Source organism: Cervus elaphus, chromosome 14 (genome assembly GCF_910594005.1).
Source record: "Cervus elaphus chromosome 14, mCerEla1.1, whole genome shotgun sequence".
NCBI lineage: Eukaryota > Metazoa > Chordata > Mammalia > Artiodactyla > Cervidae > Cervus > Cervus elaphus.
Window position 1 is genome coordinate 7189118 of NC_057828.1, and position 72089 is coordinate 7261206.

Below are 72089 nucleotides of genomic sequence, written 5' to 3' on the forward strand. Positions count from 1 at the left end.
CAATCAAGGCAAACTGTTGTTTTTAACATTTTATGCTCTCATATGTTAAAGTAACTATTTTCTTTACTAGGGTGTAAACTCTGGCTGTGCTCTCATTCCCTGGCCCCAGAACCAACACGCATTTGTTTCACAGTATTTGTCCAGGACTTCAACACTGAAACGGGAGGTACACCCATGAGCAATGCTGATTGCTCCTGGTGGTGCCCCAGCCAAACATATCAGATGGGCACCTGTGCATTCTAGTAAAGTAATGGAGGGAAAGAGAAGCGTGCCACCGAGGTAGAGGAACACATGGTACCATGCTGCCCTGAAGTCTCGGTCATTCTGTCCACAGGCATGTTATCAGTGCTGCTTGTGCAAGAAGATGAGGCTTTTGAGCTGGAGGGCAATTTTAAAAGGCAATACTTGTTTCAAAATGGGGCCGAGAGTTCACAGCTACATTTTGAAATCTCAACATATACTTTCATTTTGGGAACGTTATGCATAAAGGTTTTGGGAATTGTCAAGGGAATATAAGCAGATAGATGTGCATGAATCAAGAGATCCTATTTTGCACTTAAAATCAGAAAATATTACTGCTGCATACACTAGGATCTTAAGCAGGCACACTGATCACAGAACATCGCTAACACAAGCAGATGGTAGTGTCTTCATACTGTGGATGTTGAGCCCAGGGCAGTATGGAGACGGTCAAGGCTAAGCGTATGGAGGACACCGCCCTCTACTGGCAAAGGATGAGAGTGGCAGTCAAGACATTTTTCTCTGTGTAATCACTACCTTAAAACATAATCAAAGATGAAAGGAAAGCTTTTCACATAAGCTGAAGCTTCCTATCTAGGGACCACAGGGGTTTTCAAGTAAATTTAAGCATTTAATGAGAATTTTCATATTTCATTTAAAAGAAAATTTCCCATTAAATCTCTGATGTAACACCGAAAGGTTCAAGCATTGCCTTTACTTAGTGATGCTGAAGAATATGTTAAAAAGCTTATCATCAGTACGAAGGAGCTGGTTTTAGAACCAACAGCCATGACAGCTTAAAGAATGACCTGATCTGAAGCCTTGTCACATACCAGCCACAGTAAGTCACATTCTACCCGAGCCAATTTATTTTCTACAAAATTGGAGGAACATCTGAGCAATCTCAGTTGTTGGGAAAACTGAAAGGTACTATGTAAACAGAAATGCTTCATAGGCAGAAACCAATATGGTACTCTTACGCGATCATCCTTCTATCAAAAATAAATTTTAAAAAATGCTCAATTTTTAAAATAAGCTGCAAAGTTAAATTACTGTGGAGTAATGCTCACAGATAGGAGTCGAGGGAGGGAGGGAGTTCCAAATGTGTTTTACCAAACATAAACTATGCTTCTGATGTTTGTTGACCTGATGGTCTTTGAAGTCCTATAAACCAGACTATTTCTTCAGCATTGTGCTCAAACAGAAATTTGATATGTTAGTCATAAAACATCAACAGAAGGAAAAGTGGCTGGTTAACGTTCTTATGAAGTAAACTTTGGCTTGAAACAAAGAACTCTATATAAAAAATAAATGCCAAGTTAGCTAGTCACTAAAGGGTAACAGCATGCAAAAAACACTTAATCTCAAAGCCAAGATGAGTTTGTAATGTGAATTACAATGTTTGGAATGACAAGGCCAGAATGTAAATCGCGGAAAGGTTGAAAAGGATAAAATCCCTAATACCTACAGTATCTTGTACCATATTCTCCATCAGAGGTAATAGTTAACTGTAAACTGCAAGAGAGTGTAATTTTTACGGGTGTTTGAAATTGAATGCAAATGTCTATTTTACATGTATAAACATTACTCTTCATTACGTATGATTGTTGGAAGAATTTTGCCCTCGTAAGACTGCATAACCTGGACACGAACGTGAGAAAAACACTGACTAGGGCTCCTCGTGCACCCAGCCTCGTGCTCCCTTGAGTAATTAACAGCTAATGAGTCTGTTCCTTGATTCCTAACTCTAGTCCTAGTTAAGACAAAACATGCTTTTCCTGTTACCAACAACAGTGACGGTCACTGCTAATTTCTAAAGAATTCATTCATCTAGCAGTTTCCCCCTAAAGTCAAATTAGACTGGGAGGTGACAGGCCAAGGTGCCCAGTTGTATAGTAAATCAGTGTATTTGCTTGAGTATTACAAGAAGTACACAGAGCACGCATCTGGGTTACAAAAGCCCTTTTATAAAGCCATTTTAAAACAAAACAAAAAAAAGTTTACAAAAGAAAAAAAGATACAGAAAAAGAATAACTTGCTTCGTATGTCCCAAAAAGAGAAAACAAATAAAAGGGACAATGCCAACATGCTCAACAATAAAGTGTTCTTTTTCTTATTTTTTAATACAAAATACAAGCAGAGGACACACATACTGAAAGCAGAGCTCAGAATAGACACGCGGTCCTGGAGACCCTTCAGGAAAAGAGAGCAGGAGTTTGTTTATCTTTGTTTATGCAGATACATACAGAGACTGGGGTATGTAAAAATTAAGGATCACAAAAGACCATCGCACAAGTCTACCAATGCATGTTGCATCTAGAATTCACGGACATGGTCAACAAAATCATGTTCACTTCAACCCCCATTTCATTTAAGTTAAAAGAAAAACCTTTTAAATAAAGTGGTTACATTCAAACTTTTCACTTCCTTGGTACCATGCTGCAGGTATCGGCACTGTTAAGGTGTTGCAAGGATGCCCAGCCCTCTGGTGTCTGACCACGTGTACCTAGCAACATTACAGTCTTTAGGGATGCCCGGGTCTCAGCCCATGGGCAATTAAGTACATTTAAGTAGGTTCTTCTCTTTCACCCTTCCTGCTTCTAGAACATAAAAGGTTAAGGACTACAATTAAGGAAGACTGGGTATTTTAGAGCTGGCAAAATGAAGTCTGAAAGATGAATCAAGGCCAAAAATGACTCAGAACCTGGCTGCTGCTTAACCTGGCAAATCTTAAAAGTCGTTACTTCAACCTTGCGGGAATTAGGTGTAAAAGGTTTGCTGCAACATGTTCTTGGTAAACAAACTAAGTAGAGCTCTTATTTACAAATCTTGTAACAAATACTTCTGGAGAAAAAAAAAGAATTTGCTAATTTCCAGAAGACAAAGATTTAATTGCCAGACATATAACAAACACACACTCACACACACACCCACACAATACGTCAGGGATTTTTATACAAGTTATTTAGGGCATAAATTGAGTACTGTACCCCTACATCCCATCAAAAAAGGAACAACAGAAAAAATCCCAATTTTACCCTCCCCCTATAACCTAGAAAACCCTCCCTTCACCCCGATGTACAAAGTGTCTGCACAATGGTGGCGTCCCACCAGCCACACGAAGCACGCCGTTCAGATGTCACCGGCCCAGTCACTCCATGGCATGGCCACGGGCAGGTATACAGGGTTTTTTCCAATAGTGGTTAATACACAGAAAGCACCACTGTGAATTTTGAATCAGGCTTTGAGAAAAAAGTGTAACTTAGGGATTTGGGAGTCAAGAAAACTCATTTTGTATCAAGCTTATCTCAAGAAAAAGGGAAAATGGGTTGCAGATTGAAATTTGGCTTTAAGTAGTTTGACGTCCCAATATTCAAATAAACTAACTCCCTTTTCAAATAAACCCAGCTCCATGCACAGAGAAAAGGACAACTCTCTAACCTCGAGCTATCCCTTGACAGAAAATGAATATTGCTTGTTCTATCTGAATGTCATAAAAACCGGAGGCCAGGCTTCTGCCTTTCCAAACTCCTAAGGTGACAGCTTCTTCTAGGCATAGCTACTGGTGATGCAGGCACAGAAAGAAGTGTTCAAATCAAAACTCCCTTTCTTCATAAAAGCCACAACGGTCACATGACCTTTTATAAAGCTTTCCCTGTAGCTCCTGGAATTAATTTCTGCTCCTGCTTTTCTGACACCCTCAAAGCATCTCCTAGAGAAAGGGAAAAGGAAAAACAAGCACTATTCCCTTCCCCCAATAAGGACTCTAAACCCACTGTCACTTCAATGTATGTAACAAACAAACCCCAAAAAACTAGCCTCAAAAGAAGTGGCAAGTTCAATTCAGTTGATCATACTGTAAGAATGTCAAAAACTTTACTGGACTGTTAACCTCAAATTCCACTCTTGATTAGTTACCTGTAAGAAAATGCTGTTTGAACCAGTACCAAGAATAAGTATTGAACTGATTTTGAGGGCTGAACCTGGAACAAACCAGTTATGAGAAAAAACAAAAAAGGTTATCAAAAGCTCCATAATGGGAAATCAACTACTATTCTTCAAAGATTCAAAGATTTCCACTCACTACCTCCCTAAAGGAGGAAAACACCCATTAATTTTCCTACCTGGATTCAATAGGGAGCAGAGATATGAGGCAGAAATGTTTTACAACGTAGGGGAAAGCTACCCTTATGAAAACTAACATGTATCCTTCGAGCCCACTCCATTGATTCCAGTCTGAGGTGGGAAAGGCGAAGAGCAGCAGCAGGCTACAACAGGTATAAAAGGTACAGGCTACCTAGCTCTGTGTGTGTGTGTGTTGGGGAGGGAAGTCTGAGAAAAGAGTCTGAAGAACTAGAATGTAGTGTCAGTCAGCGTAGCTGCCGAATCCATGTTCCAGAGGTAAACCTAACCGCTAACAGAGAACTGAGAGAACGCAAACAAGCACTTTCAAAGTCAATGTCCCACTTCCTGAGCAGCTGCAAACAAGACAGTGAGCACTGCCGCCACCCCCTAGAGGCACTCCAGAGAAAGGGGGTGTTCAACCAAGGGGGTGCCAACGGCAGCACTAGCAGCCTGTCGCCCGAAACCTGTCCCGACATCACTGTCAGCCTGACCATTGAGCACCTGTTTCCAGTTGAGACACCCCAGCTGTCCTATTTGCATGCATGATTTGAGGGGAAGACCAGAGTGTCTTAAATCATCAGCAAAAACTGGAGAAAACAAAGGTCATTCAGAGCCTGTCTCTCTTGGGACACAGATCCTTTTGTCCAGTCTATTAGAAATATACATTTTTTAATCTCATGAATTAACCTTTAAAAAAGGGATCCCAAACAAAAAGCCCAACCAAATGCACACAAATAACCTAGAGGATGTGATTACTCTAAAGGATGTGCATATATCACAGAAACGTTAGTGCAGATTAATATATTAAAGAGACTGTTACATAAAATACTAAGGCTAAAGTTTTAAAAGACCCTTCCCCTAGTCTTTGCGAGGAAAGCACACGTTACTAGGAATGTTAAGACTTAAAGTTATAAACCCCTAAAAACAGAAGTGCATGGTGGAAACACTGATAGGTTTTTAAAAAACATGTGAACACAAACCTTCTTGTTAAAATACCTGAACAAACCAATAAAGCAAACAGAATAATCTTTAACACCTCATTACAAAGCTCACAACTGTAAAGTCAACCATCATGAAAGATAATAGTCCAATTGCTACTTATGTTCAAGTTTTACATATTTGGCTGAGTACTAAAATCTCCAAATTCCTTCTTTAATCCCCACAGTGCAACAGTGAAATGACTCTCTGCCACTGGTGCTTTCTTTAAAAAAAAAAAAAAAAAATCAGAGTAAGGATATTCCTTACAGTGTCCTAAAAATATTCCTTAAATAACCTTTTTTCTATGAACATCTGTAGGAAAGCCAGGTTGTTTGAGAGAAAAACATGCTATAACAGTAGATAGAAAGAAAACTGCATTAGTAAATACTGAGGAAGCAAATCTAGATACAAAGGCAGATGTTAAATTTCACTAATTTTTCAATTTATTAGCACACTGTGTCCTGTGCTAAAAGCTGCTTCAGTCCTGTCTGACTCTTTGTGACGCTATAGACCACAGCCCGCCAGGCTCCTCCGTCCACGGGACTCTCCAGGCAAAAATATTGGAGTGGGTTGCCATGCCCTTCTCCAGGGGATCTTCCCAACCCAGGAATCGAACCCATCTCTGGCGTCTCCTGCACAGTAGGCAGTTTCTTCACCCACTGAGCCACCTGGGAAGCCCATTAGCACACTAAGACCCCCTCCTAAACCTTGTTCCCACTAGCTCATGGCATCAGAACGTGGAGAAGCAAGCCGACAGGTCTGTCCCCTGACTGCCTTCATAGGCGTGTAACTGGCCTGTTACCCACTGCACACAGGCCTCCTGAACGCACGGTTTCTCCAGCTCTGCAGAGCCCCGTAAACTGCGGCTGTAAGTGACATGCGGTCAGCAAGGGCACCGGTATAAAGACAAACGCTAACTGAGCAGTGTCGGAGCAGCATGTCCCATGCTCCCATCAAGTACAGGATTAGAAGTGAAGAACAGAACCAGGAGAAACCATGCTCTGGAGCAGGGCGGTGGGCGCTGCGAGCGGGCTATGCAGGGGTGCCCTGTGCACTAGCAGGAAGCCAAGAGAGGCGCTCCACGTGTTTCTACCAAGAGATGAGAAGGACGGGTCTGACAGGAAAACTCTCTATCCCTCAACAAAAGCAGAGCATGGTTCATGGACTCTGAGTGCACATTTATGGTGCAGAAGAATTTCAACTCTCTGTTTTCATAAAGCAAAAATCTCAAGTCTTTGTGATTGAGTTTCACATTAACTGGCACTTTATTTTGCTTAAAACCTAAACATTGTCAGTTTGAGAAGAAATCCATTGTGATATATAGATATCCCCATTTTAATCTTAGGGTTTTTTCTTTTGATCCTTGGTAAAATTTTTTATCCAAGAAACAGGATACATACATATATATATTTAAAAACATGAACTGTTAGAGAATGAAATAGGAAATCAAGAAAGATTTAAGTTTTGGCGGCCCTTGCTTTTTTTAAGTTCTTTAAAGACTGTAGCTGAATAAAAGGATCACTGGCTCCGAGTCTCCTAGAGATAACAAGTGATGAGACTAAAATCAAGCAAACCTATATCCTCAAACAGGGTCAGGAAACCTCAATTCCCTGCCTTGCCCCACAGTAAAAAACATGAATACCTTTAGTAGCAGTTCAGAATTCATCTTTCTCTCCTACCTGCCCCATCAGTGGAAGTTTAACATCATGATTTTTTAGACATCCATATTTTTGTATATAGAATATAAACTTGTATTAGATGACAATTGATTTTTCTTTTAATTCAGGTAGAGAAAGAAGCAATAACTTTTAACTAAAACCTTCTACATTTTTTGATTACTGTTCAACTTGCTACCATTTAGCAAAAAGCAAAATTTTCATAGCGTTTACCTCAAATCTTATTGCTTTACAACTGTGGCATACCCTCCATTGAAAATAAAAAGATGAAGCAGTCAATCCAGTGATTAATTTAACATGGCTTTCATTGGGAAAAGGGGAGGGGGGCGGAAAGAGGGGGTCATGACGAAGAGACCAATAGACAAAAAAGGTAAATTAAACATACAATGCTTTTCTTTAAAAAAAAAAAAAAAGAAGAAGAAAAAGAAGAAGAAAAGAAGAAAATGTTATTTTCAACAAAAGGGAAAAAAAGCATTGAAAGCCCATGAGTCAAGCCATAGCCAAAACCATATTCTATCTTAAGTAGCTTTTCTTTTTTTTCCCTCTTTTTTTTTCTTTTTTCCTTTTTTCTCTTTTTTTTTTTTGCTTTTTAAATAAAATCTCTCCCCAGACCATCATCACTTTTAATCTTCCCCAGACTGGGCTTCCTCTTCAGACCCTTCATCCCCGGATTTCTCAGGCGGGGGACTTGAAGACGTTTTCTTCTCCAGCGGGCTTTCTGGTTCCTCATCTTCTTCTTTGGGAGAAGGAGTCTTTTCCTTTGATGCCTTTGAAGCTGTGGGGCGACCCACTTTCCCCTTGCCTTTCACAGGACTTGGTGTCACTGAAAGAAGAAAAATACAAACTTGCGGAAGGGAAGAAACGTCCAACGTTTTTAACAAAAATCAGCTACAGAACAATCTGTAAGAAAAAAAATCATAAAGATGACACCCCGACCTACTGAAAATGAAGGTGGGTACTTGGTTTTCCAACACTTTCAGCCAACATTACTATGTTAATAGTAATGTTTGTAAATAAAGAAACTACATAATATCCTTGGTGGCTTGCAAAACTGTAAGTTGTTTATGTTTAAAACTTGAGTGAAGAAGAGGGGATGCAACTTAACGGACTAGAAAGCCACCAAATACCTGTTTTTTTACATTTTTTGGCCATGCTGCATGTGGGGTCTTCGTTCCCTCACCAGGGATAGAACTGGTGCCCACTGCACTGGAAGCTCGGAGTCTTAACCACTGGAGGGTCAGGGTAGTCCCCATCAAGTAACTTTTAATACTTCCATCATTACCAAACAGTAAGACATGATGAATAAAAGTTCTATTTGCTAGAATAAGAAGGAAATGGCAACCCACTCCAGTATTCTTGCCTGGAAAATCCCATGGACGGAGGAGCCTGGTGGGCTACAGCCCATGGGGTTGCAAAGAGTCGGACACAACTGAGCAACTTCACTTTCACTTTGCCAGAATAAAAAAAAAAAAAAGCAAATCCAGCTTTCTGATTTAATGACAAACTAGCTTCACCCAGAAGAATATCTGACAGAAACCACAAGGGCCCAAAGAAAATGAGCCTATGCTGTCGAGTGATTTCACTCTTTGTACAAATCAGAACACCTCAATGTCCTACTGTAGGTGTGCATTTTCACAACTTTAAGTCTTTAGGAGCTGCTGGGACTGTGGTATCAGTGGGGAAAAAGGCAGTCAATAGCTCAGCTGCTGCTGCTAAGTCACTTCAGTCATGTCCAACTCTGTGTGACCCCACAGATGGCAGCCCGCCAGGCGCCTCCGTCCATGGGATTTTCCAGGCAAGAGTACTGGAGTGGGGTGCCATTGCCTTTTCCGAATAGCTAAGTTGGTGCAGTGTTAATAGGTTATTCCCAAATCTTGCCTTCTGTACAGCACTAGTTGAAGAACAGGGCCAAGCCACCAAACTCCTGGAGGGGCTGGAGTCCTTAATAATAAATAAGTGATACTTCCAGGTACAGAAGATAGGATCCTTTAGTTTTTGTTGTGTGACCACTATCAAGTCCTACTGAAGGATTTCTGTAGAGAACGTTTACTGGTGACTTAACCTGACTTCTGCAGAGCTCACCTGTGGCCTTTAGCCTGGGCTTCGGCATTTTCTTTTCTTTTCTCTCAGGCTTCGACTTCTTAACCATCTTTTTGTTTTTCTTTTTTGAACTGCCATAGTCACTATCATCATCGTCTTCCACTAGGAAATCCTCATCACTGCCGGAATCTTCTGAGAGGAAAGAAGAATTTCAACGTCCAACTTAATGTATACATCCTTCCAAGTGAACAAAGGGAGAGAGTGCTAAGAATGGGAGATGGGATTTGGAAGTCAGACACTCTTTGGTTCTATTTGCAGCTGTACTACCAATTCGGTTGGAGCTGTCATTGGCCCCACCTGTAAAATGGTTTAACATGCACATGAGGGTTATATGACTGACTTGTTTGAAGAGTAGGCAGAAAACAGGAAGAGACTAGGCTTAATGTGGATAAAAACTGAAGCCATCAAATAACTCTTGGTAGTTCTATATTTTCCATATAGTCCTGATAAGACCAGGGAAATGAAAGTGAACTGATTTGGTGTCTTTGGCCCAACATTAAACAAAGTAAGAAACCTACATACAAAGCAAATATACATATAATTAATTAATCTGAGTAACCTGTGAAACATCTAAATTCTTTTAACACCTTTTTTGCAAGGAGAGGTCTACACCTTTCTCCACTAGGACAAAATACAGATCTTAATCACAGTACCCACCAGGTAACTGTTATTCTAACAATGGTTCATTCAGTATATGAGAATGAATGGTGTACTTAATCACTATTTGAGTATTTAATCAGTACTTGAGTATTTATTTGACGAACTTAATCAGATAATAATCATGAGAATCTCTGAGTCTTTTAAAATATAAATAGATATAAAAACAATCATCTCTAATAACACTCAGTATCTAATTTAAGGGGCTGATTTTAACACTGAGCATCCAAAATATTGCTGAAGTAAAACTGAGGTCACAAACTACAACCATGACCAAGATGCAAGGCATGTTACGCACTCTCCTGGAATGGCGTCTCATCCTCCTCTTCTTGCTCTTCTTCACTGCCCACATCTTCCATGAGCATCTCCCTCTGTTTAGAGGCTGCTTTAGAGGCTGCCTGCCGTTGCTGGCGCACATTTTTATGATCTTCTTTTTCATCTTCACTGTCCTCTGCAATATCAAAGTTATAATGCAATGATCAAAGAGTTATGGGTTTGACAGATGACTGGAAAAGGCAATGTAAGATATAAACTGCAGCTTTATTTCATTCAGAAAGGGAAAGTTCTATTCCTAAAAATGTCTACAAAATATGCAAAAAGAGAGGTAAAATTCAAAGAATGAACTTGAATAAGGCTATGCATGCATTATTATGGGCTTCCCTGATAGCTCAGTTGGTAAAGAATCTGCCTGCAATGCAGGAGACACCAGTTTGATTCCTGAGTCGGGAAGATCCGCTGGAGAAAGGCTACCCACTCCAGTATTCTTGCCTGGAGAATTCCATGGACTGAGTCAGAGAAAGAGTTGCAAACAGTCAGACATGACTGAGTGACTTTCACTTTCACCCACTATTACATATGAAATAACCTAGGCATGTAGTTTTAAGTAACAATAAAGCTGAATTTAGGTATGAATACATGCTTCCTATAACATGCTTTAAACTTACATTATTGCTGTACCCTAAAATTCTCAATTACATTCAAACCTATCTACACAGTTTTTAGAAACTAAAGTTAGAAAAAATATTCTAAATAGTAGAACAGGGGATGACTGTTTTCCAATATATCCATTCTACAATACAAAACATACAGAACTAAAAATAATGCCAAACTACTATCCTTTTCAACGAATGAGGTGTGGCCATTTCATTTTAAGGGAGACGGAGGGAAATCTTCAAAACACACATTTAGATCAATCAGATCTTAATACAATTTTATAATAAAAAAATTACTCTCATATACTACAGTTTATTAATTAAAACCTTTTTAGCACACAGTTGTGGTCTTGCATAAATCTGACTTAAAGGGCAGGATGCCAGCCTACTGCCTCTAGACCAAGTTATATTTGTATTAGTTTCACCTACAGCCCTTCTCCTGTCAAGGTTTAGCTGTTACTCTTTTGGAAACACTAGAATCTTATAAGCCTTGCTATGGTCAGTGTTCAAGTCATCACTTCCACTACCAAACTTCACCTGAAGACAACAGACACAAGAACAGAGCTGATTTTGGCAGACTCAAAACTAAACCCACTTGGTAGGAGGTATGCTGAACATTAGTACAGAGTTATTCATCTTGAAGTGCTCAAATGCTTATAAACATGAGAGATTCAAATTAGGGTTTACAAGGTAAAGGAGTAAAAGTGTATGTTACATTATCACAACATTACTAGCTAGATAGTGCAAAAAGTTAATACAATTTCTTTTCAGACAATCATTTAGCAGACTTGAACAAGTGAAAGCGAAACAGCTCAGAGGAGTGCTCTCCTGGTGACTCAGTGGATCCATCTGCCAATACCGGGGACACGGGTTTGATCCCTGATCCGGGAAGGTCCCACGTGCTGAAGAGCAACTGAGCCCCTGCACCACAACCCTTGAGCCTGAGCTTCAGAGCCCGGGGCCGTAACTTCGGTCTGTGTGCCCTGGTACCCGCGCTTGGCAACAAGAGACGCCACAGAAATGGAAGCCGTGCAGAGATAGGGCGGCTCGCCGCATCCAGGGAAAAGCCTGCGCAGCAGCCAAGACCAAGCCCAGCCCATGATTAGGAAAAGATAGCTCAGTAGAGCGAATGCAGTAGAACTTTGTCTACCCTTCACATCTTACCTAAACAGCATGGGGACGTAGACCAAGACTAAAGTGGATGGGAGTGAGATGGAACTCTCAATTCTTGAACAAGTTAAATTTTTAAAAATAAATACCAACCACAAATAATCAGGATTTAACATTTAATCTAGTCAGAGTCTCTTCAATTGATTCTTTTAAGTTAAAACTCTTACAAAAAAGCTTTTTCTGTGGCTACTGTTTCAAAGGACCTCTTCACAGCTAAAAAGTCAAACTAAAACTAATCATTGTTTGCTTTTCAACCCAGAGTCATCACTTCCTGTATTTTATACCTTGATTTCACTTAGTATTATATATATTCTATATAGTTTGATATCTTTTATTTGTTCATGTAAGTGGTTTTCAAGTTCGATTATGCACAATTTCAATTATGCATGAGAATAATCTGTAAATGCTTTTAAAAAACAAAGTCCCAACATCCCACCTAGACCTACTGAATCAAAGTCCTGGGATGGGATGGACATAAGTATTCTTAAAAAAAAAAAAAAACTTTCATAGGAAACTGTAATAAGTCACTAGGACTGAGAATCATTGTGAGCTGTTAGAAGATGGAAACACTGTTTATAATGTGGTATTTACCACAGAGCCTGGCATTATTATGAAACCATTTATTAAAATGTTCAATAAATAAATATATAAATAGAATTACAGCTACTACATTAAAAATTGTTTACTACCTGCTGAATGAGAATCATCCTTCTTAGTCTTCACATCTTTTTCTTCTGAGTCCTCACTATAAGAAAAAGGGGGAAAAGTTTAAAAGTCTTAGATCAAAATCCAAGTGAACATAAATCTCTAGAAATCTGACTGGAGAAGAATACTAAAGAAAATCTCTGTTATACATAAAATAATTCAGATGCTGAGGAGGGAAATTGCTTCCATCATTTCCCTAATACATAGAGATACTGGTGATTAAGAACAATTTTATCCACTTTTGGAAAATACTGCTTCCTTTGAAGACCCAAAAGAAAAAATGAAGGTATCTCAACACAGGCTAAAACTTTTCACCTATGCATAAGCCTTGGTTCACTAGAACATTTACTAAGAAAAAAACTTCGTTGTCAGAGACAGAGTATGACTATAATGAAAATAAACCATGTAATGCAACGGTGGTAAAGAAGGCAAATGAGTGGATAGCACCAAATATAAATGCAGCAAATACCTTTATAATTATTAAAGGAAACTGGAGTTATATAAATTACAATATGCCTAAAAATTTATCTAAAGCAAATGAAAATAAATTAATTATATCCTAATATTGATATTTAGGAGTCCAGTATGCTGTACATCAGAAATCTGAATACACAGGCCTGCCTTACATCATGGAGAAAATAAAAGCGAGTTAAAGATCACTGCAGGGTAAAAGTTAAAGAGCTTCAAAGTTAAATGGAAAATTTTATCAAATAATTTTTTATGTTACAAAAATGAACATTTTATATCCTCACAAATTTTAACTTAGAAATCTGATGTCTAGTGTTCTGTCTTTGTCATAAATTAATTAGCTGTATGATCTTAGGCAATTCACTTGGTACTCTTCAGTGCTAAAATTTTATGATTCCATGAGAAATTCTGACAAACAACAACAAAAATCATACATAAAATTGTCTTCATGGCCTTCTTTTTTTCAACAGCAGATTCTGTAAATCTTTTGGTAAGTATTCCCATAATCTAGATCACACTCAAATGACAAACTATTGAGCCCAAGATTTCTAAGCAAAGAAAAAAACCAAACACATTTCTTTACTAAGCAATCTGATCTAAATATATTGTAATTTTGAAAATTGTGACTGTTCTATCTAAATATTTTATGCAAAATAAGCATTTAATTCACAAGTCTATTAAAATGATGAAGAATGAAATCATTTTTTCTATTTATCTTATTATTGAGTTTACAGAGGCCATTAATCCTTGAGCCCTTTTAAAGTGAAGTCAAGTAATAGCTAAACTTTTAAGTAAAGACCAACAGAAAAATCAGCATAATACTGGTCTGAGGGAATAAACATATGAGATAATACAAACGGCAACAAAAACTGATTTCAACCATTCTTGGACACATAGGAGAGAGTAATAAAACCAAATGATTGCAACAATGAAAGATGTAGTCTAGATATCAATTATATTGATGAGACATGATAACAGGCAATGAAGATGCTCATTCCTAGGGGAAATATAATAAAATAAATACAATAAAAGACAGTTCTAAGTTGGGCTGCTGTATGAAACTGGAGTATGGACTTCCCTGACGGTCCGGTGGTTAGGACTTCGCTTTCCAATGCATGGGGTGTGGAACTGATCCCTAGCCAGGGAGCTACGATCACACAAGCCTTGTGACCAAAAAACAACCGAAACATGAAACAGAGGCAATACTGTAACAAATTCAATAAAAACCTTAAAAATAGTCCACATAAAAAAAAAATTATTTGAAAAAACTGGATTAGAGAGATATATTAATGAAACTATGGAAGAGTTATCTTCCTACAGTAAAATTTTATCTTATTTTTCCTCAAAATTTTTCCACATTTCTGAAATTCTCCAGGAAAGAAAATATTAGAGGTTAGTGATTCAACCAAACAGAAAATGCTAGGTGAATGTATTAAATTTAGCTTTTTGTGAATTCAGAATGAAAGACTTCTACTCAGGGCTTTATTATACTGATTTTAGTGCTTAAAAGTAAATATCTTAGAAGAGCTAATGAGAATTATCATTTCATTTCTTTGAAATGCTCATACTTAATACTATTGTTTGGAAGTGGTATAGTCTAATGGCTAAAAAAATGGATTTTGGAGTCCAATAGACATGGCTTTAAAACCTGTTGGTTCATTTGCCGGTCCTTAGATAAATCACTGACTCCTCTGAGTTAATGTTACTTAGCCTAATAAAGGTTTTGTCAGCATTATGATAATGATTATAAATTAGCGCATAATAGGTACTGGCACATAATAATCATAAATGGTAACTATCATCACCACCACCATCAGGAAGGTCTTGGTGTAGTTATACTACCTTGAATTTGAGAGCTTACACGTATGCCTGTAAGAGCAGAGATGAAAGCTACAGTACCCTGGTCTTGTGAGGCAATTACAGTTAAAAATATAACTCATCTGAACTCATTTATAAAACGAAGGGAAAGGGAACAGCTCAAAATGATTAAATTATTTAAACAAAGTAGGACTGATTATATAAAACTCAGCAGGCAAAGGAACTTAAGATTCTATAAGCTTTAGTTATAATTCTGTCAGTGATTTGTGCCAGTGATTTTCTGAATAGGAAAGGTCACTTATTCTTTGCTCTTTCTACAATGAAAATGGCAATAGTAACTTTGGGCAACAAGTTATCAATACATACTTAAACAATCTTTCTGCTTTTGTTCAGAGGTTTGTGGTAGCAACAAAATCATTCTATCATTCCTGGAGTTTACTTGAGACTCCAGGTTGAGTCTAAGCAAGTCTCCATGACCTTAAAGAGGCTAACCTCTAGAATCAAAGCACTGCATGCTTTGATAAAATGAAATACACAAAACAACACTAAGTGAGCAATGGCACTTTCCCAAAGTAACTGAAGATTCTACCAGTTTAGAGATCAGAGACTACCCTCATCTTACCGTGGTGGCAGTGTAAGTAGAAACAGATAGGTAATTTGCCTTACCTATCTTCCTGTGAATTCTTTCCAGATCGCCTCTTATTTTTAGCTTCTCGGGGAGATGATCGAATTTTCTTAGCTGGAGGGCCTGAATCTCTTCCATAATCTTCATCTAAACAGATTATGAAGATAAAATTTTATTTATGAAGATAACATTTTTCAAATTCAATGAACTGTATTATGATTTTTACCTATCAAAAATACCACAGTATTTACTGAGATAATTCTCTCAAGCTGTTTAAAAGCTAAGAAGGCAGAATTTCCTAAATAATTTTCTTTCATTAAAAAAAAAAAATTCTTTTCCACTCTAGTTCCACCTTGACTCAATCATTTTTATTTTTGCCTATTGCTTTCTAGTCCTCATGTGTATACTTTAATATACTCACAGTCAAACATCTCTTATTTTATATTTTACTCTTTTAATTCGCTAAAGCTTTTTACATGTTTCCACATCTTTGTATTTATTTGGAAACTATTATAGTAACATGGTTTTATTATAAGCATTTTAGAATGTAAAGAACCCACAATTCTACAATCCTAATACAATTACTGTTATCAAGCAAATTACTTTTAAGCTAAAGTATTATATATAGCACACTCTGACACTTGAAGAAAACACCCTCAATTTAAAAAGTCCCATAAAACCTTGAAAGGCGACTATTTCCAAAACTGTTCACTATACCGTTATATACAGTCGTGAGGATCCAGAACAGTGTGAAGCTTCAGCAATTATTAAATGGTTGAATAATTATAAATTATGGAATACCACACAACCAGTAATAAGCATAAACTTTTCGTAACACAAGAAAGCTAAGCAGAGGCAGTTGGGAAAGGCACAGAATCCAAAATTCTACAGAAAGATGTCAATTATATTTTTAAAAGGAAAAAATAAGACCAAAAGCCTTTTAAAACAAAAAGGTTACTTGAGGGCTAAGGGACCTTGAATAATATTTCTGTCTCAGTTTCCTTATCTGTAAAATGGAAATAACAATACTTATAACCCCATTTTAACAGGACTGAGCTAAGGATTAAATGAGTAAACAAAAATATTTAGCAAGTATTGCCTCTGGGAAGTTGAGTTATGTTCTTTTTTTATTCTTCTTTATACATTGCTGCATTTCCTACATTTCCCCAAAGCATATAATATTATCTTTATAAAGTAACATTAGATTAAAAAAATAAAGAAAAAAGAACAGTAAACACATCTTGAAAATTAGAGTAAGGACATATTCTACAGAAACCTTTTATGGCTAAGATTTATGATACACTAGCCTCTCTACAGTTAGTTCACAAATCAAAGGTGTTGCACAAAATACTCTCATCTTACTTCATCATGCAAAATACATCAGTTCAGTTCAGTCGCTCAGTCGTGTCCCACTCTTTGCGACCCCATGAATCGCAGCATGCCAGGCCTCCCTGTCCATCACCAACTCCCAGAGCAAAACACATACATGCTCCCTATTACAAGGTATGAGTTTTATTGTGATTATAGCAGGAGATATATTAACTAATAAACAATGTATCAGAATTATCCCACATTTAAACCTTGGACTCCAAAACTAGGTAAGAAAAAAAATTATTGAAGTGCTTATTATCAATGATTTACTAAGGAAAAATTAAAATCCATGCAGGTTCAACATTTGAGTGACACAGACTGATGTAATTTATATGTCAAAATAGTCTAAAAATTAAAAATTATTTCAAAAGAATTAAAAAAGTGTAAATAAGCTGGGTATTCTTCCACTAATCAGTTCAATTTACTACTTACTGAAATCATAAAACTTACCAGCATCATCGGATTCCTGAAATTGTGAATAATCAACGACCTTCCTATTTCTGTAGAAAGAAAAGACTCTAATCAAGATCGTAAAAATATAGGACTTTTCTAAGATATTAGAACACACATTTCTATTTCATAAACAGAATTAGAACTAGCTCTCTGAAATTTATTTTTCAAAAAGCCCTCATCTCAGCCAAAAGAATGTCACATTGTGTTATAGGAAAGCGTAGCTTAAAACAAAAGTATTTCAAATGACAATTCTTATAATGCTCTTCTCAGGGATAGCTCAAATACTATCCTTTCCAACAAAACAACCTCCCAGGAGTACACAGAATGGCAAAATGAGCCATAGTACCATATATTCTTTATATACAGAGTCTGATACCATATGCACACAAACCAAAACTGTAAATGTTATTTTATTCACACATATTCCTTATAAATAAGGTTACTACTAATTTTTTCTCACGGCAAAGTGTCTTAGCTTTTAAATATAATAGTTAATTATAATATACAAACTATGGCGACTGTAAGTTAAGCTTTACACAGAAGGGAATGGAAGAAACTGATTCATTCAAAAGCTATTCTTTGGGACTTACCTGGTGGTTCAGTGGTTAAGACTCAGTGCTCCCGATGCAGGGAACTCAGGTTCATTCCTGGTCAGGGAACTAGATTGCATATGCTGCAGTTAAGATCCAGCACAGCCAAATATATATATAAAGATGCTCTTTATTAAAGAGCATTCTGGGGGCCGCACCTCACAGCTTGCAGATCTCAGTTCCCTTCCCACAGCAGTGACAGCCTGGATGGAATCCTACCCACTATACCACCAGGAAACTCCCCTAAAGAGCATTTATTAGAGAAACAAATTTATGTATCTACTTGGCTCAATGATTTTTAAGTCCTTTCAGTTCAGTCGCTCAGTCTTGTCTGACTCTTTGTGACCCCATGGACTGCAGCAAGCCAGCCTTCCCTGTCCATCACCAACTCTCGGAGTTTGCTCAAACTCATGTCCATTGAGTCAGTGATGCCATCCAACCATCTCATCCTCTGTCATCCCCTTCTCCTCCTGCCTTCAGTCTTTCCCAGCATCAGGGTCTTTTCCAACGAGTCAGCTCTTTGCATCAGGCGGCCAAAGTTTTGGAGTTTCAGCTTCAGTCTGTCCTTCCAATGAATATTCAGGACTGATTTCCTTTAGGATGGACTGGTTGGATCTCCTTTCAGTACAAGGGACTCTCAAGAGTCTTCTCCAATACCACAGTTCAAAAGCATCAATTCTTCGGCGCTCAGCTTTAAGTACTTAAAAGTACTTTTAGAAGTATTTCTTCCTAGGTAAAGCATCTTTAATACCTCAAACAAATTTAATTCCCATTTTTCTACTTCATATTCTAAACCTAGAAGTTTAAAATTTCTCCCTTAAGAGAGATATAAGAGCTTCCATGTTAGTATCCAAACAGCCTGGCATTTAGAAGAACTTTAGATGCACTATTAACTAAGGGGAAATTGAACAAATGAATTTAAAGAACTAAGAGAAACATACCACCAACTACACTTAAACCTAAGCCGAGGACTATTCCTGGTTTGATAGATTAAGACCCTTCCCAGGTTGCTCAGTGGTAAAGAATCCACGTGCTAATGCAGGAGACAGGGGTTCGATCCCTGGGTGGGGAAGATCCCCTGGAGAAGGAAACGGCAACCCACTCCAGTATTCTTGCCTGGGAAATTCCATGGACAGAGGAGCCTAGTGGGCTACAGTCTATGGGGTCGCAGAGAGTCGGACACAACTTAGTGACTAAATAACAACACAACAATAGATTAAGACACCATTTAAAAGCAAAAACAGGGCAGTCAGAATTCAAGTACAGGTGCAACGTCTATATAATATGCAAAAATGAGAGAGTAGGAGTGAATTCTGAACACATGCTTGGGGCTTAGATGTGCAAGAAGGTACAGTCGCACTCTTCCAAGCTGTGCTGGGTCTCCGTTGTGCACAGGTTTTCCTCAACCTGTGGTAAGTGGGGGCTTCATGTTATGGCGCACAGGCTCCAGGACCTTCAGGCTTTGGTAGTCGAGGCTCATGGGCTTGAGAGCTATAGGCTCAGGAGTTGTGGCCCCCCACGCTTAGTTGCTCTGTGGCATGTGGGATCTTCCCAGATCAGGGATCAAACCTGTGCCTCCTGTGTTGGCAGGCAGGTTTTTTTTTTACCACTGAGCTACCAGGGAAGCCCTATGGACACACTCACTCTTGATTAAAGAGGGAAAAAGACCCGTAAGAAATTTTGCATTGTTTTTCTTTAGTCTGCCAACAATGAATTATCTTCTGACTTTATTGCCTCAATGAGTCAAGATGCAAAACTATAAAATATATTGTAACTATGTTTTAAGAAACTGAGTTTATATATTAAAGATACCATTCTATTAGGAAAGTTAATTTAAAAAACATGACTATTAATTCTACTTACATGAATTACCTAGTCAAATGCAGAGAGACAAAAAGTAGAATGGTGTTTGCCAGGAGTGGGGTAGAGGAAGATGGAGAAGTCAATGGTATGTATCGTTTCAGTTTTACAAGAGTTCTAGAGACTGAATGCACAAAAATGTGAATGTATTTAACTACTGAACCGTACGTTTAAAATGGTTAAGATGGGGCTTTCTTGGTGGCTCAGTGGTACAGAATCCACCTTTAAATACAGGAGGCAGGAGGCTAGGTTCAATCCCTGATGCAGGAAAATCCTACATGTGGCAGAGCAACAAAGTTTGTGCGCCACAATTATCGGGCCCATGAACACAACTACTGAAGCCCATGAGCCCTGGAGCCTGTGATCTACAACCAGAGAAGCCACTGCAGTGAGAAGCCCGAGCAGCCCAACTAGGGAGTAGCTCCTGGTCGCTGCAACTGGAGAAGGGCCCACACAGCAATGAAGATGCGGCACAGCCAAAAGCAAATAAATAAAATTATATAAAAGAATCGGGAAAAAACCAGTTAAGATGGTAAATATGCTACTTTACCACAATTAAAAAAAATTTTTTTTCTTAGAAAAAAAAAAACACACAAAACTATTGGGGGAGCTAGTAAATATTCATGTTCTAGCAAAATAGTGATTTTTAATGACAGATACCATGAGAAACAACATTATGAACCCAATGCAAAGATGGCCCTTTTCTGCGTTACTTAGAATCAAGGAAATGGGATGCTGAAGCAGGGGGGAAAGGGTCCAGGAGGGGGAGTTTTAAACTTCAACTTCTAATAATTATGTACAGATTCTGAAACTGCAGGTATAATAATTTTAGGGTATTCATGCTGGTGGAATTGCAGCTAAAATGTGGTACAATTTCCAGGGATCGATAGACATATCCTATGATACTGTATAAAGGCAAGTAATCATAATGGAAAAGGATCATTGTTGTTCTTAAATCATTAAGTTGTGTCTCTTTGGAACCCCATGGACTGTAGCCCGCCAGGTTCCTCTGTCCGTGGGGATTCTCCAGGCAAGAATACTGCAGTGGGTAGACATTTTCTTCTCCTCCTTCCTTCTTCATATGAAGAACAACTGAATAAATTGGGATTTTTTTTTAACTTGCAAAAGGGAAAACACGTTACATTTGGTGGTCAGATTAAGTATGGGTTCAATATAAAGAACTTTCTAACAGTTTGCTAATGATAGTTACACTTCTCTAGTGTATCCCTAGAAACACTCCTTAGAAAGGAATTATGTAGTGATAAATACAGAATCTGCCAAGAGGATTTCTAGGTTCTGGTTCTAGAACTTCAGGCCAATCACTTACTCTCTGGGCCCCAGTTCCTCAGCTGTTGGAACTGATGACCTAAGTTGCAAGATTGATCTAAAAAGTTGCTCTATAAAATTAAACACAATTATCAAAGTTTAATGAAAAACACGACTTTTTCAAATTCAAGTAGTCAATGATCCTTTTGGGCACCACACATCTTAACATATACTGCGGTACCATTTGTTTTCTTCACTAATTTGAGCTCTTTGAAGGTAACAATTATGTCTTCTGTCCACACTGCGCTACAGAACAGGTAGGCACTCAAATATTTTCTGAACTTTTTGCTCTTAGGGCCAAATTTTAAGAGCTCTGTTAGAAATTTAATTATAGAAAATACTGTAGAGGTTAATCATCCAATCTCCTTAAAGTCTGGAGAAGGCAATGGCAACCAACTCTAGTACTCTTGCCTGGAAAATCCCATGGGAGGAGCCTGGTAGGCTGCAGTCCATGGGGTCACTAAGAGTTGGACACGACTGAGTGACTTCACTTTCACTTTTCACTTTCATGCATTGGAGAAGGAAATGGCAACCCACTCCAGTGTTATTGCCTAGAGAATAACAGGGATTGGCGAGCCTGGTGAGCTGCCGTCTATGGGGTCGCACAGAGTCGGACACGACTGAAGCGACTTAGCAGCAGCAGCTCCTTAAAGTCTTTTTGGATCTCATTTCTTGCCACTTAACAATCAACACCAGGAGGCATAATTCCACCAATCAGGTTTTTTTTTTTCCCCAACCACTTGGTCCTGCAGCTTCCTTGCTTAGAATGCTATTTGTATCAGTCTCATTCATATCAGCTACAACATCACCTCTCAACACCTTTAATCCCTTACTGATACTACATAAACCACTAATGTCTGTCTCCTCTATTAAACGTGAACTTCTTGAGGACAGAGGCTGTCTCTCCTTCACTTACAACATCAGATTCAAGGAAGGTTTGATGAGTGAATGGATTTGGCCTCCGCAAAGGATTAGGGTGAGAAAGGGCAACAGAAGGGAGGATGTATGTGCCACTGGAGGTTTTAACCTATCAGACTTTCAATCCCACTGCCCTTAACAACAAAAGAAAATTCAGTTTTCTCCAAACGAAAAAACTTTATTTTAGATTTAAGAGATTTGAAAGGGGAATTCCCTAGCAGTCCAGTGCTTAGGACTTGGTACTTTCACTGCGGTGGTCCAGGGTTCAATACTCAGTCAAGGAACTAAGATCTTGCAAGTCACCTGGCACAGCCAAAAAATTATTTAGTACGTTTTTCTTAGTTTGGCCATGCTGCATGGCATGTGGGATCTTTCTTAGTTCCTTGGACCACCAAGGAAGTCCCATATTTCGTATCAATGTATTTTTTTCTATCCTAATTTTCAACACAGAAAAACTACAAACATGTTATGATGCCACTGAAAGCATGGAGTCTTAACCGCTGGAGCAACTATCAAATGCCAAAACCAACCCTTCAGTGCAAAATGAACATCAAACACTCAAACTGGGAGGACAACACAAAATTTCAATACAGACACTGTGGAAGCAATGATTCTCCAATTAAAACAAATTAAATTAAAATTTTTCAATACAGCATAAAAGTTAAAAACATGGATTTTTAAAATTGGGTTTAAATCCTGTGACTCCCAGTTACTTCCCCTCTTTGAACTTCAATTTTCTCACCTGTAAGACAGAAATAACACCACCTGTCTCTCAAGGTTGCTGTGAGTGCCAGGCACACAATTATCCAATAAACAGTAGCCATTATTTCTTGTAAGCACTAAACTGTTCCATCCAGAATACCACTGCAATCTTGAACCCACCTGAATACATAACACTCTTGAACTATTTATCTGAACAGCATGATTAAATCACTCCTCTTAAAAACACTGTGTCTGGTTCTAGTATTATTTAGAAAGATCGTGTTCAAGAGTTTGTTGTTCATTTCACTAAAATGCAATGTCAAAATACCTATTTTAGCATTATTTCCAACTCTATGATAAAGTTTCCAGTTACCATTTAGGCCAGAGAAAGTAGCAATACTAGCTATTTTAAATCCACCATTCAAGTTCGATCAATTTCTATTACTCAAATCAAATGGAGTTCCATTTAAACAAGTCTAAAAATTTACACTAGAAAGCAGAACTGTAATCCAGTAAGGAAAACAAATGTTTAAAATAGAAACTATAGGAACACAAAAACTTCAATTATGTGCCTGCTCTTATTTTAAAAGCTGATATAATCACTATATTTAGATTCTAAAGGTAACTTGGTTACACATGAACCAATTCCTGGATGACCACCAGAGGGCTCTGAGATAAGTCCTCACTTTTGCATTGGTATAAAGTGCAAAAATGAAAGGTAAAGTTGGAAGCTAGAAAAAGAACAAGAAAAGATCCATTTTTGGTACCAAATATGGCTAACTCAAGCAATAGGGTTTTTTTTCTTCCTCTCTCTTGATCATCAACTTCCTTCTACTAAATAATGGTGAGTCTACCCCCCAAATATCTTTTTTTTCTTATAGCAGCAACCATCTAAGACCAAGTCAATAATATTTGAACAACATTCTAAAGATCAAGTGAAGTGAAAGTCACTCAGTCATGCCCAACTCTTCGCGACCCCATGGAATTCTTCAGGCCAGAATACTGAAGAAGGGAATACTGAAGATTCCCTTCTTCAGGGAATCTTCCAAACCCAGGGGTCGAACCCAGGTCTCCCACATTGCAGGCGGATTTTTTTTTTTACCAGCTGAGCTATCAGGGAATGAACAGTATTTCAGAGATGAAAATTACCACACCTTTGAGATGATCTCAACTAATCCTCTTAACCTTACAGATGAGAAAACAATTAAAACCACAAAATTTGATGCTAATCTATAACAAACGTTCACATCAAATTCCAGGTAAGGAAGCAGAACTTTAAAATAGAAACACACATTTAATTGTTGACACCTTAAGCTTTATACTACTTAAAGAGCACAAAATCATTTTCTCAAGGAAAACCAGAAAGAACTTATAAACAACTTACATTGTTTAGCTCATTCAAGCGGACTATCCTTCCATTTGTAACCCTGAAGAAATCACACTGCTCTGGTCAATGCAGGGAAGAAGAAATACCTAGTTTTCTAGAATTTAGTTTCTCATTAGGCACTTAAAATGCACTTGAAATCTGAGTTTTGAGAAACCCAAAACAGCTAACATAGCTTTTTTCACTAATCATGTAAGTGGTAAATATCTAGAACAATGTTTTTTAGTCTGTCAGTCACAACCCATTATTGGGTCCTGAAGTCAATTTACTGATATACGCCTTCGAGTGTGCTCAATCACTTCAGTCAGGTCCAACTCTTTGCGACTCTGTTGACTCCTGTGTCCATGGGAGCCTCCAGACAAGAGGTCGCCATGCCCTCCCCCAGGGGATTTCCCTGACCCAAGGATCAAACCCACAACTCCTGTGTCTCCTGCATTGTACACAGGTTCTTTACCCATTGAGCTCCCTGGGTTAGTTAGTTAGTTCAGTCGCTCAGTCGTGTCTCTTTGCAACCCCATGCAATGCAGCATGCCAGGCCTCCCTGTCCATCACCAACACCTGGAGCTTGCTCAGACTTATGTTCATTGAGTCAGTGATGCCATCCAAGCAACTCATCCCGTCGTCCCCTTCTTCTGCCTTCAGTCTCTCCCAGCATCAGGGTCTTTTCCAATGAGTCAGTTCTTCACATCAGGTGGCCAAAGTTTTGGCGCTTCAGCATCAGTCCTTCCAATGAACATTCAGGACTGATTTCCTTTAAGATCGACTGGTTGGATCTCCTTGCAGTCCAAGGGACTCTCAAGAGTCTTCTCCAATACCACAATTTAAAAGCATCAATTCTTTGGCGCTCAGCTTTCTTTATGGTCCAACTCTCACATCCACACATGACTACCGGAAAAACCATAGCTTTCACTAGACAGACCTTTGTTGGCAAAGTAATGTCTCTGCTTTTTAATATGCTATCTAGGCTTGTCATAGCTTTTCTCCCAAGGAATGTCTTAATTTCATGGCTGCAGTCACCATCTGCAGTGATTTTGGAGCCCACGAAAATAAAGTCTGTCACTGTTTCCATTGTTTCCCCATCTATTTGCCATGAAGTGATGGGACCAGATGCCAAGATCTTAGTTTTCTGAATGTTGAGTTTTAAGCCAACTTTTTCATTTTTCTCTTTCACTTTCATCAAGAGGCTCTTTAGTTCCTCTTCACTTTCTGCCATCACGGTGGTGTCATCTGCGTATCTGAGGTTATTGCTATTTCTCCCAAAAATCTTGATTCTAGCTTGTGCTTCATCCAGTCCGGCACTTCGCATGATGTATTCTGCATGTAAGTTAAATAAGCAAGGTGACAATATACAGCCTTGATGTACTCCTTTCCCAATTTGGAACCAGTCCATTGTTCCAAAGGGAAGCCCTTACTGATGTGTAACTAGCATTTTATTTTTTTTGCCACACAGGTGGGGGATCTTAGTTCCCCCCACCAGGGGGTGAGAGCACTGAGCCTTAACTACTGGACCACCAGGGAATTCCCTGTAACTAGATCTTTAAAAGAAAAAGCAGCAAATAGAAAATATCAGAGAAAATTGTACATAAATAACTGGCAAGTGCCTGAAGCTTGTTTCTGTGTTTGTATTCTTACATGTAACGAAACTGCAATGTCAAACCTATTTCTTACAGGAACCTCATCAAAAATGTCTTGAGAACCACTGCTTTAGAATATACTGATTTCCAAAGTAGTTTCACTTTTACAAGAAACAGTTATAATCCGTGGCCACAAAAGTTAACATTTCTCCCTACTTTAATTAGTCTTTTCAAGAACATCACTTTTTTAAGCTTAAGCACTCATAAAGCCTATCCAAGGTTAGTGGCCTGTGGGGGTCAGGGAGAAGGGTGATATACCACCAGGTACGAGAACTACTGGACCTGGGAGCTAACCCAATCTTACCCAAAACACATTATCCTATTAACAGATGTACTGTAAGGGCTTGACTAAGGACCTTTCATGATCTTCCAAGGCTACTAATTCTAAGAAAACTCCATAATGGAAGTTTCCAGTGTGGTGAGATCTGCCTCTGAAGTCCACTCACCAATTGTCTTGTCTAGCTCCTGGTCTTACCATGGTCTAAATCTAAACTTTCTCCCACAGAGCAGCCCTTAAAATTGATGTGACAGTTTCCACTCTTTCCTTCAAGGCTAAATATGAAAGTTTCTGCTTATCAACAATCACTATCCACTCTCCCCTTAAAACTTAGGACATTTGCCTCTATTTTTCTAACTCTCAAGATTATTCATGTGCCAAATTTTCTCAGGATGTGAGAAAATTAGTTCATAGAAGCTGACATACGTAAATTCAATTCAGGATAATTTCTCACAATTGCTTATCTTTGAACTTCATGTTCCTTTTGGCTAAGAAATGTTGCTTTAACTGTATCTTATATCATTCTGCTTTTTACAATTAAATAGAATTCAAAACCAGTCACAAGATACAAGAAAGCAAAAAATTTTAAATAAAAATTAAAAAAAAATAAAAAAATCAAGAATGTTACAGGAAAGAGTTCTCAGTTCTTCAAATGGGAAAAGTAAATTTCTAACTTCTGCACAAGAATAAAGGCATTCTGAATGATGAGCCAAATATATATTAGATAGTTATTATAATTCCCTCCTAAACCTTTTACCAACTTGCTAGTATTTCAGTCCAGGTGAATAAATATGAACTGTTACATGGCATTCCTTACTCCCAAAATATATTCAGTCCCTCCATATAGGAAAACATTTCCCAACATAATAAAGTGCAAAAACTATGCAATTAGCAAGAGTAAACCTCAAGCAGGTGAGACTAAAGGGGTCTCAGATGAGCACATTACCAAGTAGAGTCCTGTCTGCAGCAAAGTCTTGGAAACTTCACTGGACTCTTCCAGTTGTCTTCACACAACTATCAGGGACAAATATGTAGCCTAAGAAAGTCAGATTTACTGACTCATTACAATAAAGATGATGGAACACCAGAAGTGTGGAGCATCTAACCAAACAGGAAAACTGAAAAGGATTTGGGGAAGGGTAAAATTTAGGTGAAATTTAAATGAATCAGTGTCTTGATGGGCTCAAAGCACAGTAGGACAGTGTGAAAAGGGGTCTTCATCAGGTTTAGACTGTGAAGTGGACCTTGGGTCCTATTTCTTGGCAAAGAAGTTAAGGTAGATGTGAATTTTGTGCCCAGGAAGCCCTTATTTGAGGCTCTAAAATTTAAATCAAGGACAGTTCTCTGCATCAAAAGGACAGCTTTTCCTGACAAAAGTGTGATGTTTCACTCTAAATGATGCAATATCAAACAGCAGAGTTTGACAGTCTGATTTTAGAGAACTCAGTGGGAAAGCAGTAGTCAAAATATTATTATAAATTGTTTGTATTTATTCATCATTATAAATTATTATAAATCTTTCTAGTTGTAGCTTCTGTGGAAGATAGTCTGTTGTCCCAGCTCAATGAATAGCTGGCTGGATTTTTATTTCTCAGTGGAGCTAAGTTTTAGTTTCTTTCATTTTTTATTTTTTAAGTTTTAGTTTCTTAAGAAATTCACTTTCTGGGTCATTTTATCTTGAGAGATGAAATCTTCCTGAAGATCACCTTGCTTTGCAGGTAACTGTACAGGTACACAGTTCAAAAGATACTAAGAAGCACCTGAAAATAGAGCCAGTTGAAACACTCTGGCAACCTAAAGTTTTTCAAACACCTCTGACTATTTAGATACTAGTTATTTTAAAATATGGCAATACAATTCTGTAACAATCAGTTCCACTTCCTAGAACTTAGACAGTAATACACTTTTTGAGACAAAACAAAGGGAGGCCCCAGTTTGATCAAGTTGTCATGTGCTAGATCAAATGTTTTCTCTTACTGTCTACAACACTGCAGTCTCTATTTCTAGACTCAACAATCCAAGAAGCCACTTCTTCATAATCCAGAGTGATATGTTTATTTCTCTTTGCAGCTAAGAATTTAAAAAGGCAAACAGAAGTAATACTTCACAGGATACTCAACAACTTCATTAAGTTCAAGTGAGTCAAGTTTGCAAACTCTATGTAACTGTGTATCATTAACTATCAACTCCAGAGAGGCACCATTCACATGGACTGTAACGTGAATGTTAACTGGGTTGGTATCCCAGAGTTACACAGGATGGTGGCCTTGTTTTTTATCTTTCTGGGGAAAACAGACCAAAAACATAAATAAAACCAATCTCCCTTTCTTTATTCCAAGTTACTTCTCCTTACTAATGAGTTGTATTGCTAAATGATTTCAATCACTAAAACTCAACCACTTAATTTCTAACTTTTGTCAAGTTAAATCAACTCCAATTTATTAATTTCCTACTAATTGTAGCCTACTAATGAATTTTATAATTGGTGCTGAACCTTTTCAAATGGTCTTTCTCCTTTGGTTGTTTAATAACATGATGAAATCAGTGAAAGATTCTACATTTTGTTTCTGGGACATATTCTACTTGATATTTTTAATACATACTAGATTCAGCTATGTTTGGCATTCTTGCATCTATGTGTATATGTAAAATGAGCCCATTAATGTCCTGTGGTGTCCTTTAGGTGGTTTTGGAATCCACTTACGGTGTTCACTTAAAGCAATGCTATTTTCTTCCCACAAAAACCTCACACTACTTCAGTGCGTTTTCCTCTACATTCAAGTGTCCTAACCCTTCAATGAACCTCTTTGCATATTCTCTTCCCCCGAAACTCTCCTTTCCTCCATTCACACCCCTCCCCAGCTCACTTTAAAGCTGGTCTTGTCCAGCAAAGTTCTGCTATAAACCATAAACCCCTCCAAAGATGGCCAAGTGTGCTACTACCATGTGAGTAATACCCCGAGGCAGTGACTCACAGAAAAGGTCACACTGGCTTTGGATTGGCCACAGTTTCTATTTGAATTCCTGCTTCCTCTTAGTGGTTAGGTCAACTGGGCCAATTATGTAATTATCTAAGTTTCAGCTATCTCACATACAAAATAGGGATAATATACATACTTTGCTTAAAGAGTTGTTTCAAGATTTTGAAAAATGTGTAAAGCACCCTGCAGAACTGGCACAAAGTGTTTCTCAGTAATAGCTCTATTGAGTTTTGAGTGATTTTACTTTTTCTAAAATTAAAGGTTGAGAAAGGGACTGCACTGTTAAAAGGTCCATTCTCTCATCTATGATTTTGAAATTCAAAAAGTTCTGAAAACCAAGCTTTTTCATAATTTATACGGTGGTAAACATACGAGGGGCAAATGAGAGGATTTTTAGAATTTTAGTGCAAAAATTCCTAGGTTTTACCAGAGATTAATGTGTTTCATTATAGAAGCACTACCCCAGACTGGTGATGGTACATTATATATAGGGTATAGGAACCCTGTTACTTCTTTTTTTAAAAATTTTGTTACCTGCTTAAAATTCTTGAAAATATTGAACTCTCAAACACATATAGTCCCCCAATGGTTTCAAACTAAGGATTGTGGACCTGTAATACATTCGGTGTGTAATCAAATACAATAAATACAAATCTGGAAGAGACTTAAATATTTAAGTAAGACTCATGCAGCCTAAATCCACCTTTACTATTATTTCTACACCTTAGCTCCTTGACTTCAAAGTTATCACTTCAAACAGATGGTATTGGACTAAGCTGAAGTTCTTTCTAGTTGTTCTTTTAAAAAATGCTTTTAATTAAAACTTATCTCTGAAAGTTAAAGATTGAGTTGGAAAAAAACATAGATCGCTATTTAAAACATTTTGGCCATATATTTCCCCTCAACTATTTTCTATATAAATCTTAACCACTGGTGCATACAGAATGCACTCACCATTAGAGATGATTAAATAAAGAGCATTTGCCCATCTTCATGCCAAACACTAGGAAGGAGAGTGGTACCACAGAATGCATGCCAGCATTGTACTCAGAAAATCTCAGTTCAAATACTGGCTCTGTTTGATGGTTCTGTGACACTGAGTAACGTACTATTGAAACCTATTTTGTCATCTGTTATTTGGAATTTTTAAAAATGTTCTGTTACAGGGTGATAAGGATGACACAAGATAAAGTGAAATCCTCGAGTGGAGTACCTGATTCTGTATTTATACTTAGCAAATGTTTATTTACATTTAGAGAAATGTAATTTCTCTAAAATCAAACTTAAAACACTTGCTTTTCTGGCTGTGCCACACAGACAGCTTGCAGGAGGATCTTAAGTTCCCCAAACAGGGATCAAACCTGGGCCATCGCAGTTAAAGCACCAAAAGTCCTAAGCTCTAGACTGCCAGGGAATTCCCAACGTTGTCTTGTTATAGTTTTCACATTACATATATATATGTTGGCAAATGTTGAGTATTTAAGTGTTGTTATAAAATTAACTCCTCCATTATTCAGGCTTTGCAAGTTATGTGAGATATTTTGGAAGGTAAAGTCTATGAAGAGTTTGTCTTTTTAGAGGAAAGTGACATGTAAGTAACAATGTACAGATTCAAGGTTAGTAAAAATCACACTTCTTTCACATGCACACACACACACACACACACACACACACACACACCCTGGACATAAAGAATAAGATGAGATACAAGGAATCAGGCTAATCTAAAACCACATTTATTAGTATATGACACTTAGTGTCTACTTGTGGGCTTTCCAGGTGACGCTAGTGGTAAAGAACCGGCTCGACAATGCAGGAGGAGACGTTAAGAGATGAGGGTTTGATCCCTGAGTAGGGAAGATCCCCTGGAGAAGGGAATGGCTGTCCATTCCTGTATTCTTGCCTGGAGAATCCCTTGGACAGAGGAGCTTGGCCGGCTACAGTCGCAGTTGACTTAGCACTGTGTATACTTGGTATCAAAATCCAAACTATCTAAAATTTTCAGGTTTCTAAGTTTAACAGGCCCTTTTTTCCTGTTTTCCCTTTAACAGGCCCTTTTGAAACTAATTTCCCGGTAAGAGTGAGTGTCTTTAAAAAAATAAAAAAATAAATAAGAAATCCAGACACATTCCAAACAAAATTCTCTTTGAAAATAAAGCAATTTAAAATCTTGGGAAAGCTGTTAATTCTCAACAAAACTATAAACAAGACCAAAAGTATTTTTATCAATCTGTAAGAGCCTAAACTTTCAATGTTAAAGGTTCTTTGCAATCTCAAGTACTAAACAAAAAGAGGCAGGGTATCAAGTACTTACAAGATGGAGAGAGAAGAAATAGATTGATCTGAGTGACTTGGGAGTATTTTCAATAAGAGACGATCTCTGGAGAATACACCAAGCTGAATTTCAAAAAACCCACTTTCTAGTCTGGGCAAGTCAGTAAATCTCTGAGCTTTCTTTTTCATCTTTTACAAGTAGTAGCATTTTTAGTCCCTACCTCAAAGGATAAGAGTCATGAAAACAAAAGTTGAAAGTGTCATACAGTCAAGTAACATCAATACTTATCTGGTAGAAGGTAGAGCATTTATGTGGGAAGGGGGAGGATGAGGGTAAGCAGGGCTGGAAATTAAGAAATCTAGGTTCTAGGCCCAATATTGGCATGTGTTAGCGGGTTACGCAAGGCACTTCACTTGTCCAGGTCCCCACATAAAGTCACTTGCAAGACGAATTTGCCTAAATTTCTTTCTGGCTCTAAGACTGTAGTTTTATGCTATAAATTTGAACCCAAGGCCTAAAATATTTAAGCTCTCATTTATATGTGAGTCATATACTATAAAAGGTGAAGAGAGAGCAATACAGCCTGAACAAAACTACTTAGATATGTGTTGCGCACACATCTATGGAAAACCCTGCCATAGCTGATCAATTCCACTCATTTGGAAACTGGTGTCAAGCAGCCATTAGTACATTTCTAAATCTTCTTTAAATGCTTAGGTTAACATTAATATAGGCATAGCAAAAATGTAAACCAGAAAACCCTCAAAATTATATACAGGCCTAAGGACAGAAACATACCCCAAAAGAAGCTGCATAGACACTTATCCAACACGTGCTTTTTTTTGTTTTTGGTTTGTTTTTAAAGGAGGTTGATGATTCTGATACTGTGTCAACATCTGTAAATTTTGGTTACATTCCTTCAAGTACACAGATTCAATTACACCTTCAAATAAAAGCACTTCCCTAAGACAGAACTTTTTTTATTGCAAATTTAACAAACCACCAAACTCAAGTTTAATTATTTCTGCTTTATTATTGATCAAGAGTAGGTAAAAGACTTGAAAAACAGTTACAAAGAGACTTCATCGCTAAATATATAATCAGAAACCAAGTTGCTTGAAATTAATAATTTGAAAGAGACTCAAAGTCTACAATATATTTAACTTCATTCTTCAACTAGGGGCAAATAAACACTTAAAAAAAATTACTTTTAACATACTAAGAAAAAAGTTGTGCACAAATCCCAATGCCTACAAAAAAAACGCATTAGAACGTGCTTAATGTCTTTATTCCCACCTGGTGATATTAAAAAAATCCAAATTTTCAAGAGATAAAAGATGTTCCTGTCCCAACATATAAATCTGGGGGCACAAACTCAGGCAGAGGAGTAAAGTTACAACAATGAAAAGTCATCAAAACCTAGTGACCTGCGGTTACATTTTCATCACGCAGTAATTTACTTCCAGAAGACAGAAGATCCAATCCAGGTGAAACAAATCTTTATTATGATAATTGTCCTGTTTGTTCTGATCCTAAAGAAAATACTCTACGAAAATTGACCCGATACACCGGTCAATTATTATGCAAAAAAGTATGCATACTATAATTTGAACTATCGATTCAGACTCCGTGCCAAAATGCAGGCAGAACTCCTCCCGGTGGCGATGGTAAGGTATCAGAGATGCGGGTTGAAATTAAGCAGAAAGGCTGCTCTGTCAGGTAGTTAGTGAGCACTCTCCTCACGCCCACCCGGAGCGCAGGAGTATGCAGCCCCAGACCACCATCAGTTGGAGTGGACAGTCTAGTCTGGAGACAGAACGGTGTGCAACATTTAAAAACCCTTTCCGGGGTTCCAAACCTCCCTTTACAGCTCTAGGTCAAAATACTTCCGTTTCTCACAAAACTTGGAATGGAGAAGGGGGAAGACACTGTTAAAATACCTAAAGACGAAACCGATTTATCCAGAAAACGCCACGCCAAGCAGTCAATCCTTACATTGAAAGCCTCAAGGACATTATGTTAAAAATAACATTTATTAGCAACAGCGCTCCTTCTTAAGGCCGCAACAGATTGGATTAAGCCACACCCCTCCATAAATGGCACATTCCATACAATAGCCAGGAGGACGACAGAGGGCGATTCCACCGGGCGCTGGGGAACGGCAAACTTGTTGACAGTCTCAGAATGAAGTCCAACGATTGCCCGACCCTAGCCCGTTTATTATTAAAGTTATTCGGGAGGTAAAAAGAAGATTACAAACACACCCGAGACGTGTTCGGCCACGTGATAATAGAGCCGAGTAGCGGGAAGGACGAGCACTCGGGATTTAGGCCGTGCAAGTTGACCCGCACCTCCCTCAGCAGGGACGCTTCCCCGAGAAAGGGCATTTCTAGACGGGGGCCGGGAGCGAACTCAGGACGGGAGGAGCGGCATGTCACCCAGCTCAGAAACCCTCAGGAGCGGCAGAGGCCGCGATCCGCGCCAGGGCCCAGCCCCGAACTCTTCCTCTGGCCGGAGGGGAAAAGAACGCGTCCCGCCCACGCCCGGCCCCGATCCGGGAGGCGGGGCCCTGCAGAGACCCCGGAGGACGGAGGCGGGGCCCGCGGTAGCGTGGCCCCTCCCGCCCGGCAGGGAGCACCCCCGTCCGCCAGAGAGCGGGCCGCCTCCCCCAACCCCGACGCGGGCCGCGCGGGGCAGGCGCTCCACGGCGTTTCTGCCCCCACCCCTACCCCCGCCCCAATGAGGCCGGGCCAAGCCCCCAAGCCCGCGGGGCCGGCCCCGAGGAGGTGGGGCCTGCGCGGGGGCGCCGACTTCACACCCCTCCCCCTCCGGCCCGGCCCAGTGCGGCGAGTGGGGGAGGCGGCAACGCGGCCCCGGGCCCTGCAGCGGCGCGGGGCGGGGAGGAGCCCGCGCTCGGGCGCGCGGCCGCCGCCCCCGCGCAGCCCCGCGCGCCAGCCAGGCCCCCCGCGCTCAGGGGCGCGCGCGGGGCCCGAAAGGGAGGAGGCCGCGCGCGGCGCGGAGAGGGCCGGCGCTGCGCCTCGGCACCCCTCCCCCCCCCACCCCGCTCCCCCACCAGTCACCCAGCCCCCTCCAGCCCGTTCCAGGCCTCGGACTCCGCACTGACCTGACAGGCCGAGACATGTTCGCTGTCGAAACAGGACCGAGTCGAGGAGCCAAAGACCAGGACCCCCCCCCACCCCGCGCGCTTGGCGCCCCACCCCCCCCAACTTCGGCCGAGGAGGCCGCTGCCGCCGAGCCCCGAGCTGCTGGCTTCTCAGACTCCGCCGCTCCCTGGTTCAGGGCCCCTTAATCAGACGAGCCCCCCGCTCCCCAGTCTCTTCAAAATGGATGAATCAAACCAGCCGAAAATGCGCCAAAGCCGCCGGACTACCGAACCCACTAGGGCCTGTGGACTCCGCCCCAGCGCGACAGGTCATTGGCAGCTCCTGCCAGATGCGCGGAGCTCATTGGTCCGTTTGAATCATCACGTCCCTCCAGGCTCCGCCCCGCCCGCGGAGAGGCCCCGCCTCCTCCGTGAGGTCCTGTTTGTCAAGATTCTCTGAGAGCGCACGGCCGCAAAACAAAAATGGTCGCTGCTCGTCCCGCCCCCTGGTTGCCACTCCGGAGTTGCAGATTCGTCTTGGGTCGCGCCTTAGGACGACTGAGAAAAAAGATTTATGAAGGGCTCAGTGTTATTTAATGTTAGCTTAATGATACATCATTTCGCCTGTCTTGGTCATCTATAAACTCCACTGACAGCAATACCTGTGGGCTAGGCAGCTGATTCGTCAGCAAGGGGCTGCTTCTGAATTGGAGGGAAACTTAACAGCTTCAAAATTTTTGACCTAAAACCCAGAAGCCCCTTCGCCTTGCTTCACCGTTAGACCTCAGGAGCCCAGCAACTGCTGGAGCAGGGAGGCAGGCTCTCAGTCAAGGAATAACTTCACCACCAAGTTCCATTCTCCATTTAGGACCTTGAGATCACTTCAGTGTCATTAACGTCCCAGTCGTGGACCTTAGGCGCCTAAAAATTAGGAGCAAAAGCGCTGGGCCAGAAGGTTTTTCTGTTTGAACCTCACTCCCACCACTTAATAGGTGTATAGCTTTACAGCTCTGTGCCTCAGTTTTCTCATGTGTAAAATGGGCAACAGTAGTGCTTTATTCATAGAATTCTTAGGGTTAAATGAGTTGCTATATTAAAAGGCTTTAGGACAGTTTCTGGAACAGTAAGCGAAATGTAAGTATTTGTTATTAGTAAATTCATATTCCTAATTCCTTGGTGGGGGAGGGGCTGGTTCAAGACTCAAGTCAAATAACTGAGGGTAACTCAGATCATTGCATTTAAATCTATGAACATTTGTTGGACGCATAGAACCCTCAGAAGTAGAGCTCAGGATCCCTATGGGAAAGGCCAAGGTTTACCGGACCATTGTAAAACAGACTTCAATCCCTGTCACAGGCAGCCTGTTAATAACCAACTGAAGCCACAGTTCATAAACAAACAAACCAAACCGTTACTATTGCCTCGTGAATGTCTCCCCTTGTAAAATCTGGCTTCCCCAAAGGAAAAGAATAGCACAGTCCACCAGTAAAGTGTTAAACAAGTTATATTTTCTCTTCCATGTCACGCCACCCTTTCCCCCCGAATGTTGTTGGTAGTTAAAAAAAAAAAAAAAAGCATACCATTAAGTACATTCACATCTCCAGAATATTTTCAACTAAACATTATACTTAAACACTAATCCCCCAGTCCCTCTCTCCCCAGCCCTGGTACCCACCATTCTTCCTGTCTTCAGGAATTTGACTACCGCAAGGAACCTCACATAAGTGGAATCATATAGTATTTATCCTTTTGTGATTGGTTTATTTCACTTAGCATAATGTCCCTCCAGGTTCAATCATGTTTAAGCATGTATAAAAATTTTGTACCTTTTAAAGGCTGAATACTATGTCATTGTATGTATATACCACATTTTGTTTATCCATTCCTCTGTCAGTGGACACTTGGGTCACTTCCAGATTTTGGCTATGGTGAATAATTGCTGCTATAAATGTGATATATAAATAGCTCTTTCAGCACCTGCTTTCAATTTTGGGGAGTATATACCCAGAAGTGGAAATCCTAGCTCATACAGTAATTCTATTTTTAATTTTTTTGAGGAATCTCCATACTATTTTCCATAGCAGGTGCACTATTTAACGTTCCCACCAACAGTGCACAAGGGTTCCAGTTTCTCCGTATCTTGCCAACACTTTTTTTGGTTTTATAATTTATTTACTTTTGGCTACACTGGGTCTTCATTGCTGCACAGGCTTTTCTCTAGTTGCAGAGCAAGTACTTCTTGTTGTGATGGCTTCTCTTGTTGCAGAGCACAGGTTCTAGGGTGTGTGGGCTTCAGTGGTTGCAGCACATGGGTTCGTTAGCCGTGGTTCCCTGGCTCTACAGCACAGGCTCAATAGTTGTGGCACACAGGCTAGTTACTTCACAGCACATGGGCTTTTCCTGGATCAGGGATCGAATTCATGTCTCCTGCATTGGCAGGTGGATTATTTACCCCTGAGACACCAGGGAAACCCTTGTTTTGGTGTTTTTTGATAGTAGTCATCTTTTTTTTTTTCTTTTTCTGGTGGTAGTCTTAGCAGATGTCCAAATATGTTTTGACTAAGTATTGTCATCCATTATTGTCACAATGCCAGTGCAGAGGCTGGCGTGGTGCAGTCACAGGTGACTTTTTTGGAAGCTCGTTTATTAGGTCAGATTGCTGTTATTCAGCAAATACCATTATTTGTTATTGTGAGATGAGGCAGAGAAGTTCTTGTTATTCATTTATTAGGCAATGAAAGGAACTGACCAGTCTACATATCCAGGCAGATGGAAAGTTCAGAACAGGTCTTCTGGGCCTTGGCACTGTAGTTTACTTCCAGGCCTATGTACAGATGGCCACTGAATGAAGGCTATTCCTCTTCCAAAGTGAGGGTCATATCCTCTCTCTCTCCTTATCTCAGCTTCAGCTAATAGCTTCTGTTTGCTTGTTTATTCACTATTTCTTTTTTTCTCTTTTTAAAAACACTGGATACCCTTTTCATTTGTTCCAGGTACTGTTCTTTTTGTTTTTTTGGCCACACTGTGTGGCACATGGGATCTTAGTTACGCATCCAGGGATCAGACCTGTTCCCTCTGCAGTGGAAGTGGGGAGTCTGCACCACTGGATCAGCAGGGAAGTCCCTTCACTCAATATTTCAACAAACACTCTCTCAGGAAGGAAGTAAGACTTGAGCTTCTAGTTTACTTTTTAGTGAGCAAGTACAGAGTTATGCCTACAAGACCCCTAGAACTGTCTCCCTAGCCATGAGGAGAATCTGAAATGCAACCTGCAAGGTCAGATCCCTGTAGCACGTCCCCACACAATCTCCCCTGGACACCTGTCTCAAGCACAGCCATTCTGTAGGAAACTGAAGAAAGACACTGATCATCTGACATGTTAGATCTTAGATGCACTGTCAGTTAACCTTGAAGAGACAATATATGAAATTGTGAAAATGAAACAGGCTCAGGAGACAGAAAAGACAGTTATTCTTTCTCCCAGGAAATGAGATTTAATGGCTTTTGGAACCCAATGCTTAATTTCCCCTATGATTTTGTTACATGTTGAGAATTAGCCTTTTCCTTCTCCCCTGCATATGTTAAAGACAATAAGAAGTGACAGTGTCAGGGCAGTGAGTCTGATATTTCTTTCCTACCCCTAACAAAGACCCATTTCCTTCAAGGCTATGCCATAGTTTCTGGGAGCTTTGTAAAAATTTTTGAGCACTTACTCCATGCTGGGCACTTCCAGTTCTGTGGCCGTGTGAAAATCAGCCAGCCAGGTTTAAAGACAGACACTGCTTCAACATAGTTTTGTAAGTTTTAGCCACAGCAATCAGAGAAGAAAAAGAAATAAAAGGAATCCATATTGGAAAAGAAGTAAAACTCTCACTGTTTGCAGATGACATGATCCTCTACATAGAAAACTCTAAAGACTCTACCAGAAAATTACTAGAGCTAATCAATGAATATAGTAAAGTGGCAGGATATAAAATTAACACACAGAAATCCCTTGCATTCCTATACACTAACAATGAGAAAACAGAAAGAGAAATTAAGGAAACAATTCCATTCACCACTGCAATGAAAAGAATAAAATACTTAGTAATAACTCTACCTAAAGAAACAAAATACCTATATATAGAAAACTATAAAACATTGATGAAAGAAATCAAAGAGGACACAAATAGATGGAGAAATATACCATGTTCATGAATCAGAAGAATCAAGATAGTGAAAATGAGTATACTACCCAAAGCAATCTATAGATTCAATGCAATCCCTATCAAGCTACCAATGGTATTTTTCACAGAACTAGAACAAATAATTTCACAATTTGTATGGAAATACAAAAAACCTCGAATAACCAAAGCAATCTTGAGAAAGAAGAATGGACCTGAAGGAATCAACCTGCCTGACTTTAGGCTATACTACAAAGCAACAGTCATCAGGACAGTATGGTACTGGCACAAAGACAGAAACATAGATCAATGGAACAAAATAGGAAGCCCAGAGATAAATCCACACACCTTTGGACACCTTATCTTCGACAAAGCAAGGATATACAGTGGAAAGAAGACAACCTCTTTAACAAGTGGTGCTGGAAAAACTGGTCAACCACTTGTAAAAGAATGAAACGAGAACACTTTCTAACACCATACACAAAAATAAACTCAAAATGGATTAAAGATCTAAATGTAAGACCAGAAAACTATAAAACTCCTAGAGGAAAACATAGGCAAAACACTCTCTGATGTAAATCATGGCATGATCCTCTATGACCCACCTCCCAGAGTTACGGAAATAAAAGCAAAAATAAACTAATGGGACCTAATTAAACTTAAAAGCTTTTGCACAAAGGAAACTATGAAAAGTGAAAGTGAAGTTGCTCAGTTGTGTCCGACCCTTTGCGACCCCATGGACTGTAGCCCACCAGGTTCCCCCGTCCATGGGATTCTCCAGGCAAGAATACTGGAATGGGTTGCCATTTCCTTCTCCAGGGGATCTTCCTGACCCAGGGATCAAACCCAGGTCTCCTGCACTGCAGGCAGGCGCTTTAACCTCTGAGCCACCAGGGAAGCAAGGTGAAAAGACAGTCTTCAGAATGGGAGAAAATAATAGCAAATGAAACAACTGACAATTAATCTCAAGAATATGCAAGCAACTCCTGTGGCTCAATTCCAGAAAAAATAAGCGACCCAATAAAAAAATGGGCCAAAGAACTAAACAGACATTTCTCCAAAGAAGACATACAGATGGCTAACAAACACATGAAAAGATGTTCAACATCACTCATTATCAGAGAAATGCAAATCAAAACCACAGCGAGGTACCACTTCACACCAGTCAGAATGGCTGATATCCAAAAGTCTACAAACAGTAAATGCTGGAGAGGGTGTGGAGAAAAAGGAACCCTTTTACACTGTTGGTGGGAATGCAAACTAGTACATCCACTATGGAGAACAGTGTGGAGATTCCTTAAAAAACTGGAAATAGAACTGCCATACGACCCAGCAATCCCACTGGTGGGCATATACACTGAGGAAACCATAATTGAAAGAGACACGTGTACCCCAATGTTCATTACAGGACTGTTTACAATAGCCAGGACATAGAAGCAACCTATATGTCCATCAGCAGATGACTGGATAAGAAAGCTGTGGTACATTTACACAATGGAATATCACTCAGCTATTAAAAAGAATGCATTTGAATCAGTTCTAATGAGGTGGATGAAACTGGAGCCTGTTATACAGAGTGAAGTAAGTCAGAAAGAAAAACACCAATATAGTATTTTAATGCATATATATGGAATTTAGAAAGATGGTAACGATGACCCTATATGCGAGACAGCAAAAGAGACACAGATGTATAGAACAGTCTTTTGGACTCTGTGGGACAAGGCAAGGGTGGGATGATTTGAGAGAATAGCATTGAAACATGTATATTATCATATATGAAACAGATGGCCAGTCCAGGTTTGATGCACAAGACAGGGTGCTCAGGGCTGGTTCACTGGGATGACCCTGAGGGATGGGATGGGGAGGGAGGTGGGAGGGAGGGTCAGGATGGGGAACACATGTAAATCCATGGCTGATTCATGTGAATGTATGGCAAAAAACCACCACAATATTGTAAAGTAATTAGCCTCCAATTAAAATAAATAAACAATTAAAAAAAAAAGAAACTATGTAAGGCTGTATGCTACATCAACCATAACAGAATGGCAAATGTTCTTTCTTACATTAAATACTTCAATTAAAGATTCCACATTGTCCATAAAAAAAAAAAAAAAGATAGACACTGCTTCTACTATCTACAGGATCTCAGAAAGGGACCTGTCTTTGAAGACCCTGCCAGGAAATTAAAGAAAGATTCTTGAGTTTTCTTTTTCATTCTTCTTCTTTTTAAAAATCTTTTACCTCCAACCTGCTGAGTCTCTGTCCCATCACAACACTCATAAGAAAGGGTGGGATAGAAATGCTGTGTGTTTAGTTAGTCTTTCTGTAACCCCAGTGGCCAAAAACCTTCTTGGAGATAGGTTCATGGTTAAGAAGGATGTTCCCTTGCCTCAGGTCACAGCCAGAAAAAGACTGGGCCAAAGTCCATTTAAACTTTCTAATTCATTTTCTCAAGTGTATATTTCTTCTGCTCCAGACTTCTATCTTCCTTTCTACTCCTAAGAATGTTAAGAGCTGGGGCTTCCCTGGTGGCTAAATGGTAAAGAATCCGCCTACCAGTGCAGGAGACATGGATTCAACCCCTGGTCTGGAAAAATCCCACATACCAAGGAACAACTAAGCCTGTGCACCACAACTACTGAGCCTGTGCTCTAGAACCCGGGAACCACACACTGCAGCTACTGAAACCCTTGCGTGCTAGAGCCATGTGCTGCAACAAGAGCAATGAAAAGCCTGCACACCACAAGGAGGAGCACCCCCCACTCACCACGACCAGAGAAGAGCCCACGAAGCAAGGAAGACCCAGAACAGCCAAAAATAAATAAAGAAAAGAATGTTAAGAGCTAAGTTTAGGTGGGTTTCTGCTACTAAGACAAATAGGATGTACAACTTGACATCTGGTTGAAGGAAAAAACCCCCAAAACCCTAACACTTGCTGTTTGGCTCAACAGCAGTAAAATCCATAGAAAACTTGCACTTGTAACATGGAAGATGACACAGCTTTACCCATCTAAACCACCAGTAAACACTGTTAAGTGAACACTGCTGAAAGGGGAGGCCCCAAGGTATAACAAAAAGAGCACTTAACTTGTAATGAAGAATATTGGCCCTGAGCACTGTGGTTTACTACCTAGGTGATCTTCAGCAAATTTTAAATTCTTGTGCCTCTGTTTCTTCATTTGTAAAATGGGGATAATTATGCTAGTCCTTCCCTCCTTCATGAGATCGGTGTAACAACAGCAACAGAAAGGGCTCCCTTGTGAAAGTAGGTTGGACACTGTGAAGCACTGTAGGTCTTCACTGAAGAGAAAACCCCAAATGCAACAGCTGGTTTATGCCTCCACCGGAACATAACAATCCTTAGGAAGAGAGTAAACAAAGAGTGCCCACAGCCACACATGGAGAAAAGGTGACATTGAGAAGTGATGACAGTCAGCTTTTACCTCCATGAATGTCCAAGGAAGTATGTCCATAATTTCACCACCTGATGTGAAGAGCCAGCTCATTGGAAAAGACCCTGAGGCTGGGAAAGATCGAAAGCAAAAGGAGAAAAGGGCGGCAGAGGATGAGATGGTTAGATAGTATCACCAACTCAATGGACATGAGCTTGAGCAAAATCCTGGAGAAAGTGGAGGAGAGGGAAGCCTGGTGTGCTGCAGTCCATGAGGTCGCAAAGAGTTGGACACGACTTAGTGACTGAACAACAATAACATGTCCAAAGTGCTGTCACTTATTCTCCACTATCTCCTAACCATTCCTAGGAGAAGTACTGTATTCTGACCACGCCCAGTATGGACATGATTCTACCAACTGCTGCCAGCCTCTCTGCCTCCAATGAATTCCAGTATATTGGAGTTCCAGTCCAGTATCCTGACTGCCTAGCAGACATTTCCACTTGAATACCCACAAGCTCAGTTCATCTATGCCAAACAAATTATCTCCCCTACCCACATTCTTTTCCTGACTCCTCACTTCTGTCAGCAGCATCTTCTTAATCGCCTGAGCTCAAATCCTTGGTGCTACTGACTCCACCCCAACCCTTCACTGTTAGTCTTCAACAAGGAAACCTCTTGATTCTTTCTTCACTGCATTTCTCAAATTCACTATTCACTTGCCATGTCCATTGTCAGCATTCATGCTTAAATTACCGCAACAGCTTCTCTTCACTTTTTGGAATGTGTGGTATATACAACAAACAATACTACCTTCCTGAACTACAGCACTCATGGCATTCCTAATACCTAAATTTTCAATATGTCCTTACAGTTCTCATAATATAGTCTGAATGCTTTATACTAACAGTATACTAACTATACTAAGTATACTAAGTTATACTAACTATACTAAGTATACTAAGTTAGTATACTTAGTATACTAACTATACTAAGCTGTTGCCAGAGTTTCTCAGGCACAAGTCTAATATTATTCTACTTTAAATCTCTTCATGAACTGGAGAAAATATTTACAATATGTATGAGAAAAAGTTAATATCCTTAATATACAGTGAGCTTTTACAAAAGCACTAAACAAAGACAACAAAGTAAAAACAGACATAGGATACAAATAGGTGACTAACATAAGAAATAAAAATGACAATTACATTTAATCATAACCCCAAATTTTTTTTTTACATTTCACTACTTAAATTGGTAAAGGTTGAAAACAGTCTTGTTAAGGATATGGATAAACTGGCCCCTCATATCCTACTGGTGGGAGTATATAATGGGACCAACATTTTGGAAGGAAATTTGACACTATATGTAAAGTTAAAGTATGGATACCCTTTGACTTACTTCTAGGAGTTCATAAAGAAGGTTTCACACAAGTCTATATAGAGAGATTCTGTGGCACTATTTGAAGAGAGGAAAAAGAAATAATCCAAACATCCATTACTAGATAACTGGTCAAGTAAATTATAATACATCCATATAATCCTATGTAGCAAGTAAAAGGAATGAGGTAGAACTATGTATTCTAACAAGGGGAGATATCCAAGATACATTAAAGAAGAAAAAAAGCAAGTTTCAGGAAGCCGTGCATAAATTTGTTTTGTTTTGTTTTTAGGAGAAAGGGTTGTACAGCTGGGATTGCATATGCAGAGAAAATCCTGGAGGAATATTCATACTCTTATTAATCAAGTTGTCTTTCAGAGGTCAAATTACAAAAGAATTCTATTTCTTTCTAAAAAATATATTATTTGAATTATAACCATAATGTTCTTGGCCCTACTTACTACCAGCTAGTTGTGTGACTCCAGACAAGTTCCTTAACCCACTACTCCTCAGTTCTATGACCTAACCTCTGGAACCTGTGAATGTGGGAAAGGGAACTAGATTGCTAATCAGCTGATCTTAACATAAAATTAACCTGGATTATCTGAGCAGGCCCAGCATAATCACAAGGGTCCTTAAAAGTCACAAAGAGGGACGAGAAATGTCAGAGTGATAATCTGTGAGAAAGACTTGACGGACCTTTGCTGGCTCTGAAGATGGAAGAAGGGGACCATGAGCCCAGGAATGTGCATGGCCTCTGGAAGCCAGAAAAGGTAAGAAAATGATTCTTCCCTAGAACCTCTAGAAAGGAATGCAGTCCTTCCAACAACTCAGTTTTAGTCCAATGCAACCTATTCTGGATATCTGACCTCCAGAATTAATAAAATAATACATTTCTGTTGTTTTAAGTCATTTTTTAAAAAGTAGGCAGATGCTTTACCATCTGAGCCACCAGGGAAGCTGTTGTTGCCAGTAGCCAATATCTGAATGTTTCTATATGCCAAATACATATTTGTCTAAGTAGTTCACATGGATTATTTTTATTTTCATAATGATCCCAAGATTCTATATATATAGACACTTAAGACACAAAAATTAAGACTCTGCTCAAGGTTAGACAGCTAGAGAGTGGCAAACTGATTTTTAACCTTTAGCTGTGTTAACTTCAGGAGCTCCTTTTACTAAATAAACTGCCTCCTGTTTTGTATGTGTCTGTTTTGGTGGTGGCTTCCCTGAAGTTTTCCCACATAAAGAGTAATTTATTAAATGGGTGTACAGGTTTTTAAGTACCTCTATAACAATTTTAAATCTGCTCCTTAAGGAAAATGTCCCACAACTCAAACAAAACCTTTATTTACATTTTGATAAATTCATGTTCAGTCCATTTTTTTCATGTGCAGACTTTTTTTCATATAATTGGATTCACACTTAAGTCAGTTTTGATTGGATACTTTTTATGTATCCAGTATTGCAGTAGGAGTTGTGGAGTATATAAAGATCTATGCCATAGAAGTTCATGGAACAAGGTAAAGAAAGATTTCTTAAAGGGAAGTAGGACACGAGATGGATACCAATCGAGAAAGAGGTGGGATAGGATTTCAGGCTGGGAAGAAAGGGGGCTTAGAGTTTTTATGCAGGTTTGAGTAGTAACCAGTAGACCAAAGGGGTCATGTTATAGAGCAGTGGGAAATAAGGTTAGAAAGGCCATGGAGAGATTATATAGGTCACTAATTAAGCGGTATACCTACCGTTATAATTGTGGGATGAGAGCTGGGGAAGAAATGCTTTCTGTCCAGGAAGAAATGCTTTCTGTCCAGGAAGGGCAGTCCAGAAGAGAGCCAGGCATGTAAAATAATTGCATCTCGCTGCAGGGAGTCTACTTCTTGTAGTGATGTAATGACGTAGTGATGTAGAGGAAGGAGGTCAGGAACAATCTCATGGAAGAAGGCACTCCAACTGGAGGACTACAAGAAGAAATGCATTCTTAGACAGAATAAAGTGAATGTGTGGGGGCATTCACTAAACAGCAGAGCTTGCTGTAAGGACAGTAGATGGATGTTAGACCTAGAGCTGTGGTACGGGGTACGGGGGGGTGGCACTGGGGTAGAGAGCGGATGGATGGAGGAGAGCACGGGACTATGAGAAAATAAGATTGGAGAAAGGGTAAATCAGGAAGAACTCTATAGGCCATGCTGGGGCATCTGAACTTCATCTTGTTGGAGAATTGTTAAAGGGTTTAATTGTTTTTTTAATATTTTTTTCTAATTGAAAAATACATAAGCATTATTACTTTTTATTATTTTATTATTTATTATTTTTATTATTTTATTATTTCTTCCCCAGCTCTCATTATTACAGGGTCGCAAAGAGTTGGACTGGCAACAACAGTTGAAAATGGAATGGCTGTTAAAATCCCTGTCAGTTCAGTCAGTCAGTTCAGTCGCTCAGTCGTGTCCGACTCATTGTGACCCCATGAACTGCAGCACGCCAGGCCTCCCTGTCCATCACCAACTCCCAGAGTTTACTCAAACTCATGTCCATCGAGTCGGTGATGCCATCCAGCCATCTCACCCTCTGTCATCCCCTCCTCCTCCTGCCCCCAATCCCTCCCAGCATCAGGGTCTTTTCCAAGTCAACGCTTCGCATGAGGTGGCCAAAGTATTGGAGTTTCAGCTTCAGCATCAGTCCTTCCAATGAACACCCAGGACTGATCTCCTTTAGGATGGACTTGTTGGATCTCCTTGCAGTCCAGGGGACTCTCAAGAGTCCTCTCCAACACCATAGTTCAAAAGCATCAATTTTTCGGTGCTTAGCTTTCCTCTCAGTCCAACTCTCACATCCATACATGACCACTGGAAAAACCATAGCCTTGACTAGATGGACCTTTCTTTTTTGGCAAAGTAATGTCTCTGCTTTTTAATATGCTGTCTAGGTTGGTCATAACTTTCCTTCCAAGGAGTAAGTGTCTTTTAATTTCATGGCTGCAATCACCATCTGCAGTGATTTTGGAGCCCCAAAAAATAAAGTCTGACACTGTTTGCCCATCTATTTGCCATGAAGTGATGGGACCAGATGCCATGATCTTAGTTTTCTGAATGTTGAGCTTTAAGCCAACTTTTTCACTCTCCTCTTTCACTTTCATTAAGAGGCTTTTTAGTTCATCCTCACTTTCTGCCATCAGGGTGGTGTCATCTGCATATCTGAAGTTATTGATATTTCTCCCAGCAATCTTGATTCCAGCTTGTGCTTCTTCCAGCCCAGCGTTTCTCATGATGTACTCTGCATATAAGTTAAATAAGCAGGGTGACAATATACAGCCTTGACGTACTCCTTTTCCTATTTGGAACCAGTCTGTTGTTCCATGTCCAGTTCTAACTGTTGCTTCCTGACCTGCATACAGGTTTCTCAAGAGGCAGGTCAGGTGGTCTGGTATTCCCATCTCTTTCAGAATTTTCCATAGTTTATTGTGATCCACACAGTCGAAGGCTTTGGCGTAGTCAATAAAGCAGAAATAGATGTTTTTTCTGGAACTCTCTTGCTTTTTCAATGATCCAGTGGATGTTGGCAATTTGATCTCTGGTTCCTCTGCCTTGTCTAAAACCAGCTTGAATATCTGGAAGTTCACGGTTCACGTATTGTTGAAGCCTGGCTTGGAGAATTTTGAGCATAAAATCCCTGTACTTGCATATATAAAATAAAAAACAAGGTCTTACTGTGTAGTACAGGAAACTATTCAGTGTCTTGTGATAAACTATAATGGAAAAGAATAACTTTTTAAAATTTCTGTATTTGCAAACAAGAAAGCTGATGTTCAAAATTAAATGACAGTCACTGCATTTGGGTGACATTATCTTAGTCATTACATTATCTTAGTCATTGGAACTTGTCAAACATCTCATGACATATCTGTGCTGCGTGCTATTCAAACAGCACTAAACTTGGCCCCAAGTTTAATTACACATGTCTCTGAACATGATCTCAAAGTCTAATACAAACTAAATTTCCAACCCAAGAAGAGCCAGTTCTGCTTCTCTAAATGTCTGGGCTCATATTCTATTAATAAAATAGGCTTTTCAGGTCAAATGCTTCCCAGAAACCTAAATCATAGAATGGAGATGGGGAATTTGAAGATTTGCAGTTATGTCTTGGCTTTATTACAGATTCAAATGGCTGCCTTTCATTAGTCAAATTTTGAGATATTTGTTCCCTCAAATATAAAATGAGAACTGTTTGCTTTCTTATTTCCAGGGTAGTATATGAAACATGCACAACTCACAGATCTGAAGGAAGAGTTTACACAAAGTCAGATATTGGTATCCAGTACTACTGGACTGCCCCTCTCATAAAATGTCTTATTTTCTTCCTTTCATATCTGCTTTTCCTCTTTACTCCCATTGTATGTAGGTTAGTTCCTAATCAGATAAGTGTAAATCAAGTTGAGTGTGAAGAAAGTTATCAAAACAGTACCATTATATAGTAAAGAACTGTTAAATGCAAGTAATGGTTAATTTTGTGTGTCAATTTGACTGGAACATGGGTTTACCCAGATATTTGGTTAACCATTATTCTGGGTGTTTCTGTGAGTGTGTTTTGGGATAATATTAACACTTACATTGGTAGATGCCATAAGGCAGATTGCCTTCTCTAATGTAGGTAGGGCTCATCCAGTCAGTTGAAGACCTGAACAGAACAAAAGGTTGACACCCCATCCTGAGTAGCAGAGAATTCTCCTGTCTGACGGCCTCTGAACAGGAACATCAGCTCTTCCAGTCTGCCAGTCTGGGGACTTGAACTGGGGCATCAGCTCCACAGGTTCAGGCTGGCCAGCCTCCATAATCACACGAGACAAATTCTTATAATAAATCCCTTTACATATATACACACACATATTCATATACATACATACATACATATCTGTATCTTATTACTTCTATCTCCCTGGAGAAACCTAAAGCAGAACAATACCATTATTATACTAAAACTGCAGATAAAACTGAACAGAATTCAGATTACGCTTGAAAGCCAAAGAGGGGGCAGGGTTTTTCTAACAACAACAAAGATCATGCGTAGATATATTCTCAAGTCAAAGATACATGTAGAGTTCTTTCCAATGCACATTTTTGACTGGCTTTCTACCTATTCCAATTTGCAGCAGGGGGGTATTTGCCTTTAATAAATGAGTCTTGTACACAGCTGGGGCCTCTTCCTATACATAGTGAACCAAGGGGGTGAAGGAGAAAAGGGCACTTAAGTCTATTTCCTTGAGCAATCTAATCACTGGATTGTACAGAATATCTATCAAGGAAATTTTTACATCTGCTAACCTTGGCCACTGCCTACAAAAGTATAAAAGGCAGGAAGAGCCTTCTGTTAGATGGGACAGTGTTCTGAGGACAGAATACAGACCAGCTAAGGAAAAGAGTTAAATCTGGAGATAAGAAAGAACCCAAATAGAGAAAACGAAGAACCCAAATAGTCCTCAGCTATTGCTGAGTTAGAGAAATCATCTCAAAGGAACCCTGGCTCATTATAGCACAGAAGAGCACACCATCACTTGCTGCTGAGGGGCCTTCCGTGACCTGTGGTTCCTTTCCCAGCTTGTTTGATCACTCAGCTATTCTGTTCAAAATAGCAAGCCAGGGCAGTCACAACCTCACAGCTCTGTTCTCAGCCCTTCCTCATATCTCTTAGACCACTCTGCAGGGAATGCTTATGTTTTCTTCTTGGCCACAGACTAGCTGGATAAGTGAAGGGGAATCTTGTCTCAAATATGGAAATTTCTCTAGGGAAGGGCTACAATGATATCCATGTTCCAAACAGTTTTACCCAAGAGGTAGCATCCAAATGATAAGATCTAATTATTTTTAATATAATCACATTTCTAATCATGTAAATATTTTTTCTTCCTTATCTTTTTCTTTCTCTTTTCTTTACAGATAGGGATATGGAGAGGAATTATATTTCACTTTCTTCTTAATTGGTTTCAGGGCCATAATGTTCACCAGTTGGGAGAGAAAATCCAGAAGGGCTGGTAGGCCAGCCTCTAGCAATGCTTGAAAAGGCAGAAATATCCTGAGTCAGCAAGTGGGAAAAGAAAACATATTCAATTTTTTTTTTAAATGGTCACATTTCCAAGCAGTATTTGAGAAGTTACATCACTTAATTGGAACAAGGCAACTGGTAGTAGTAAATTAACAGATGAACAAAATAACACTTACCTTCATTTTAAAGAAGGTATTTTAAAAAGTCTCCATTTCCACAATACTCTTATCAGTATAAAATAACACTTTAACAAACTCATATTGAAGGTCAATAACTACCATGAATACAACACTTATTTCCCATTTATTTGTGATTTTGCAGGGGTTCAAATCAGTGAATAAAAATCAATTTTCTTTTCACAGAGAACTTGTTCTTCCACTATTATTTTCAGAATTATTGTAATAAAAACTCTATCTGGAATGGGTAATACAAAAGAGAACGTGAAGGTCTAAAAAGACTGAGCAAAATTTATAACAACTGGTATTAAAAACAAACCACCAAAGGCTCTGATATCTGGCTTCTGATCTCTTAGGAGAGTGGTTTTCAGTCTGCACGCATGCGTGCTAAGTCACTTCAGTCACGTCAGACTGTGCAACCCTATGGACTGTAGCCCATCAGGTTCCTCGTCCATGAGATTCTCCAGGCAAGAATACTGGAGTGGGTTGTCATTTTCTCCTCTAGGGGTTCTTCCTGACCCAGGGATCCAACCCTCATCTCTTATGTCTAGTGCACTGGCAGGCGGGTTCTTTACCTCTAGTGCCACCTGGGAAGCCCCAGTCTGGTGTGTGTCAAAATCACCTAGAGAACTAATGGAGCCTACAGAAGCCCAGGAACATTTCATTGGGAAGGCCTGGATCTCTGCATTTTTACCACATTCTCCAGCTGTGGTTTCCAAACTGGCCTGATCAGAATTGCCTGGGAAGTTTTGAAAATAACAACAATGAATCCCCAGATTTCACTCCTGGACATTTTGATTTAGTAGGTCAGACTGGGAAACTAATCTTAAAACATTTTATTTTAAAATCTTTAAACAAACTTTCCAGGTGGTTTTGATCAGATGTGGGGACCACAGACTTAGAACACTTATTTAGCTAAATGTCTCTCACAGAGCTCTAAGTCTGAGCTCACTAAGAATATTCATAACTCTAGGTAGGTTATAAATCACCATCCTGTGAGAATTTAACAAATTAGACTGTCTAGAAGTGATTGGATACTAAAAACTCTACCCAATTTAGCACTTAAATTACCTAATGATTTTCTGTCTATCTACTTTCCACCTCTAGGCAAAGGTCTATACATAATATTTATTTCCTATGGCTGTTAAGTGCTAGCCACAAAAGTGCTCATAAGCAAGTTGCCCCACAGGATTTTGTTCTGTTAACCTCTGCCTCTTCTTCCACTCAGACTCCCAGAGCTTTGAGGAACAGACCTATTTTAGGGCACCATAGCCAACTGATGTCACTTGCAGCATTATGCAGCAAGACATCAACCCAGAAACCTGCAAACCCGGTCCCCAGCCCACTGGGAAAAAGACACTAGAAAACATTAATGTGAGAATCAATTTCTTTGGAGAAAGAAATGCTCTCACCAAAGAGTTCATTTAAAAGCTTGGCTATTTTTAGAGCCAAGACAAGAGAAAGCTAATACAACTTTAGAATCTTAAAAAAATACAGTGACTTTTCATTTAGGGCCTCCAGTAGCCCTAAACCCATATTATCTGGCCCCACTCCTCCTGCATCTCGGAATCAGATGTTTAATTCGAAGGCAAAACAGAAAGAATCTGAAAGCAATGGCCAACAAGGAATTTGGGGAATGAGCTTTGATCTCACTTTCCTTGTAACTGAAGTCCTATCAGACTGGGATATCAATATACATTGAATGGAAAAATACACTCAAAAGCAGGTGAGAATTATGCTTCTTGAAACACAGATGCTAATTTCTAATCCTTCCCACAAAATCAATCCCAGATCACAAACTGAGGGATGAGATGATCTTGTTTGGACAGAAGACACTGACTGGTCTCTCTAAGCCAGCAGCAAGCAAGAGGCAGAAATGCCCATGGGGTCCCACGCATCTCTTCTTAGTGATGATGGCTCTCCTTACCAGACAGTCACCAGCAGACAGGTCAAATGTACTTAGTAAAACTGTTGGGTGGGCAACCAAAGCGAAGAGAAAGACCTCCTGGAGCTGAGAGGGAAAACAAGCCAAATGCTACTAGCAGCAGGCCCAGCTGGAGGAGGGCTTGGTTTGCAGGTTGATGTAGTTCCCCTGAGTGGACAAAGACATATCTTCTCTGGAATTGCTCATCATCTTTTCAATGAGGACTCTAAAAATCAAATAAAAAAATAAGCCTGAGAAACTGAATGGAGAAACGGCAGATATTGTCTGTTTCGTCACCAGATGGCATTCAGTAAAGCCACAAGGTTTAAATGCCTCATTGTCCCCAATTATCTCAGGAGAGAAGAGAGTATCCCTGGCCTTCAGAAGCTGGCATTCCATTGGCTCAGTCTGTTCTTGTTTGCTCAGAAACAAGAAGGTCCAAGATGCTGCAGTGAAAGATGGGTAAATCTGTATGCCTATCCCTAGAACAGCATAAGCTACTCACCTCATGGCCTCATTAATATTTTTGTTCTCCTTGACCGAGGTTTCTGTCCAACCTGTGAAACCATTCTCTTTACTGAACCGGTCAACCTGGTCTCGGCTCACTGCCCAGGGGGATAGATCACACTGGCAAAGAAAATAAAGGCAACACCATAAACTTCCTGGGGATAGGAACATTGCTCAGATACATGTGGATTTGAAATAGTTCCCCCAATGGCTAGAACAGCAGCATCAGAAATCTACAGTCAATGTTCTTCTCAAAGAAAGTTTCAACATCTCTTGAAAAGAGGTAGAGAAGATTTTGCCAGCATGAGAAGGGCAAGTGGAAACCTAGAATCAGAGTGCATTTTAGATTCACTTACTCTCTGACCACAGACTGAAGCCAGGGGCTGTTTCCCAAGCTGACCACATACCTTGTTGGCTAAGAGCAGGCAGGGCACCGGCTCTCCATTGGGCAGTGTGAGCTTGCTGTCCAAGTCTTGCTTCCATTTCTGGCTGTTTCTGAAGGTAGTGGCATTGGTAACATCAAACATAATAACACAGGCAGAGGCATCCCGATAGTAAAGTCGGGTCATAGAGGTGAAACGCTCCTGCCCTGGGAAGTAAGACAGTTCTTGAGAAGGTGATCCTCAGAACCAGCTTGGGGACCATGTCTGACACCCTGCCCTTTCCATCTTCATTAAGGGAAAGAGGGCAGTATGAGGAGTGGGTGAGTCCAGATTCTGTACCCAGATCATCCACTTCCAAATTCCTGCTCTGTCATCTACTACCTATATGACTTTGGATAAGTCAAGGTTTCAGTGCTTCAGATTGCTCATCTGTAAAGTGGGGGAAAGCAGTGGCTTTTTACTATAGGCTAGTTGTAAAGATTAATGAGTCACTGAATCTAAAACGCTTAGAAAAGTGATTAGCAAATAATAAATAAGGGTTGCTGTTGTTCAGCCGCTCAGTTGTGTTCAACTCTCTGTGACCCCATGGACTGCAGCATGCCAGGATTCCCTGTCCTTCACTATCTCCCGGAGTTTGCTCAAACTCATGTCCATTGACTCTGTGATGCCATCCAAACATCTCATCCTCTGTTGTCCCCTTCTCTTTCTGACTTCAATCTTTCCCAGCATCAGGGTCTTTTCCAGTCAGTCGACTCTTCATATCAGATGGCCAAATGTATTGGAGCTTCAGCTTCAGCATCAGTCCTTCCAATGAATATTTAGGGTTGATTTCCTTTATGATTGACTGGTTTGATCTCCTTGCAGTCCAAGGGACTCTCAAGAGTCTTCTCCAGCACCACAATTTGAAAGCATCAGTTCTTCAGCGCTCAGCCTTCTTTATGATCCAACTCTCACATCTGTACATGACTATTGGAAAAACCATAGCTTTGACTAGACAGACCTTTGTTGGTGAAGTGATGTCTCTGCTTTTTAATACACTGTCTAGCTATTATTATTGTCTTCTCTTGTTTCTCACCAAGGTCAGCTGGAATCTTAGAAAGAACACCCTCTGCCTGCTGTGGGAGCATACACTTATGGTCTTCATAGTTCACTACCTCACCAGCCCCTTCCACTCACACAGAGACTGCTCTATATTTATTCAGGGTAAAACATTTACAGAACACATCTACAAAAGCTCTACATCTATTCAGCTTACATATCCTCAGAGCAGTCTGATCATTCCAGCTTCAGAAAAAAACTTTTGGTTCTACTTTTTCTCTGAAAACTTGTTGATTAAACCAAAATATCTCCCCTTGTTCTTGTCCCATCTTCCCATCCTACCTGCAATATCCCACAGCTGGAGGCGCACCATCTCTGAGTCAGACCACTGGAGAACCTTCAGAGCAAAGTCCACTGAAAATATATGTATAATGTACTTGAATAAAGTTTACCTTTAAAAAGTCCACAAAGTTATATCAAATATGCATATACAACCCTAGGGACACACAACTCCAATCACATTCATTCATTCATTGTTTGTTTATTTGATTATTTTAAGCCCTCAATGGACCACACCCATGTACTAAACATGGGACATATAATACACATGCATCTTCTGAAGGCATCTCTGGCTTTTACTCTTGTCAAACCAATTATTTGATCCTACTAATATTGCCTTATCTCTTTTCAGACAGTTGGCTCAGGCTGAGAAAACTCAATTGGAGAATATTAGGTGAGAGTAATTACAAAAACAACTCCTTATCTCAGGTTAAACAGTTTTTGGAAGATTTAGGGGGCTTTCTCAGGGAAGGGATGATGAGGTAGAAGAGGGAAATGAGGCAAGTGTGTTGGCCTTTGCATCTTCCACACTCAGTTTCACTGTTGGTTTCTTATCCAATTGTATTATGAGAAAATCACACCCTTGGGGGGAATTCTACATCCTTCATAAGGCTGTAGGAATTATCCTGGGCAAGAATGAGATAAAGTGAAAAGGTCCCAGAGGATTCACCCCATGGTTGATGCTTAAGAGCTGTGCTGGAAGCTACTGTCATATCTGTAGATGCTGAGACTCTGTGAGTTAAGGCCAAGGGGGAAGAGCTTTTGACAAAGACAGAAACAGGATAATTTCTGATGTTTGGGAATATATTTCTTCACATCTATGACAGAAATGAAAGCTAGGGGAAATTTAGAATAAACACTGAAAAAAAACAGCCAGTCAATTATATTCTTTACTATAGAAAAACTAGAGCAATTGCTAAAAATTAGTGGGATACTTTTAAACCAAATCCATGAATTAGGGGCCCTCACGTTACTTATTTTTTTTTATTTGTTTGAAACGTAAAACCCTTCATTTTGATGGATGTTCTTAAGGAAGATGTCTTAGTTGCAATGTAATTGCATGTTAATTTTTAAAAATTCCATAATGAACACTAGTGTACATTTTCAAAATTTGTATTACAAAAGTTCTTTTAATGGAGATAAATAAATGTTTGTTACTTTCTCTCTTCACCAGCTCTCCCCAGCTAACTTTTAATTAAAAGGCATTCTTCTACTTCTGGAAAGATGAGTCCAAAGGCCACACCTGGAAAGAAGTGAATTAACCCCTGGTGTCCCCTTTGTCCTTTGCCTCCCCAGTTTGAGAGAAAAAGGGGTGGGAAAATAGGTCAGAAAAGTGGTATATTTTACACTAGGAATAGGTTGTCTTTATTTAAACAATCAATGGACTAAAAACACACAGCTCATCAGTATCTGACTGAGTGTCCAAGGGGCTCGCCCAGGCAGGCATCTCCATAACAAAGCCAGGCTCCTTGAGGCCAGGTTACTTGAGGCCGTTCTGTTCCTTCAACAGCTGTCTGTAACTCTCGTGAACGGTAGAACAGGCAGCCCCAGCTGGTACCTAACTAGGTTCTCCAGAAGGTCTCAGCGGCGTCCGCTTGTCGCAGAGGTTTGCCGGTGACCGCTAGGAAGGCTGGAGACTTGAGTTCACAGTTCCCCAGCGAAACGCAGCAACTGCTCATTTGCTCACCCACCCTTCCCCATTTCCTACATCACACCTTTGCCTTTCTCTCTCGAGACAGTCAGCTCTGACTGGGAAAACTTAACTGGAAAAACCCCCGAGAGGCATGCACATCAAACACCAGGGTCCTAGACAGCTCCTTCCTAGCCCGGGGAAGGACCTAAAGACCGCAAAACCCCCGGCCCCCAGCCCACTCCAATCCGCGGCTGGAGTCGCAGGACCCCGGCCGCTCCCCACAGCGTCTCACCTCCCACCGTGGACTTGTAGTGTTTGCTGAAGCTGTCCTGGGAATATCGCTGCACCAGGGACGTCTTGCCCACCGCGGCGTCCCCCACCACCAACACTTTGAACAGGTGGTCGCGGCTGCTCATGGCTAGCGGGATGGACGCTTTACGGAGGCGGGGAGTGGGGGGCTCGCTTATTTTCACCCTTTGGTCTCGGGACCCCAGCTGAAACTGAAGTGTGGCATACCCGCCCCACGGCCCGTTAGGGCGACTCTGAAGAGAAAGCAAAAAAAAAACAAAAAAAAAAAACAAAAAAGGAAACTTTGCGCTTAACTAGACGCGCTTCCTCCCCGCGCGGCCGCAGCCTGGGCGGGGCGCAGGGCGCAGGCTCCGAGCCCACGGCTCTTACCTTCTTCCCCTGCCCGCCCGGCTGCCGAGAAAAGGGGCGAGGCACCACGATGCCTTACCCGACCGGACTTCCCCGGGGCTGCTCCGGCGGGCGACGGTACACGGCCAGCTTGTTTCACCTCACCGTGGGAAGGAGATGGGGGCCATCCCCTAACCGCATAGAAAGAGAGGCGTGCGCCTAGCCGCCTCAGGTGGCGCGGTCCCCTCGCCTGCCTCTGTGTGTCACGTGCAGCATCGCTTGGCGCACTACATTTCCCAGCGTACCTTGCGGCGAAAGCTACTTGACAAGCGCAGCGACTCGCCCGCATGGCTTCCTGGGAGTGTAGTTTATGCACTATTAAAAAACCAACCAACCAACCTACATTTAGTTTCAAACTCCTTCAATGGTTTGGAATTTTATTTTTAAATAATTCTGGAATAGAAAATATCCTTCAGTAAGTGGTTTGTCCGACATGATCTAACCTTCCTAAATCTGTCACCTCATACATTTCTCATCTTTAATAAAAGTTTCATGGAGCCAAGATTAAAAACTTATTCCATAGATTTCATACATTATTTCAACTAATAAAAGCTAAAGCCTCATCCCTCATGCTTCAAGTCCATTTCCTGTTCTTCCAAATGGATCGATAGACATACCCACCCCCAAAGACCCCAAACCAGTCAAATTCAAGGACAGATTAAAAGACCGACACAGGAGACCACATGTCGTTAAACGTTACTTATTAATGTTTGATAACTTGCTACTGCAGTAAAGACAGAAAACAACAGACGGCTCCTCATTCTCACTTGCACAATCATCAGTCACACTACACCGCTCACATCATTTGAGTTGGAAGCTGACTGAAGTACACTGCCGGTCCTCCTCCATTTGTCTTTGCTATTGCTCATGAATAATGATTAAACTACAGTTTTGCAAATACTTTTAGTTTTTTAGCCTGTAACTTCTGACCTGCCTGCCCTTTAGGTAGGAGTGGACATGAGCTTCATGGCAAACAAAATAAGCTCCGTTTTCTATGCTTTTCCCAGGAATAGAAGAGAAAGCAACAGGAAGATGGAAAAATCAGCCCTGCTCAGGTCTCTTGACCTTCTTAACCTTGAGGAGAGACCATCAGCATGGTTCACAATGTTTGTTACCCAGGTAAGGAAGGTCAGGCTAGGCTTCTCGTCTGTTTGGGATGTCTTAGTTTCCTTCCCAGTGGTCTTTTCTCAATTCCCGTTGCCTTTGACATAGTTAACCATTTCTTGAAATTTGCTTCTCATGTGACTTAGTGACATCATTCTTTCTTGTTCAGCCTCCTTCTCTGATGATCACCTTATTTCACCGTTTCCTTTTCATCCTGTCACTCTTTAAGTATTTCTAAAGGCTTGATTCTTGGTCCCTGAGCTGATGATTCTTTAAACTTTTTACTTTGGTGAATTGCCCTTGGCTTCGCATTTCTCTTTGTCTAAGTTTTATTTATATTTTCATCTCTAATCAGTTTTGCTCAGCTGATATAAAGATACTTTTAGTTGGCTGTCCTGTCAGAGCCTCCCTCTCATTGCTTCACCTCAAAAACAACTATTTCTGTCACTGGCCTCATCATTTCTTCCTTCCACTCAGACCTGAAATTTTCTATTTTACTGTGGTAGGAACACTTAACCTGAGACCTACCTCTGAAGTTTTTTTTTTAAGTTTTAAAGTATGCAGTCACAGCAATATAAATGTTCAAATTTTAAGTGTGTAGTAGAGGTACAGTGTTGTACAACAGATCTCTAGAACTTATTCATCTTGCTTAAATGAATCTTATGCCTATTGATTATTAACTGCCCATTTCTCCCTCCCTCCAGCCCTTAGTCACCACTATTTAGTCCATTCTTTATTTCTATAAATTTAACTATTTTAGATACCTCATATAGGTGAAATCATGCTGCAGTTTTTCTTTCTTGGATATTTCACTTAGCATGATTAATATCTTTAAGGTTCATCCCTGTTGTCATGTATTGCAGAATTTCCTTCTTTTTAATGGCCAAATAATATTACATTGTATGCATATACAATTTTTAATTTTATTTTAAAATTTTTATTGGAGTAGAGATGCTTTTCATTGTTGTGTAGATCTCTATTGTACAGCAAATGAATCAGTTATGCATATACATGTATCTCCTCTTTTTTGTATTTCTTGCACATGTAGGTCACTACAGAATGTTCAGTAAAACTCCCTGTGCAATACAGAAGGTTCCCACTAGTTATCTATTTTATACATAGTATCAGTAGTGTATATATGTCAATCCCAATCTTCCAGTTCATTCACCTCCCCTTGCCTCCTTGGTATCCATGCATTTGTTGTCTACATCTGTGTCTCTATTTCTGCTTCATAAATAAGATCATCTATACCAATTTTTTCAGGTTCCACATATATGTGTTAATATACAGTATTTGTTTTCCGCTGTCTGACTTACTTCACTCTGTATAACAGTCTATAAGAAGTCCATCCACATCTCTAAAAGTGACTCAGTTTCATTCCTTTTTATGGCTGGGTAATATTCCATTGTGTGTGTATATGTATATACACACACACACACACACACATATGTATTCTTTGGCAATGCCAAAAAATGTTCAAACTACTGCACAGTTGCACTCATCCCACACACTAGCAAAGTAATGCTCAAAATTCTCCAAGCCAGGCTTCAACAGTACATGAACCATGAACTTTCAGATGTTCAAGCTGTATTTAGAAAAGGCAGAGGAACCAGAGATCAAATTGCCAACATCTGTTGGATCTTTGAAAAAGCAAGAGAGTTCCCAAAAAGCATCTACTTCTGCTTTATTGACTATGCCAAAGCCTTTGACTGTGTGGATCACAACAAACTGTGGAAAATTCTTAAAGAGATGGGAATATCAGACCACCTCACCTGCCTCCTGAGAAATCTGTATGCAGGTCAAGAAGCAGCAGTTAGAATTGGACATGGAATAACAGACTGGTTCCAAATTGGTAAAGGAGTACGTCAAGGCTGTATATTGTCACCCTGCTTATTTAACTTATATGCAGAGTACATCATGCAAAATGCTGGGCTGGAAGAAACACAGGCTGGAATCAAGATTGCTGGGAAAAATATCAATAATCTCAGATATGCAGATGACACCACCCTTATGTCAGAAAGTAGAAAAGAACTAAAGAGCCTCTTGATGAAAGTGAAAGAAGAGAGTGAAAAAGTTGTCTTAAAAGTCAGCATTCAAAAAACTAAGATCATGGCATCTGGCCCCATCACTTATGGCAAATAGTTGGGGAAACAGTGGAAACAGTGACAGACTTTATTTTCTTGGGCTTCAAAATCACTGCAGATGGTAACTGCAGCCATGAAATTAAAAGATGCTTGCTCCTTGGAAGAAAAGCTATGACCAACCTAGACAGCATATTAAAAAGCAAAGACATTACTTTGCCAACAAAGGTCCATCTAGTCAAAGCTATGGTTTTTCCAGTGGTCACGTATGGATGTTAGAGTTGGACTGTAAGGAAAGCTGAGTGCCAGTGAACTGATGCTTTGAACTGTAGTGTTGGAGAAGACTCTTGAGAGTCCCTTGGACTGAAAGGAGATCCAACCAGTCAATCTTAAAGGACATCAGTACTGAATATTCATTGGAAGGACTGATGCTGAAGCTGAAACTCCAATACTTTGGGCCACCTGATGGGAAGAACTAACTCATTGGAAAAGACCCTGATGCTGGGAAAGATTGAAGGCAGGAGGAGAAGAGGATGTCAGAGGATAAGATGGTTGGGTGGCATCACTGACTCAATGGACATGAGTTTGAGCAAGATCCAGGAGTTGGTGATGGACAGGAAAGCCTGGCATGCTGCAGTCTATGAGGTCGCAAAGAGAGTCAGACACGACTGAGTTACTGAACTGAACTGACATATGTATGTGCGTGTATATATATATATATATATATATACATATATATATATATATATAAAATTACATCTTCTTTATCCACTTTTTGTTGATGGACATTTAGATTGCTTCCATGTCTTGGCTATTGTAAATAGTGCTACAATGAACACTGGGGTGCATGTCTTTTTGAATTATGTTTTTCTCTGGGTATATGGCCAGTAGTGGGATTCCTGGGTCATGTGGTAGTTTTCAGTCTTTTAAGGAATGTCCAAACTGTCCTCCAGAGTGGCTGTATCAATTTACATTTCCACCATCAGTGCAAGAGGGTTCCTTTTTCTCCACACCCTCTCCAGTGATATATTGTTTGTAGATTTTGTGATGATAGCCATTCTGACCAGTATGAAGTGATATCTCACTGTAGTTTTCATTTGCATTTCTCTAATCATTAGTGATGTTGAGCATTTTTTCATGTGTTTGTTGGCCATCTTTATGTTTTCTTTGGAGAAATGTCCATTTAGATCTTCTGGCCATTTTCTGATTGGTTTGTTTGTTTGTTTTGCTGTTGAGCTGCATGAACTGCTTGTATATTTTGGAGATTGATCCTTTGTCAGTTACTTCATTTGCAAATATTTTCTCCCATTCTGAGGATTGTCTTTTCATCGTGTTTATGGTTTCCTTTGTTGTGCAAAAGCTTTTAAGTTTAATTAGGTCCCATTTGTTTATTTTTGTTTTCATTCTCATTACTCTAGGAGATGTGTCAAAAAAAGATCTTGCTGTAATTTATGTCAAAGAGTGTTCTGTCTATGTTTTCCTGTAAGAGTTTTAATGAGTCTGGTCTTACATTTAGATCTTTAGTTCATTCTTAGTTTTTATTTGTGTTTGGTTTTAGGGGGTGTTCTAATTTCATTCTTTTACATGTAGCTGTCCAGTTTTCCCAGCACCATTTATTAAAGAGACTCTCTTTACTCCACTGTGTATTCTGGCCTCCTTTGTCATCATTAGGTGACCATAAGTGGGTGTGTTTACCTCTGGGTTTCTGTCCTGTTCCACTGATTTGTACTTCTGTTTTTATGCCAGTACTGTACTGCCTTGATGACTGTAGCCTGTAGAATAGCCTTAAATTAGGGAGCCTGCTTTCTCCAACTGTTTTTTTTTTTTTCTTAAGATTGCTTTTGTTATTTGGGGTCTTTTGTGTTTCCATACAAATTGTAAAATGTTTTGTTCTAGTTCTGTGAAAAATGCTGTTGGTAATTTGATAGGGATTGCATTGAATCTGTAGATTGCTTTGGGTAGTCATTTTCACAATATTGATTCTTCCAATCCAAGAACATGGTATATCTCTTCATCTATTTGTGTCATCATTGATTTCTTTCATCAGTGTCATAGTTTTCTTCATACAGGTCTTTTACCTCTTATGTTTTTACTTAGGTCCATTCCTAGGTATTTTATTCTTTTTGTTGCAGTGATAAATGGGATAGTTTCCTTAATTTCTCTTTCTGATCTTTCATTGTTAGTGTGTAAGAATGCAAGAGATTTCTGCGTATTGATTTTGTATCCTGTGATTTTACTAAATTCATTGATTAGCTCCAGTAGTTTGCTGGTGGCATCTTTAGGATTTTCTATGTTTAGTATCATGTTATTTGCAAACAGTGGCAATTTTACTTCTTTGCCAATTTGGATTCCTATTGTCTCTTTTTCTTCTCTGACTGCCATGCTAGGGCTTCTAAGACTGTGTTGAATAATAGTGGTGAGAGTAGGTACTCTTGTCTTGTTCCTGATCTTACAGGAAATGATTTCAGTTTTTCACCATTGCATACACAATTTTTAAAAATTCATATTTTGATGGACTTATAAGTTGCTTCCTTATCTTGGCTATTGTAAATGGTGCTGCGATGAACATAGGAGTACTAACATCTCTTTGAGATTCTGATTTCAATTCTCTTGGATAATATTCCAGAAGTGGGATCATTGGATCATACGATAGTTCTATTTTTAATCTTTTGAGGAAACTCCATGCTGTTTTCCATAATGGCTGCAGCATTTGCATTCCTACCAACAGTGTGCAAGGGTTTCAGTCTCTCCACATCCTCACTAACACCTGTTGTTTCTCTCTTTCTCTCTCTCTTTTTAAAAATAATAGCCATCCTGACAAATGCAAAGTGATACCTCATTGTGGTTTTGATTTGTATTTCCCCAATGATTAGAGTTATATATATATATATATATATATATATATATATATTGCCATCTGTATGTCTTCTTTGGAGAAAAATCTATTCAACTCCTTAGCCAATTTTCAAAATATGTCCTTAGGTCTTTGTTTTTGTTAGTAGAATTTCCGCACTTTTTTGCTTTTCTTTTTTACATTTTTATTGAAGTAAAGTTGATTTACAGTGTTGTGTTGGTTTTAGGCATACAGCAGAGTGAATCAGTTATATACACACATATGTCCACTCTTTTTTAGATTCGTTTCCCATATAAACCATTGCAGAGTATTGAGGAGAGTTTCTTGTGCTATACAGTAAGCTCTTATTAACTAGCTATCTTATGTATAGTAGAGTGTAAATGGATCTTGAGCATTATTAATATTTCCTCTTACATGCATTCCTCTGCAGCCCCTCTTTTTTATTTTTAAGATTTTTAAAATTTATTTTAATCGGAGAGTAATTGTTTTACAATGTTGTGTTGGTTCCTGCCGTACAACAACTCGAATTAGCCATAATTATATATTATATTCACTCCCTCTTGAACCTCCCTCCCCCCTCCCATTCCCCTTCTCTAGTTTGTCACAGCAGCAGGCTGGGCTGCCTGTGTTATATAGCAGCTTCCCACTAGCTATCTATTTTACACATGATAGTGTAGCCCCTCCCTTTTAAAAAATCAGTCACCACATCCTATTGATCTTTTCTTCAAAGATGTTTCTTCCACTCATCCTTTACACTTTGTATCCAGTGCTGCTTTCATTACTCACTCCTGGATCATCTTCAAAAACCTGTTTATTGGTCTCTCTGATTTTAGTTTTTTAAAATCTTCAATGCATCCTATATAGCCAGCCAGGTTGATTGTTCTAAAACCTCATTCAGTTCAGTTGCTCAGTCGTGTCTGACTCTTTGCAACCCCATAGACTGCAGCACGTCAGGCCTCCCTGTCCATCACCAACTCCCGGAGCTTGCTCAAACTCATGTCCATAGAATCAGTGATGCCATCCAACCATCTCATCCTCTGTCGTCCCCTTCTCCTCCTGTCTTCAGTCAGGGTCTTTTCTTGTGAGTCAGTTCTTCGCATCAGGTGGCCAAAGTAGTGGAACTTCAGCTTCAGCATCAGCCCTTTCAGTGAATATTCAGGGTTGATTTCCTTTAGGATTGACTGGTTTAATCTCCTTGCTGTCCAAGGGACTCTCAAGAATCTTCTCCAACACCACAGTTCAAAGGCATCAATTCGTTGGCATTCAGCTTTCTTTATGGTCCAACTCTCACATCCATACATGACTACTGGAAAAACCATAGCTTTGACTGCTGCTGCTGCTAAGTCACTTCAGTCGAGTCAGACTCTGTGCAACCCCATAGACGGCAGCCCAACAGGCTCCCCCATCCCTGGGATTCTCCAGGCAAGAGTCCTGGAGTGGGGTGCCATTGCCTTCTCCTATAGCTTTGACTAGATGGACCTTTGTTGGCAAAGTAGTGTCTCTGCTTTTTAATATGCTTTCTAGGTTTGTCATAGCTTTTCTTCCAAGGAGCTTTTAATTTCATGGCATCTGCAGTGATTTTGGAGCCCAAGATAATAAAGTCTGTCACTGTTTCCATTGTTTCCCCATCTATTTACCATGATAGGACTGGGTGCCGTGATCTTCATTTTTTGAATGTTGAGTTTTAAGCCAGCTTTTTCACTCTTCTCTTTCACTTTCATCAAGAGGCTTTTTAGTTCTTCTTCACTTTCTGTCATAAGGGTGGTGTCATCTGCATATCTGATGTTATTGATATTTTTCCCAGCAATCTTGACTGCAGTTTGTACTTCATCCAGCCCAGCATTTCGCCTGATATACGCTGCATTGAAGTTAAATAAGCAGGGTGACAATATACAGTCTGGACATACTCCTTTCTCAATTTGGAACCAGTCTGTTGTTTCATGTCCAGTTCAACTGTTGCTTCTTGACCTGCATACAGATTTCTTAGGAGGCAGGTGAGGTGGTCTGGTATTCACATCTCTTGAAAAATTTTCCATAGTTTGTTGTGATTTGTTCCTTCATTATTTACCAACTGTCCAAAAACAGGCCAACCTCCCTGACTGGTGTCAGAAGCTTTCTGTACCCTGGTCCCACCCTACCTAACAATTCTGTCTCACCTGATCTCAAATGGGAATTTTCCCCCTCTGAAGGATTCTACTCTTTAAAAGCCCAATTTCTTTCTTTCTTTCTTTTTTTAAGGCAGCGGAGGATTTGATGGGATATAGCCAGTTCTACAATCCTGAGCACAGTTATTAAGTTCTAGCATCCTCTCCCAGGACGAGTGTATTTGAATTCATTAGTTTTGACGACACTGGGTCTTCATCACTACATGTGGGCTTTTCTCTTGTTGGGCCGAGCAGGGGCTACTCTCTAGTTGCGATGTGCAGGCTTCTCATTGCAATGGCTTCTCTTTTTGCGGAGCAGGGGCTCTAGGGCGCCCAGCCTTCAGTAGTTGCGGTTCCCAGGCTCTAGAGCACAGGCTCAGTAATTGAGGGCTTAGTTGCTCTGCGGCATGTGGAATCTTCCCAGATCAGGGATTGAATCTGTGTCCCTATCTTGGCAGGCAGATTACTATCCACTGTACCACCAGGGAAGTCACCAATTTCATTTTTGACTTTGTATATTTGCTTCGGGTTCTTCACCTATCAAGATACCCCTCAGGTTTCTTTTCATACACCTAAGTCTTACCACACTTTAAGTTCTCAAACTTCAGTGTACATTAGAATTGCTGGGGGGTGCTTGTTAAAAATGAACATTCTGACTCTGCAGTCCTGGGGTAGGACCCAGGGAAATCTGCCTTTTTGTCAAGTACTAAGGTGATGCCTAGATCAGATCCACTTTGAGAAAGCTGCTTTAAGGCCTGACTTAAGTATCAACCCATTTAGGAATATTTCCCTTATTACTGTAGCCCTTATTCATCACCTGGAGCATTTACAATTGGTTTGACCTGTGGTCTCTTAACTGACCAATATAAAATTATTTAACATATATGGAAACAGTACATTGCAAAGTAAACAAGAATTTCAAATACAAAATTTTGGCTTTGGCCCTGGTTGTGTGTAAGAGGAACTACTTTAAGTTTGCCAGATCTGAAGTATGAAGAGGGAAGATTAGCAAGTTCCTGGTGTCTCCCCATCTTACAGAGTTTCTATCAAAGGAGTGACAATTCTTTGGTGGGAATAGGGGTATTGTGTTTCTTTAATAGTAGTTGCCGTTTCCCAGAGAGACAATTATAAATAAGAGAGAGAAAGTACATTCAGAGTGCCAAACATGAGTTTGCATGTTCGTGTTTGGAACACAGCTTTTTGGAAGCTGGGGAAAGTGGTCAGCCTTGCTCTGATCCTGTCACAGTTCCAGTGGGTGCTTGCCTCTTTCCTTTGTACTTCCCACTTTTTATTTAAAAAAATTTCAAGCCCATAGAAGTGTTAAAGAGTATAATGTATGTCAATATGTCCTAAAACTGAATTTTCGATTACTGACATTTTGCCGCATCTGCTTTGTCTTTGTGTATATGTATGTATCAAACCATTTGAAACTAAGTAGCACACAGTTCATCCCTACACACTTCAGTACACAGGATCTAATAATTAAATTCTCTTATAAAACCAGAATATTGTAATAGAGAAGGATAAATGTGACTCCATATTAGATCTGTTTCTTTTACTTTAACCTTTGAATTCTACTGATTTTGTTGCAAGTTAAGAATGTTGCCTGTCGCCTGAAATATACAGGATAACTCATTCTCAAAGCTCTGACCTTTAAAGGTATAATACTTTTCCATTCATACAGACATAAAACATTGTAGAACAGAGAATAACATTTGTCTTGTTAGAAGTTTATAGGAGCATCATGACTTGACCTCTGTGGACAGCTGCAAGAAAAAAGGATTCTGACACCAGAATGTTTGCAACAACTCACCACAGTCACTCCATCTTTAGTATACAAGTAGCCTTAATTTTAACTAGGTAAAGTGGTTCTCTGGAACATTAGTCCACCGTCTTGTTGATCATCTGACTTTCAAAATAAAGTTGTGATTCCTTGCCCCCAAAATCAGCTCTCCATTTATTGGCTTGTTGTGGGGTGAGCAGTAGGAGCTTGGGCTTGGTAACAATACTATTATCATACCTAACAAAATTAACCTTAGCTCAATAATATCATAAACAATTTACATTTATCTGTATCCTTTGAAATATTTTTTTCTCATTTCTCCTACTCTGATCCAGAATACAATAAAAATTCATTCATTGCATTTGGTTGTTTTATTTCTTTAGTCTTTTTTTTGTTTGTTTTGTTTTAATGTAGAACTATACTGTATCCTAGGGGCTTCCCTGATGCCTCAGACAGTAAAGAATCTGCCTGCAATGGGGAGACCCAGGTTCAATCCCTGAGTTGGTAAGATTCCCTGGAGAAGGAAATGGCAACCCACTCCAGTATTCTGGCCTGGAAAATCCTATAGACAGAGGGGCCTGACGGGCTATAGTCCATGCGGTCACACAGTTGGACATGTCTTAGCAACTAACACTTTCCCTTTCATGCTGTGTTCAATACAGGAGCCAGTATCCATGTGTGATTATTTATATTCAAGTTAGTTAAAATTAAATAAATTTAAAATTCAGCTCACCAGTCACACTGGCCACATTTCAAGTGTTCACATGTGATAGTGGCACTATATTGAACAGCTCAGACCCGGAGTATTTTTCTTATCACTGACAGTTCTGTTGGACAGCTTCAGTCTATAATTCCTTGTCTTCTATTTTTTTTTTTTTTGCTTTTTGTAACGCTGAGTTTCTTTCTTTCTTTCTTTTTTTCAATAGCTTTGCCTTTATTTTTTTTTGTTTTTTTTAAATTTATTTTTTTATTGAAGGATAACTGCTTTACAGAATTATGTTGTTTTCTGTCAAACCTCAACGTGAATCAGCCATAGGTATACATATCTCCCCTCCCTTTTGAACCTCCCTCCCATCTCCCTCCCCATCCCACCCCTCTAGGTTGGTACAGAGCCCTGTTTGAGTTTCCTGAGCCACACGGCAAATTCCCATTTTAAAAGCGTTTTATTGTAGAGAGTCTGGGTTGTTGACCTACATTCTAGACTATCTGATTATTTTCTCAAGAATAGATCTGGAAAAACGTTTTTGGCAAGAGCACTACATAAAGGACATAGCGTACAGCTTATTACATCATTCATTTCAGGTTGGTGATGTCTACTGTATGAATAAATAAACATTGATATTTATTAAAGAAGTAATGCAGCACCAGGAAATTGTCTAACAACTTGGGGGTTTGACTTCAAATAGAAGACAGAGTTTAGGGGATTTCCTGGCGGTCCTGTGGTTAGAACTTGGGGCTTTCATTGCCGTGGCCAGGGTTCAACTCCTGGTTGGGGAACAAAGATCCTGCAAGCTGCGAGGTGCAGCCAAAAGAAAAAAAAAAGAGAGAGAGAGAGACTTTATATAATCTCCATAGCTTCACTCCTGTGCTAGGAAGAGAGTGAAAAAATGCTTTGTAACATGAAACGGAGACTGAAGTGATACGGCCAGTGGCCCAGGAGCACGGATGAGGTGGATGGAGCAAGACAAGGGTCTGCCCACAGGGCTCCAGCTGTCCCTCAGCCCCAAACTCCAGACTGGCTTAAGCAACTGTAACTTTTTGGTGGTTGCTTTGGGAACAGGAAGTAGCTTGATGAGATGCCTGTGACCCAGCTAAGCATTCAGCCGGAAGGCTCTGCAGCAAGGTGCCCTAGGAAACCCTCTAGAGAGAGGCTGGCGGGCTCAAAGGCCAGTGTGTCAATCACTTCTCTGCAGGCTTGTGCCCGAGTGTGCAGCTAGCTTTGAGCTGGGAGTATCTGGGGAAAACATCGGACCCCAGTTTTTACAGCTTTTGTTGCCACATTTGCCTTCTTCCATGGATACTCTCCCATTCATTCCAAATAAAGACCAGGGAAAGAAGATAGGAAAAGGGGTAGAGGAGAATTTGTGGTTTAAAGAACTGAGTGTGGGCTTCCCTGGTGGCTCAGGGGGAATGAATCTACCTGCCAATGCAGGAGACACAGGTTTGATCTCTTATCTGGGCAGATACTGCATGCCGTGGATAAACTAAGCCTGCAAGCCACAGCTGTTGAGCCTGTACTCTAAAGTCCTGGAGCCACAGCTACTGAGCCCACGCTTCCTAGAGCCCATGCTCTGCAACAAGAGAAGCCACTGAATTGAGAAGCTTGCACATCGCAACTAGAGAGTAGCTCCTGCTCGACACAACTAGAGAAAAGCCTATGCATCTATGAGGACCTGTTGCTGTTGTTTAGTTGCTAAGTCATGTCTGACTCTTTTTGACCCCATGCACTGCAGCCCACCAGGGTCCTCTATCCATGGGATTTCTCAGGCAAGAACACTGGAGTGCCATTTCCTTCCTGATGCAAGGATTGAACCTGCATCTCCTGCTTGGCAGGCAGATTCTTTACCACTGAGACACCTGGGAAGCCCCAGTGAAGACCTAGCACAGCCAAAAATAAGTAAATAAAATTAAAAAGAGAAGACAGTGTGTGTTAGCGTGTCACTGAGAAAGTCACATCTCTCTAACAAAGCCATTCCCTTCACACAGATGATTTTGATTTTCTATGTCTTTTCAACTCTCTAAGAGGTGATCAAGTCAAAGATTATTGTACTCATAGACCGTCCTTAGTTACCCACTGACAACCCCCTATCCCTCCGCAAAGAGCTTGGAAATATTGTGTTCTTCCTAGGCCTCCCAGAGGTAAACTCTAAAATCAACATGTAATGAGAAGTTCTGAGGCAGGAGACAGTCTGACTGGAGCATAAGCAAATCTAAAGGAGAAATGTGTGGATTTGAAGGGAAGTTGGTCAGTCTTAGAAGTGAAGGAGACACTGAGAGCAGAGCTCACAACTCTCTGGCTTCTGTCTGGCAGACACTAGGGTCTGAAGGGAACACCTGCCCGCCTGTCAGGTGTCCCGACGGTGAGGACTCAGGCAGCTGACTAGCAAGGCATGGTGCCATTGTATTTTCAAGTGCTAAAATGAACCTCTCTGTTGTGATTCCGAGCTCTCTAAGTGCCTTCTGATCACCTTTCTCCTGGGTAAATTTCCTCTGGGCAGTGATTCTGTAGGCCAGGCGGACATGTCTGTTGGGCCCACTGACCGTCTGGTCTCATGCACAGGCCTCTGTGAGCTTGTGGGCGTAGGTTAGCTTCCCCAAGATGACTTCTGGATGGGACTGAGTTTCTGAGCTTCTGAGGAGGAAGCCAGGTCAGAGTCACAGTTTTCTTACTCCACGGAGACCTGTGAAGCTGGCTGGCTCTCCTCATGGCCCAGCTTTTTCCAAACTCAACTGTAACCATGCCACCAAAGAGCAGAATCCGGGTGGGCCTGGGCCCATCAGCTTCTCAGTTCACTAGTTCCTTCATAGCATCCCACACTCTATGTCCTGGGTTACTTCTCTTCTCGTTTCAATTAACATTACATATCATAATAATAAAAGTTTGTTTATTGAATCTTCTGTGTGCCCAACAGCCCCACAGAGAAGGCATTATCGTCCCATTCTACAGATGGGACAGCTGGGGACAAAAGAACTGAGAAGGGTAGGATTTAAACCTATGTCTACATCCAGAGCTTGTGCTTTGCTATTATATTTAAAACTAAGCTGCGAGAGGAAACTAGGGTGACTTCTCAGAAGAATGTAACATCCTCAGCATGTTTTCCAAAAGTTACCTCATTCCAAAAGTGGACACGAGGACTCTCACTTACTGACCTCAAAAAATAAGCGTCCGCCTTGACTGGAGGAGGCAGGCTGGCAGTCGCGCCTCGCTGGGGGAGTAGGAGAATCTAGAGATGTCCTGGGGTATCCCAGAGGAATCTGGCCGTCAGCTTTGACCCTGACCCAGGAGAAAGTGGATCTGGATGGTAAGTGAAGCAAGAGACAGCGTGTAGAAGGCTGGGTGGGTGTGCGCTGTGCTGGTCTGTCCTCTGTAGCATGGGGGGCCCGGGGAGAGGGTCAGTGGTTGTTCCAGGCTTGGGATGGGGCTCCCCGAGAACACCTCGGGCAATGGTGGCATCTCGCCACTGCACCTCCCTGAACCTGTATCGAAGGCTGTTTTGAGTTTTAGCCTTGAAATCTTATTAATAGTCCATATTTGACTTAGTTCCTTTCCACACACATTTCTAACTCCTAAAACCCAAAACATGTACTTCACTTCAGGGTAATTTGTGAGTCAACAAGTTAGCTAACGTACTTAAAAGTCACATATGTGCCAGTGCAGAGTCAAGGACAGATATCACATATGCGTCCCAGGCCGGTCACAACTCAGAGCTCCCTTAAAGCAACGATTTCTATCTACGTGTTCAACATTCCCTTCATAGAATCTAAGAGAAAATAATTTCTATAATGTTCAAAACAAGAAATTTGTTCCAACATGTTCAAAATAAGGAAATTTTACGGTGCTCTGAATGTGACATACTTTTTACTTATTTGGGACTATTTTCATTTAACTTAAAAACAATAACTAGACAGTATTAGTCAACCCCACTAAACTAAACATGAATATAGCCATAAGGTCTTACAAATTATGTTAAAAACTGTTTCTTTCCGGCTGGCTAACTGGTCCTCACTTTCCTGCAGCTTTTCTGTTGTTGTTGATTTGACTGCACTACACGGCTTGCATGATCTCAGTTCACCGACCTGGGAGTGGACCTAGGCTGTGGTAGTGAAAGCCTGGGATCCTAACCACTAGGCCACCAGGCAGTACGTTTTCTTATTAGCTTTTTAAAAAACGTTTTCTTTTTCCAAGCCAGACACTTTTTTGGGAGTCATATTAAAATATTTTATATCTAGATAATCGTAATAAAGTATAGTGCAGTAAACAGCACTACACAGTTACTGAATTCAGTTACCGAATTTTAGCTGGAGACAGCTGGATTTCAGGAGACTGTCAGCTGACTGATCTCAGGGTTGGTGGTGTTGCCTGTAATTATGTTGCAAAAATATCATCAGGGATAGGATGGCGCCTGGGAAGCTTGTTTTTAAATGCCCACTGGAAGATACTGTCTATTTCTGTAGACAGTTACTGTTTTGCAGCAATTCAAGGTGTCTCAAGGGCAAAACTGGGGTAACATGCACTATATTTTTGATTATTTCAGTATAATGTTTATGTGTTGTCTGTGCAGGGACACCTTGGCCAGGGTTTTCATCTGGCTCCAGGCATGGTGGGCTGAGAGCAAGCTGGGTGGCAAGGCACTTAACCCTTCTGTGTCTCAGGTTATCCCTTGTAAAACGGTGATAAAATCTTTTTTGCAGAGCTTTTAGAGATAATATAGAGAAGTTGTAAATGAGGCTATTATTTAAAACTATATCATATAGTATAAAATATTGTATATTGAAATATTATCTAAATAATAATTAGCAAGCAGTTATCCTCTTTCCATTAACTTTAAATATTACTGCTTTGAAGAGCTAGTCCCAGAGTCCAGGTGCATTAAAAAAGGCTGATTGCTTAAATGTTTTCATCAGGAAAAAAAACACAACATGGTAATAATGTGAAGTGATGTGATGTGTTAACTCAGTGAGGGGGGGAATCCTTTCACAACATATACATATATGAAATCATCACAGTACACACTTTAACTATCTGACAATTTTATTTGTCAATTATATCTCAATAAAGCTGAAAAAAAGAAGGCTGATCATTGAGTAGGGTACTGCTAGCACTGTGTGCTATATAACATGGTCTTGAATCTTTGGGGGACATGTCCTGGGTGGGCAGTGGTTCCTGGCAGAGGCTTTAGAGTCAGGCCTGGGTGGGGCTGCACTGTGACTCTGCCCTTCCCTACCTGCCGTCTCAGAAAAGCTGTGTGTCTCTCCGAAGTTTGTGTTGTCACTCCCTGCCCTCCAAACTCCCGTCATGTGAACTATTTGTAGTTCCCCAAAGCACCAGGCTCGCTACCCTGCTCAGCCTACCATTTCTCCT

General features: G+C 40.1%; 2 protein-coding genes across 6 annotated transcripts; both read right to left on the minus strand.

Annotated features, from left to right (window-relative positions):
* Positions 1-2187: 2187 nt before the first annotated feature.
* NUCKS1 (nuclear casein kinase and cyclin dependent kinase substrate 1) lies at positions 2188-34621 on the minus strand. 2 transcript variants are annotated; one of them, XM_043923133.1, is made up of 7 exons: positions 34390-34621; positions 17316-17365; positions 15536-15641; positions 12568-12623; positions 10075-10227; positions 9102-9248; positions 2188-7842 (listed from the first exon to the last, which is right to left on the minus strand). In XM_043923133.1, the coding sequence occupies exons 1-7, from the start codon at positions 34404-34406 to the stop codon at positions 7643-7645; spliced, it is 729 nt and encodes a 242-aa protein (XP_043779068.1). In that variant the 5' UTR covers positions 34407-34621; the 3' UTR covers positions 2188-7642. The 2 variants fall into 2 exon arrangements, with proteins under 2 accessions (XP_043779068.1, XP_043779067.1); XM_043923132.1 differs by having other exon boundaries at positions 9102-9251; positions 34390-34619.
* A 9834-nt stretch (positions 34622-44455) lies between these two features.
* RAB29 (RAB29, member RAS oncogene family) lies at positions 44456-56246 on the minus strand. Of its 4 annotated transcripts, none has more exons than XR_006344989.1 (7): positions 56024-56238; positions 55638-55887; positions 53716-53787; positions 52360-52541; positions 51951-52072; positions 51449-51671; positions 44456-45267 (listed from the first exon to the last, which is right to left on the minus strand). XR_006344989.1 is itself a non-coding variant. In XM_043924103.1 (6 exons), the coding sequence occupies exons 2-6, from the start codon at positions 55759-55761 to the stop codon at positions 51560-51562; spliced, it is 612 nt and encodes a 203-aa protein (XP_043780038.1). In that variant the 5' UTR covers positions 55762-55887; positions 56082-56246; the 3' UTR covers positions 47071-51559. The 4 variants fall into 4 exon arrangements, 2 of the variants coding, with proteins under 2 accessions (XP_043780038.1, XP_043780037.1); XR_006344988.1 differs by lacking the exon at positions 44456-45267 and adding an exon at positions 47071-48131; XM_043924103.1 differs by lacking the exon at positions 44456-45267 and having other exon boundaries at positions 47071-51671; positions 56082-56246.
* Between the last annotated feature and the right edge of the window lie 15843 nt (positions 56247-72089).

Bases quoted from the DNA above. Each gene is read 5' to 3' on its own strand.
- NUCKS1 (XM_043923132.1), bottom strand. The intron at 15,642-17,315 runs GTAAGTTTTATG...TAATCTGTTTAG, and splicing joins TCAGGAATCCGATGATGCTG to ATGAAGATTATGGAAGAGAT. The intron at 12,624-15,535 runs GTAAGGCAAATT...TTTTTCTTATAG, and splicing joins AAGAATTCACAGGAAGATAG to TGAGGACTCAGAAGAAAAAG.
- RAB29 (XM_043924103.1), bottom strand. From the start codon at position 55,761: ATGAGCAGCCGCGACCACCTGTTCAAAGTGTTGGTGGTGGGGGACGCC. The intron at 53,788-55,637 runs GTGAGACGCTGT...ATATATTTTCAG, and splicing joins CTACAAGTCCACGGTGGGAG to TGGACTTTGCTCTGAAGGTT. The intron at 52,542-53,715 runs GTAGGATGGGAA...CTTACTTCCCAG, and splicing joins CCAGCTGTGGGATATTGCAG to GGCAGGAGCGTTTCACCTCT.